General features: G+C 49.3%; 5 protein-coding genes across 24 annotated transcripts; all 5 read left to right on the top strand.

Moving 5' to 3' along the window:
* Positions 1-7,200: 7,200 nt before the first annotated feature.
* Positions 7,201-19,247, top strand: FAM214B (family with sequence similarity 214 member B). 7 transcript variants are annotated; one of them, XM_044939995.2, is made up of 9 exons: positions 7,201-7,338; positions 15,134-15,277; positions 15,524-16,493; positions 16,634-16,692; positions 16,863-16,968; positions 17,089-17,247; positions 17,544-17,612; positions 17,696-17,871; positions 18,010-19,247. In XM_044939995.2, the coding sequence occupies exons 3-9, from the start codon at positions 15,600-15,602 to the stop codon at positions 18,161-18,163; spliced, it is 1,617 nt and encodes a 538-aa protein (XP_044795930.1). In that variant the 5' UTR covers positions 7,201-7,338; positions 15,134-15,277; positions 15,524-15,599; the 3' UTR covers positions 18,164-19,247. The 7 variants fall into 7 exon arrangements, with proteins under 7 accessions (XP_044795930.1, XP_044795929.1, XP_044795931.1 ...); XM_044939994.2 differs by lacking the exon at positions 7,201-7,338 and adding an exon at positions 7,675-7,822; XM_044939996.2 differs by lacking the exon at positions 7,201-7,338 and adding an exon at positions 7,734-7,833.
* An 886-nt stretch (positions 19,248-20,133) lies between these two features.
* STOML2 (stomatin like 2) lies at positions 20,134-23,403 on the top strand. The gene is made up of 10 exons (XM_006064329.4): positions 20,134-20,294; positions 20,534-20,671; positions 21,136-21,235; positions 21,353-21,411; positions 21,494-21,595; positions 21,738-21,872; positions 22,018-22,162; positions 22,283-22,362; positions 22,592-22,720; positions 23,123-23,403. Exons 1-10 carry the CDS (start codon positions 20,250-20,252, stop codon positions 23,258-23,260), a joined length of 1,071 nt encoding a protein of 356 aa, XP_006064391.1. The 5' UTR covers positions 20,134-20,249; the 3' UTR covers positions 23,261-23,403.
* Positions 23,404-28,567: 5,164 nt separating this feature from the next.
* On the top strand, positions 28,568-36,321 carry PIGO (phosphatidylinositol glycan anchor biosynthesis class O). 5 transcript variants are annotated; one of them, XM_006064325.3, is made up of 11 exons: positions 28,568-28,649; positions 29,673-30,184; positions 30,754-30,897; positions 31,086-31,209; positions 31,520-31,679; positions 32,021-32,200; positions 32,449-33,973; positions 34,517-34,720; positions 34,931-35,145; positions 35,751-35,821; positions 35,973-36,321. In XM_006064325.3, exons 2-11 carry the CDS (start codon positions 29,674-29,676, stop codon positions 36,232-36,234), a joined length of 3,396 nt encoding a protein of 1,131 aa, XP_006064387.3. In that variant the 5' UTR covers positions 28,568-28,649; position 29,673; the 3' UTR covers positions 36,235-36,321. The 5 variants fall into 5 exon arrangements, 4 of the variants coding, with proteins under 4 accessions (XP_006064387.3, XP_006064388.3, XP_044795922.1 ...); XR_006549978.2 differs by adding an exon at positions 35,473-35,639 and having other exon boundaries at positions 28,625-30,184; positions 35,973-36,031; XM_006064326.4 differs by having other exon boundaries at positions 28,626-29,161.
* A 1-nt stretch (position 36,322) lies between these two features.
* Positions 36,323-43,740, top strand: FANCG (FA complementation group G). Of its 10 annotated transcripts, none has more exons than XM_006064327.4 (14): positions 36,323-38,380; positions 38,570-38,660; positions 39,125-39,256; positions 39,485-39,687; positions 40,187-40,322; positions 40,501-40,631; positions 40,728-40,874; positions 41,001-41,152; positions 41,524-41,590; positions 41,863-42,152; positions 42,305-42,351; positions 42,518-42,673; positions 43,129-43,252; positions 43,381-43,740. In XM_006064327.4, exons 1-14 carry the CDS (start codon positions 38,285-38,287, stop codon positions 43,475-43,477), a joined length of 1,869 nt encoding a protein of 622 aa, XP_006064389.3. In that variant the 5' UTR covers positions 36,323-38,284; the 3' UTR covers positions 43,478-43,740. The 10 variants fall into 10 exon arrangements, 6 of the variants coding, with proteins under 6 accessions (XP_006064389.3, XP_044795926.2, XP_044795925.2 ...); XM_044939991.2 differs by having other exon boundaries at positions 36,478-38,380; positions 39,356-39,687; positions 40,501-40,595; XM_044939990.2 differs by having other exon boundaries at positions 36,478-38,380; positions 39,356-39,687.
* Positions 43,741-44,919: 1,179 nt separating this feature from the next.
* Positions 44,920-59,660, top strand: LOC102412192 (valosin containing protein). Its single transcript, XM_006064324.4, has 17 exons — positions 44,920-45,240; positions 49,007-49,118; positions 49,304-49,476; positions 50,559-50,701; positions 51,271-51,401; positions 52,076-52,207; positions 53,487-53,589; positions 54,211-54,344; positions 54,423-54,558; positions 54,949-55,061; positions 55,479-55,643; positions 55,734-55,856; positions 56,104-56,316; positions 56,512-56,820; positions 57,095-57,250; positions 58,687-58,841; positions 58,993-59,660. The coding sequence occupies exons 1-17, from the start codon at positions 45,224-45,226 to the stop codon at positions 59,096-59,098; spliced, it is 2,421 nt and encodes an 806-aa protein (XP_006064386.1). The 5' UTR covers positions 44,920-45,223; the 3' UTR covers positions 59,099-59,660.
* The last annotated feature ends 584 nt before the right edge of the window (positions 59,661-60,244 follow it).

Here is a 60,244-nt window from a genome sequence, read left to right as displayed (position 1 = left end):
AACACATTCCTTCAGGATTAGGGTCAGAGGGCCTAAGGGTTTTCTTTAAGGATTTTGTCTTCTATAACAATAAGCCTTTTGATATGCAAATATAAACTCCCAGAAGAGATGGGTATAGAAAAATGGTTTGGCTTAATAAAGCATTGTGAATAGAGAGATGTGCAGGGGAATATGAGAGAGGGTTAAAAAAAAAATCCTTAGATGGTTGAATGTCTTTTAAGAATATTTAAGGAACTGGGAGGTTCAAATATTCAATTTTAAATTATTTAGGTAGATATTTTTCTATTCCTTACATCACCCCCAAAGCTTCAGTAAAGCCTGCCATTCACAAATGCTTCCCATAAGGGGTTTGGGGGAGAAAAAGAATTCTGTCTAGGTTAGAAAAAAACAAAAGAAAGACCAGCCGAGGGAGGTGAAACACTAGTGAATTACAAATTCAGCAAGGGCCAGGGACCCTAGGCTCAGAATGGTCATGAGAAGTCAACGTCCTCCCCACTCCTGGAATTCACAGAAGGCTTCAGGATGGCACTAGACTTCCCACTGAATATGGAGTAAAGGGCTAGATGCAATTTTATTTAATCTCAAAGGGAAGGGTAACCCCAACTACCATCTCAGTTTCAACTGAAATAAGGAAAGTTTGTTTCATCACTGAGATTTTATCTATAAAAGCAGAAAGGCTATTTGAATAGGCCCTGTGCATAGACAAAAGTTTATACAATCTGTTGCTAAAGGAACAAGCTGCAAATACACTATACAAAATATCTTTTTTTTTTTTTTTTTTTCCACATGCACAGCTGCAGGGATCTTAGGTCCCCGACCAGGCTTCCTGCAGTGGAACGACAGAGTCCTAACCACTGGACTGCCAGAGAATTCCCAAAACATCTGTCTTTTGAGCCAAGGGCTCCCAGGGCCTAGCTGTGTGGACAGAAGGAGAAGGAATGGCTGTCAGGGGCTGAAGGCTGATCCACACGGCATAATGCTGCCAAGCACACAGGGCATGGTAGGAGAAAATCCTAAAAGAAAGTCGAAATTCAATTCACATCTTTATGAACCTGAACAGATGGGCAAACTCATCCTCTGGAGATAATCAACCCCATCTGGCAAAAAGAGAACAGTTACCAATTCCAAGAGCCAAAACACACAAAGATTTTAGTAATGCTGGGGAGAGAGGGAGTAAGTGGGTGGGGGCGAGTGGAGTTGGAAGGGGCAGGTGGTGGGGAGAAGGAACTCAGGACTGACTAAGACTTGCCCAGTGGTCATAAGCACCATGAGGAGCTCTCTGGCACAAACCAAGACCTGCTGGCATGTCCACCACACACGCATACATAAGATCTAGAGCCCTCTTCCTCCTTAATTTACTATTTCTGACTCATTTTCTTCTTTAAGCTATGTAATACAGATGTGAAGTAGAACCTCAAGTCTCCATGTGTGGCCTTTGTTTTTCCTCCTCCTCAAACTCTAAACCTTGCCCACAGCTATCTATATATGTCAGTAGGTTCCAAATCTTTATCTTTGGTTCAGACTGCTCTCCTCTATATGTCTAATAACCCACGAGGTTTCTCTACTTGAATATCACTCTGTTACTCAAACTCAGTATGTGAAAATTTAAAACCACTGGAATGCCTTAAAATATATATTCTACTTCTTGACCCAGAAAGACTATTTGGCAAAATAAAATCTCCTTGTTCTGTTTTAAAAGATCAGTGTGCTTAGAGTCACCAAATTATTATTTTTCCGTTGGTCCTAAAGTGAAAAGATTCTTGTAAAGTTTCACAGTTCAGTTCAGTTGCTCAGTCGTGTCCGACTCTTTGCGATCCCATGAATCGCAGCACGCCAGGCCTCCCTGTCCATCACCATCTCCCGGAGTTCACTCAGACTCATGTCCATCGAGTCAGTGATGCCATCCAGCCATCTCATCCTCTGGCGTCCCCTTCTCCTCCTGCCCCCAATCCCTCCCAGCATCAGAGTCTTTTCCAATGAGTCAACTCTTCGCATGAGGTGGCCAAAGTACTGGAGTTTCAGCTTTAGCATCATTCCTTCCAAAGAAATCCCAGGGCTGATCTCCTTCAGAATGGACTGGTTGGATCTCCTTGCAGTCCAAGGGACTCTCAAGAGTCTTCTCCAACACCACAGTTCAAAAGCATCAATTCCTCGGCGCTCAGCCTTCTTCACAGTCCAACTCTCACATCCATACATGACCACAGGAAAAACCATAGCCTTGACTAGACGGACCTTTGTTGGCAAAGTAATGTCTCTGCTTTTGAATATGCTATCTAGGTTGGTCATAACTTTCCTTCCAAGGAGTAAGCGTCTTTTAATTTCAGGGCTGCAGTCACCATCTGCAGTGATTTTGGAGCCCCAAAAAATAAAGTCTGACACTGTTTCCACTGTGTCCCCATCTATTTCCCATGAAGTAATGGGACCGGATGCAACTCTTACTAAATAAGGGAATGTTGACATTATTTGGAACAACAAAGAATTACAAAAAAACTGTTTTATCTGTACATTTAATGCAATCCTAATAAAAATCCTAGAAGATAGGCATGTGTATGTGTGTCTATGAAAACTGGCCAGCTGATCCTAAAATTTATATAGAAATGGAATGGGCCGAGAATAGTCAATATAATCTTATGATCTTAAAGTTGGAGGATATGCACCACCACATATCAACACAGTAATTAAGACAGTGCGACAATGGTGCAAGGAGGGACAGGAACACATCATATATTATGAACATGTGTTTTATGAAAAACAGACATTGCATAGAAAAGGGGGAAAGGGTTGTTTTCTTAATAAAAATCATCCAAAACTTGGAAACGCTGCAAAGAAAAGACAGCAAGGGCAGCCAAAGATTACCCAGGCAACAAACTTTTGCTTTACTCATTATCTATTATTAATTAAAGGCTAACTCTGTGTATGCTATGCTATGCTAAGTCACTTCAGTCATGTCCGACTCTGTGCGACCCCATAAACGGCAGCCCACCAGGCTCCCCGTCCCTGGGATTCTCCAGGCAAGAACACTGGAGTGGGTTGCCATTTCCTTCTCCAGTGCATGAAAGTGAAAAGTGAAAGTGAAGTCGCTGGGTCATGTCCGACTCCTAGAGACCTCATGGACTGCAGCCCACCAGGTTCTCCTGTCCATGGGATTTTCCAGGCAAGAGTACTGGAGTGGGGTGCCATTGCCTTCTCCGAACTCTGTGTACCACCATGTATAAAATAGGTAGCTAGTGGGAAGCTGTTATATAGCACAGGGAGCTCAGTTTGGTGCTCTGTGATGCCCAAGAGGGGCAGGAGGGGGGCGGGGTGGGAGGGAGACTCAAAAGGAAGGAGACATATGTATAGATACAGCTGATTCACTTTGTTGTACAGCAGAAGCACAACATTGTAAAGCTCCAATAATAAATTTTTAAAAAAGAAATCACCCCTCAAATAAATAAACAAACAAAAATAAAGGCTAACTCTGTGAAGTTGTATGTTAACGAATAGATTTTTGTCTGGTGATGATGCAAAGGATTTCTGATTATTAGAAAACGTTATGGTGTTACTATCCTGTAGACATTAACTACTTTTATATCTAACCTAAAATCTCATTTTAGCATTCTTTTTTCAAATGCCTGTGAATACCCAGGATGGTTAATTTTATGTGTCAGCTTAACTGGGCCACAGGGTACCAAATATTTGGTCAAACATTATTCTGAATATGTCTATAAGGATGGTTCTGAATGAAATTAACATTTGAATAGGTACACTGAGTAAAGCTTCCTTTACTCAGGAAGGGCTTCCCTTGTGGCTCAGCTGGTAAAGAATCTGCCTGCAATGCCAGAGACCTGGGTTCGATACCTGGGTTGGGAAGTCCCCTGGAGAAGGGAAAAGACTACCCACTCCAGTATTCTGGCCTGGAGGATTCCATGGACTGTATAGTCCATGGGGTCCCAAAGAGTCAGACAGGACTAAGCAACTTTCACTTTAACTGAGTAAAGCAGATTGCTCTCCCTAATGTGGTGGGGCAGGGGAGGGTCCTCACCTAATCAGTGGAAGACCTGAATAGACAAAAGGACTGAAGAAGAGAATTTCTCTCTGACTGACTTCCTTTGAACTGAGACATTAGTCTTTTTTCCTACCAGTGGACTCGAACTGAAAAATCAGTTTTGCCTGGGTCTTCAGGCTGCCAGCTTTCAGACTGTAACTATATTGGCAGCTTTCTTAGTTCTCAGGCCTTTGGACTGGAACTGGAACTACACCATCAGCTATCCTAGGTCTCTAGCTTGACAGCTTGGGACTTGTCAGCCTCCGCAGTACTGTGAGCCAACTCCTTATAATAAAACCTCTCCATTTGTATCTCTACATATACACACACCCAGAACTCTGACTAATATAACCCCTAATTTCCTCAATTGCTCATTACACATGCTTTACCTGCTTATCTTTGGCATATGTTCATTCTATCTTCTTGTAAGAATCTTGCTCTTAACTTTTTGGAAATTGTACTATAATAGTTTTTGTAAAAGTTTCTGGTTCAACTGAATAACTGAGGGAAAAATGAATCTTGACATCTGCTTCACACTATACACAAAATCTATTCCAGATGATTAAATAAGAGGTAAAATAATAAAGTTTCTAGACAATAACCTAAGATAATATATTCATTTCCAAGTAGACAAAGACTTTTTAAATACAGCATAAAAACCGTTGAATATAAACAAAAAGATGTAAACTGGACAGGTTAAAGAACCTCTGCACATTGAAAGACTCCACTAAGAGAATAAACAGGCAAGCTACAGAATGGGAAAATGGATTTGCAAGAGATTCCTCATCAGAAAAACATCAAACAAATTGCAGATGAAAGACATTCTACAAAATATCTGAAATATCTGATAAATAAAATTGTCTATAAAATTGTTCAGATCATCAAGAACAAGGAAGTCTGAGAAAATATCAACGCCAAGAGGAGTTTAAGGAGACATGAAAACTAAACCTAATGTGTTATCCTGGATGGGACATTAGGTAGAAACTAAGGGAATCAGAATAAAGTATGGACTTTAACGATAGTGTATCAGTTCAGTTCAGTTGCTCAGTTGTGTCAGACTCTTTGTAACCCCATGGACTGCAGCACGCCAGGCCTCCCTGTCCATCACCAACTCCCGGAGTTTACCCAAACTCATGTCCATTGCGGAGAAGGCAATGGCAACCCACTCCAGTGCTCTTGCCTGGAAGATCCCATGGATGGAGGGGCCTGGTGGGCTGCAGTCCATAGGGTCGCTGGGAGTCAGACACGACTGAGCGACTTCACTTTCACTTTTCACTTTCATGCATTGGAGAAGGAAATGGCAACCCACTCCAGTGTTCTTGCCTGGAAAATCCCAGGGCCGGGGGAGCCTGGTGGGCTGCCATCTATGGGGTCGCACAGAGTTGGACACGACTGAAGCGACTTAGCAGCAGCAGTAGCAGCAGCATGTCCATTGAGTCGGTGATGCCATCCAACCATCTCATCCTCTGTCGTCCCCTTCTCCTCCTGCCCTCAATCTTTCCCAGCATCAGGGTCTTTTCAAATGAGTCAGCTCTTCACATCAGGTGCCCAAAGTATTGGAGTTTCAGCTTCAACATCAGTCCTTCCAATGAACACACAGGACTGATCTCCTTTAGGATGTATCCTAAATACTTATTTACATGTATTGATATATATAATGTATCAATATTGGTTAATTATTTATAGCATACGTACCATACTAATGTAAGATGTTATTAAACAATTGTGGAGAACAAAGTGGAGAATTGAGTGTGGGGTACACAGAAACTTTCTGTACTATCTTCACAAATTTTCTGTAAATCTTAAATTATTCTAAAATTAAAAGTTTATTTTTAGGAATTTTCCTGGCGGCCCAGTGGTTGCCGTTAGCCTTTGAATGCAAGGGGTGTGGGTTGGATCCCTGGTGGGGAGCTAAGATTCCAATGCCTCCCACCAAAACATCAAAAACATAAAACAAAAACAATATTATAACAAATTCAATAAAGACTTTTAAAATGATCCTGATAATAAAAACCTTTTTTAAAAGTTTTTTTAAATCTAGTAATTTACCCAAGTTTAGCTAGTAATCAAGTAATTTGCCCAATACAGCTAGTCTAGAGTCTTTACCAAACCAAATGACTTCAAATTTGAGCTTTTTCCACTACACAAAACCCTTCCAATTTTACCCTCTATAAGGGGACGACAGAGGATGAGATGGCTGGATGGCATCATCGACTCATGCACATGAGTTTGGGTGAACTCCAGGAGTTGGTGATGGACAGGGAGGCCTGGCGTGCTGCGATTCATGGGGTCGCAAAGAGTCGGACACGACTGAGAGACTGAACTGAGCATTATAGAAGTATTAGACAATCTGAGTAGTTCCGTAAGAGCAGAACATTTTTTTCTTTTTCTTTTTTCATTTTGCCTAGCGCACCATTGGTGTTTAGTAAAGCCGCTTGTTAACTACTCACAGAAAGAAAGTCACAGAGATCTAAAGAATCTGAGACTTCGAGATAACTTTACCAGGTCCAGTCCATCACACAGCCATCAATACCTCCGGCTCCATCGAGAAGCTTACTAGGCTCTGGGCTCAGAGCCACTCAGCTCTGCAAGGGACCTGGGCTGCCATCTACCGGTAGCTCGTAAGCATCGCCCTCCCCTGGACATATCTTGGGAACTCGTGGGGCTCCCGGGAAGTTGAAGACTCAGGCGCTAATGAAATTACAGAACGCGTGTTAACAGTCACATAGTTCAGTCGACACTTAAACAAAGCAAAGGCTCTACTTCGGCTCATAAAATTCACAGACTTCTCGCTGACCTACCTCCACAGCTACAGACCTCTTATTGCCTGTCTCCTGCACACCGTAGGCTACAGAAACTGCTCCTCCTCAGAGACTTGAGACCCCCGCCAACCAGATTCCCGCATTTTCACAGAATTCTGAAGTTCTTTCCACTACTTTGCAAACCCTACAGACCTCCCCTATTAGGGCAAATACGCGCGCTAACCCAGACGCCTTCACTAAGAGGCTCAAGTTCCGCAGGCAGCTCACACCAGCTCGAAAGCCTGGGAGGGCTCCAACCAGGTTCGGGCGCCCGCAAGCTAGCGCTTTGGCGCAGGTTCTGGCTCCCCATCTCCGGCCGGATCCGGTCAGCCCAGGCTGCACTTTGCGGGCTGAGGCCCCGCCCCTTTAGACCTGTCATCACAGAAGCCGCACGTGGCCGGGGTGGGCCCTCAGGCGACCTGCAGCCATCACTGTGTCTCCTCCGCCATCCACTGGGGCCACCGCCGCCAATCAAAACCAGCGGTTCCGGGCTGCAGCGCCAGCGCCGGGGTGAGGCCAGCCAGAGAAGGGGCGGGGGGGGGGGGGGGGGTGGAGAGGCTCCGAGATGGGAGGGGGCTAGCAGTGGAAGCGAGCCTGGCACCGGTTCTGCCAGCCTGGAATCCGAGGGGCGGATCCTAGTGAAAGGCGAAGACCAGAAGGGGGCGAGGATCAAGGGTGGAGCGGGGACCGGGGTGGGACGAAAGACCAGCAGAGGTTCAATGTGGAGACGCCAAGAAGACGAGAAGGGGCGGAGCCAGAAAGGGGCAGGACCTGAATTACAGGGGAGGAGCCCCAGGAATTAAAGAAACTAGGAACCGGGACGAGCCAGGGGAAGGTGGGAGGTGGGACAACGGAGAGGGTGGGTCGTGTCGTTGCGGGGGCGGGGCTCGGACCAAAGGGGCGAGGTTTGCAGGCCGAGGCTGCAGCTAGGGCAGCTATGTAACTGCTCCAATCCACTACCTCCCCAGTTGCAACGGGACTCACGGAACTACAGGTGTGGGGCGGGTGAGCGTGGAAGAATGGACAAGTATGGGGGTGCGCTTGGGTAGACATGAGGCGGGAGGATCACGTCAGGGAAGGAAAAGATCTGGAGAAATGCTGGGGTGGGGATGGAGTAAAACAGCTGGGGGAGGAGGGAGGGGCTCAATGTTTGGGCTAAGAGGTGCATTCTCCGGTACCCCTTGTGGGGAAGGGCGGGAGCGCTTTGTGAGGCTGGGAAGTACGATATGAGGGGCTGAGGTGAAGTGAAGGGATGGAGATGATACTTGAGGGGGAGGGGATATGAAGGCGCTTTAGGGGAACGTGGAGGGGGCGTTGTGTGATGGAGACGGGCTAGTGGTCCAGAGTGGGGGAGGGACTGTGTGGAGGAAGAAGGTATGGGGGCTGTGGGCACTGTGTGAGGGGAAGGGGTTGCAGGCCCCAGCTGAGGAGGGAAGAACCCCTAGTGCCTTGACAAAGTCTGGAGGCTTTGTAGAGACTCCAGGAAAAGGTTTTTGTACTCTGTCTCAGGGATGAGGGTGATGGGATTACTGGGGTGAAGAAGCCAGTCTGCAGTGTTCCTGGTTCCTCAGCTCCTAACTCCACCTTCAGGCCTGAGCACTCAGAGAGGATGCAGGCCCCACTTGCTACTAGAGCTTGTGTGACTGTATCTGTCTGGATGAGACTGGGATATTTTTCCCTTAGCTGGTGTCCCTGGGGACCCTTCCCCCCTTAGGTTCTGGGTAGCCCCTCACTGTAGTTCCTGTTCCTCCTAGAAGCTTGCCTTAGTCCCTGTCTTTCCCCTCCTCCCCCACTTTGCCCTGCCCTTAAGCTCTGGGTGTGCTCATTTCCCACTTCCTTCCTCGCCTGGGGCCTGGCCTGGTCCTTGCCTGTCTAGGAGCTGTGCCCTGCCCCAGACTTTGTACTCAATGGCCAGAGACCTAGGTAACCAGCAAGGCCCAGACCTCACCCTCACTACTACCAAGGTCTCTCCCTGCAGCCCCCCAAGTGAGTGGTAGATACATTTTTACCACTTGCCACAAACTGATTTCTGCACACTTTTCCTTTTCCTGGGTAGGGAACCCTAATTCCCTCAAAAATTCTGGGCTTCTGTGGGAGAGGGAAATGGTGAGAAACGCTGAGGGTCTGCGATGCATGCTTTGAGAGGTGAGCCAGTATTGTTGGCTGAACTGGGAAGGGAGGTTCCAGTCTCCACTGGGGGAGAGACAGGGAATGGCTCCCCACCCTCCTGGCTTGGAATCTGACTATCTGAACCAGACTAGGGCCTAGTCTCTGATTCCCTGAGGCGACTTGATGTAGTGCCAGAGTTCTTTTTGCCCCTGGGCAGGCTGCAAGAGGGTGAGAAAGCCTGCTTTCCACACAGTGGCTGAATGAGGGTGACAGTGTTGCTGAAAAGGGCCCCAAGCCAGTCTCCTCTGGCTGAGAGACTGGCTGGGGAGGGAGGGGGTGCCAAAGCCAGACAAAGCCGAGGGGTAGGGTGGGGTAAAGAAGGGCAGGCTGAAGCCTTTTGAGGAGGAGCTGATTGCTATGGCAACACAGCTTCCCAGATTGTCTCTCAGAGAGGCGGGCTTAGGGCGGACTCACTCCAGTTTCCTCAAGATTGAGGCATTTGTTTGAGTGGGTGGGGCTTGAAGAGAAAGGGCATTGGTTTGCTATGCAGGGGCTGGAGTATATAGACTTTCTGCTTCCATACAAGCAGCAGAGCATCCAGATGCTTGGACCCATCCTCAGAAAATGGGTAAGAGTGAACAATAGCCATTAGGATGATAGCAGTATAAGGTCAGAGTTCTAGAGGCCTCAGTGGTAATTGTTTATACAAACTCATTTTACAGATTTGGAAATTAAGAAAGAAGAGACTGATATTTTCTCCAGGTCTCATAGTGAAAGATCAGGCATTAGGACCCAGGTCTTCTAATGGCACCCCACTCCAGTACTCTTGCCTGGAAAATCCCATGGATGGAGGAGCCTGGTAGGCTGCAGTCCATGGGGTCGCTAAGAGTCGGACACGACTGAGCGACTTCACTTTCACTTTTCACTTCCATGCATTGGAGAAGAAAATGGCAACCCACTCCAGTGTTCTTGCCTGGAGAATCCCAGGGATGGCGGAGCCTGGTGGGCTGCCCTCTGTGGGGTCGCACAGAGTTGGACACGACTGAAGCGACTTAGCAGCAGTAGCAGCTTCTGAATACTCTTCACTCAGCCCAGGGGTCAATGTTTCTTTGAGCCAACATTTATTGAGCACCTATTATGTGCCAGGCATTGATACTGATTCTGGGAGGACTAGCATGAATACAACAGAGTTGCAGCTCTCATGGAGCTTGTATTCTAACCCAGGGAGAAATAAATGTGTGTGTGACTGCAGGGGGAGAGAAAGGAGAGGGAGGGGGAAAGAGGAAGAGAAGTGCCAGCTGGTGATAACTGCTATGAAAATAATAAAGCAGAGTAAGAATTTAGGGCAGCTAGGTAAAGCCTCTTGATTGTACAACGCTGCTTGCTCTCCCAGAGCACACTGAGGCCTAGAACGTCTTTGATCCTTCCCCTGAACTACTGCCCCTAGGCTTTTGCAGATGACTAAGGTCTGGGCCTATGGTCTTGGCAGTTAGATAGAACAAGGTGGGGTCACCAAGGGATTATTTCTTTCCTACAGTGTTGTATGTCTACCTGTCTTCCCAGTAAGCTTTTACTAAGGTAGGTAGGCTCTTAGATTGGTACTCTGCAGCTTTGTTCAGGGTGTTGAAAATTCCCTAAATCCTGTCCCTTAGCATTAGGGAACCAGCAAGGAAGTCAGTCCATGGCAACTTCTTTTTCAGGGTTTCCCCCCTGGTCTGAGGTGAAGAGAAAGGAAGCTAGAGGAATTGTTACAGGTTTGTCCTTCCTAAGTCTAGGGCACAGGGAGGAAGTAGGGAAGGAGAGCCTCATTCTACTGTCCAGTGACAACTTCAGGGCCCTTAGGGCCTGCACTACAGGCAAGGTAGAAACAAGGACCTTGGGGCTTTGGTGCCTTCTGAACTACAAAAGAATTCACTTCGCTCTTCCAAAGGTACGGCCAGGGAGCATGCCCTGCCTGATGCCAGTTCTCCAGGGCCTCAGTTTGGGTCTTCCCTTTTTTGGCTCTGGTGTTTGCCTCTTTTTTCTATGGAAGACCCCAGTCTTAGCAACCTCTTAAGTTCCAAATTGTCTGACTTCACAAGTGCAGAGGGAAAAGTAGACAGGACTGTTTCTTTTCTTAGCTTGCCCATAGATCAGCCCCTCTAAAAAGTGTCTTTTAATGTCTAATCCTTGCAAAGGTTTCCATCCTGGTCATTTAAAGAATAGGGCTTGCCAGGTGGCGCTAGTGGTAAAGAACCTGCCTGCCGATGCAGGAAAGACGTAAGAGATGCAGGTTCGATCCTGGGTCAGGAAGATACCCTGGAGGAGAGCGTGGCAATCCACGCCAGTATTCTTGCCTGGAGAATCCAAGGGACAGAGGAGCCTAGCGAACTACAGTAATAAGAGAATAAGAATTAGGAATGCTGGTTCTGCTGCCACTTAATTTGGTTGGGTCTAAGCTGGGCTTGGGGCCCAGTGACTCAGGAGGAGGGTGGGGAGTTTCGAGGGAGTTGTGAGTCATGGGGGTGAGCTCTGTCACAAGAGTTGGGCATATTTCCCCCTACTCTGGGCAGAAGCCTTCCGATCCCACTTTCCCTGGGTGCTCTGCCTCCTTGAACAAGGGCTTATGAATAGAAAGAGTACTGGCAGAAAGACTGAAGCAGTTCGATCTCAAAATGAAAGTTTAAAGATATAATGATGTCTAGGTTCCTGAATTAAAATGTATCCCTATCTCAGGAGCCCTTGAAGCCCTCTAATGTAGGCAAAACAACATCAATATAGAGTAAAAGAAGGAAGAATACCATTTCTCAATGGAAGGAGATGAGATCCCACTTCAAGACCCTTTTATCCTGGCACGAAGGAAGCTTCCTGAGCTTCAACAGCCCTGTGGTCTCTGGTTTGCAAGGCACGGAGAGATGATGGGAGTGGGTATATTTGGAATCTAGTGTTGGAAGAGCAAGCTGACTTTGGGGATTGTCGAACTTTGTCTATGAACGCCCTAGGCCGTCCTATTAACCTTCCTCTGAAGAGGAAGGGCGCGGTGAGAAGTGGGAGGCCGACGTCTTTGAAAGGGTTAAAAGGCAGGGCTGAGAGCTGCTTTGGACTCGGGCAGTTGAGGGGTTAAAATGGGCGGGGCAACCCTAGGTAGGCCTGCCCCCTTATGGACCAATGGACAGGCATCTTTTGAAGGGGGCGTGCCTCACCCTTGAGGTCGTGTGGAGGCTGGCCTCCTTTAGGCCAATGAGTATGGTCGCTGCGATGGGGGCGTAGCTTGAGGGGGGCGTGGCGGTCTCTAAGGCGGCAGCGGGGGTGTGAGGGGAGCTGGGCGGGGCGGGCTGCCCCATCAGCTGGTAGGAAATGGCCTGTGAGTCAGAGGGGCAGCGGAGTCGGCTTCGCAGAGCCGGGGCGGCCACGGGGAGGGACAGTCGCGGGGAGGGGCGCAGCAGCGGCTTGGGGGCTGCGGGCGCCAGGGCCCGCTAGTGTTGCACACGAAACTGACAGAGAAGAACCTAGCAGAGCAGGACTCAGCCTGAGCCACCCTTTGTCTGGGTTGGGGGCCCGAGGCGGGGAGGACCGGGCATTCGAGGGGAGGGACCGGGACTGGACTGAAGGGCCCGGAGCAGCGGCGCCGCGGCGGAGCCAAATTGGGAACGGGGTGAGTTTGTGGTAGGGGGAAATAGCAAATCTCCGAAGCTCCAGTACGGAATGGGGCCTGTCCCAGGTTGTGAGGAGGAGAAAGGTGAGGCAGGACCTGGGAGGCTAAACAGGAGGTGGGGGATCGGTCAGAACAAGGAGTCCTAGAGCCCGGGTGCTGGGGTGAGTCTCCTGGGCTCATTTTGGAGGAGGTGCTAAGATTTGCTTCCTCTCCAGGAAGGGTGGAGGGCTCTAGGCCAGAGGCAAGGGGTTGGTGAAATAGCAGAGGGTAACCTACCTACCCACAGTAGTGGTCCTTGGGAATGGCCTCCCTAGTTTGTGTAGACGCCTGTGGGGACAAAATGTAGAGCAGCTGGTAGCAGTTCTTTCTGAACTGGGTGAATGTGGAAAGCACATGGAGAAGAATTCTTCTTGCCACCTTCCTTGATCAGGGTAGAAATGGATATCTTTAATACTGAAGGGAAAGGGAAGGTAAGTCTGGGAGCTCAACACCCACCTATCCCACCTCTCAGGCCTAGCAGGTGTCAGAAGGTACAGACCTCATGGTATTCTGGGACTTGTTGTTTTTTCTGGCCTTGCTCCCTTGGCATGTTGGGAGCTGTAGTCCTTGCCAGCCACAGCCTGGCACAGCTGTTTGATGCCAGCTGCTGCCCACCCTTTCCCAGAGTGAGATTTGGCCTATCCTGCCCCTCCCCCTCCCCATGTCCTGCCCCATGAGTCAGCTTGAAGCCATGGACTAGAGCCAGACTGGCTGGGTGGCAGAGAAGTGAGTCTTAGAGCTTTTCATTGACAGGACAGGAACTGAGAGGGCTCTGGGGTAATGAGCAGATGCCGGTCATGCTGGGGTCAAGTAGGGCATCATGTCATCATGATGCTTCCCCAGGGCAAGAGCTGAAGAGGTCAACTGGGATGACCTAGGGGTGGGAGTGCTAAGGAAAAGGCCCTTCCTGAATCTGTACAGGGTGGGTAGAGGCAAGGAGGGAAGAGTTGAGTACAGGTTGTACCCTCTGACAATGCTGCCATTGGCATCCTGCCCTTTCCAGACACCCCACCCACCACAGGGAACCAGAATTTTCTTAGGACTTCTAGTTCTAATGAGAACTTGGTGAAACAGGATAGTGTAGGGTGCAGTGATGGAAACTTGGTGTAGGAAAGCTTTTCAGTCCCTAGATGCAAAGCTTCCCTTTTTCCCTGCCTCCCGCCCCCGTTTCTGTTGTCGCTGATTCTCCTCATACAATTAATCTCCCTGCTTCTCTCATGTTGGGAGTTCTTCTCTGCACTGTCCGCTGCCCAGATCTCTGGGGCTTGTATTCTACTTTTCTGAGCCCTGCTATGTGCCTACCCCGTGCCTGGAGTCAGGCAGAGGATTCAAGTAAAACCTATCTTCAAGAACCCCATAGTCAGTCTTACCTACAAGAGCAAGCAAAACTGTCGCAGGATTACAGGAGACAGTGACACTGCCATAAGTGAAGTCTCAGAAGAGACAAATATTTATGGTCCAGGACAGCCTTCCTCTGGCAGGAAGGATGGAGAGGATGGCATTTGGCCTAGCCAAGGATGAAGGGTAAGACTTGGATAGGCATAAGGGGACATTCCCCCCTGAAAAGGAAAGTGTTTTGTGGATAGCAGGCAGCAAAGGCAACTGACCAAAGCATAAGTTTGATCCTGCGTGCAGTGTTTTCTCCCATGAAGGAAGAGAGCCTTTGATTTGACATCCCCTCACCCAATATGGGCTCCTGAGGGTGGACGAGTTAGTGAAGACCATCTTGTACCCAGGCAGAAAAGCAGTGGTTTGAGTTTTGGGGTGTTGGATGTGTTGCGGAGGAGTAGCGAGGCACTCCAGCTGTCTGGCTGTCACTGCCTTATCTCTAGTTTGCAGAGCCTGGGGGAGGGGCAGGCCCTGGAGAGTGTCTTCTAGCAGTGCTTCCTCCACACCCTGCCCCCTCTAGACTTGTTTTTGGTTAGATTTGTTGCTTCCTGTTAAAGGGACAGACTGCTGGGCACAATTGGGAGTTTAACTCTGAAAGACCCACTTTGAGCTAGCCTGAGGTTTGTACTTCCAAGGAGCCCTGATTGGGGGGGATATTTTTATAAGACCTCTGCCCTGAGAATTATGGAGTGGCATTTGTTCCTTTAGAGATAGGTAGATGGGAAGGAGTTGGGTAACTCAGTGGCCTTGACTAGGAGAGTTGAATTCTTGCCTTGGCCACCTTTCAGTTGTCATGGTCTTTTGGATCTTGGGGTTTCTCATCCCCCATCTCATTTAGGGCAGGAGTCCCCCAGCTGGTGGCCCTGACAAGTAGTTTTACTCCCTCAACTTACTTGTCACATCCTATTACAATGAGCTAAGACCTGCCACTCTGTGACTCTTTGTACAACCCAGTTCTGCCCTCTGGGCCCTGGATCCCAAGACTTGCTTCTGTCTCTGCAGGGGTACTGTGAAGGAGTATGTCCTCTATAAACTGGAGGAGGATGTCCTGGGGTATACTCTGTGAGCGCAGCCCTCCCACTGGCTCCAGAGATCCTGGCTTATGCCAGGCTTATCCCATTTTTCTTTCTTCAGGGTCCAGCTGAGCCTAGGAGCTGCACGGAATGGTGGCAGTCACCTTGCCAGTGCAGCAGGCATGGACCAGACTGCAAGCTAGGAGAGCAAGACATCAGCCAGGAAGAGGGAACACACAGCTAGGCTTAAGGCCTCTTCATCGGGGTGAGTGCCAGAGAGAGGGAGGGGGAGCAGATTCAGTTAGAAACCTGAGCGAAACGGGTCACCTGTTCAGCAGTTTTGAGCGTGTCCTCTGTATTCCATCAATCCATCTGGGGCATTTGGTTATCTTCACCCCGCTGGAACCTCACAAGGTCACCTCTCCAGTCCAGGGGAGGATCTGAATTTCATCTGGGAGGGAGACGATTCATGGATTCCTCTCACCATCTTTTTTTCTCTTCTCTTGCACAGATGTCCCCAGGCCCCCCAGCCCAAGCCCAGCATAAAGGCTGTGGGGGGGGTCCCCCCTGACTGAAGGCGGGGCTTCATGCGCCACGTGCAGGCGGAGACGTCTCCATCCTCAGAGCCAGAGGCTGGCCCTTCGCAGCCTGCAGTCAGGCAGGGGGCCCTCCAGGGTGGCCTGCTCATGGGCTACAGCCCAGCGGGGGGGGCGACATCCCCCGGGGTCTACCAGGTATCCATCTTTTCCCCTCCAGCTGGTGCCTCTGAGCCTCCTAGGGCCCTGAAACGGCCAGCCCCACCTACCGAGGGTCCCAGGGAGCTGAAGAGAGGCCCCGGACTAGGGGCCAGAGAGGGACTATCCCCTGAAGAGCCACCTACTGTGGGGCTCTTGGGCCCAGAGGGACTGGGGCTGAAACTGGGCGTGGCCAGCCAACATTTCTGCCATCACGGCCTCTGTGTTGTGGAACAAGGAGGTAGCTCCACCTCACCTTGGACTTCAGGGGCCCGAAGTTCCCCCTTGCCCCCATCAAATGCTTCCTGCAGTACTTTGCACACCAGAGACTGGGCTTCCCCAGATCCAAGGGGACAGGGGTCCCTGGGGGCGTCCCTGGGGCCAGCCCCTCCAGGCCAGCTGCACACACTTGACACTGATTTGCACAGTCTTGCACAAATAGGGGGTAAGAGCCTAGTGTCTGGGGTGGGCAATGGGGGCAGCCCCTGGCCTAGGGAGTCCCCTGGCACTGCCAATGGGTGCAGCCCCGAGCACACACCCCCTGGCCCCGGACCTCCAGGCCCCTGCCCCACCAAGCGAAGGCTGCTTCCTGCTGGAGAAGCCCTGGATGTCAGCTCTGAGGATGAGGGGCCAGCCCCTCGGAGGCGCCGGGGAACCCTGGGCCACCCTCCTGCTGCCAACAGTTCTGATGCCAAAGCCACACCCTTCTGGAGCCACCTGCTGCCTGGGCCCAAGGAGCCTGTGCTGGTAAGCCAGGAGAGGAAGTAGTCTGCTCTTATGTGGATATCTGTGTGGGGAAAGGTGATGGCTTGAGGTATGTTCCTGTGAGAGCTTGTGATGAGCCTGGCTTCCATCTAGTGTCCTTACCTAATCTTTCCTCTCCACAGGACCCAACAGACTGTAATCCCATGGGGCGGAGGCTGAAAGGTGCCCGTCGCCTGAAGCTGTAAGTGCCCTGCTTCTCCCTGAAAATGGGGCAGAAGTCTGTAATTCTCTTTCCAACCCCAGGCAAGGGGACCTCAGGGAAGGGGCCTTAGGTGGGGCCCAAGGACAATAGCAAACATCCCAGAACATCTCAAGTCAACCAGCCCACTCGTGTGTCCTCTCCCCTACCAGGAGCTCCCTTCGAAGCCTCCGGAAGGGACCAGGCCTGCTGAGCCCTCCCAGTGCCTCCCCTGTTCCTACCCCTGCTGTCAGCCGTACCCTGTTGGGCAACTTTGAGGTAGTTCCCCTTGGATTCCTTGATTGGTGGGTCTTGCAGGAAGGGATGGTAGCATGTGGCTTGGATAGATAAGGAAAACAGATAGCATCTTTCTCACATGTTTCCCTACCCTAACCCCAGGAATCATTGCTGCGAGGACGCTTCGCACCGTCCGGCCGCATTGAGGGCTTCACAGCAGAGATTGGAGCTAGTGGATCCTACTGCCCTCAGCATGTCACGCTGCCCGTCACTGTCACCTTCTTTGATGTTTCTGAGCAAAATGCCCCGGCTCCCTTCCTGGTATGACCTGACCTCAACCCAAAGGGCATGAGAGGTTAGAGGCAGGAGGTATTCTTTTTTTTTTTTTAATTGACAATGCAAAAGACTTTATTGGGAAAAGGCACTCAGGTGGAGAGCAGTAGTTGAACTGCTCTGGAGGGATTTTTGAGATGTTCTTACCTAAGAGTCAGGGCCTAGTGGGAGAGAACTCTTGTATGGGGCAGGGGCCAAGTCCGAGGATGAGAGATGGTGGAGATGGATGAGTGGTCTGGTATCTCCCACACCCTACTTGAATGATAACTCCTTGGCCTTCCCAGGGCGTCGTGGACCTGAGTCCCCTGGGGAGGAAGGGTTACAGCGTGCCCAAGGTGGGCACCATCCAAGTGGTGAGTTTTCCCTGAGGGGGACTGGGAGTGGGGAGTGGAAATCATCCCCTCGACCCTACCAACCTTGCCTGTGCTGTCCCCAGACCTTATTTAACCCCAACCAGACTGTGGTGAAGATGTTCCTCGTTACCTTTGACTTTTCGGACATGCCTGCTGCCCACATGACCTTCCTGCGCCACCGCCTCTTTTTGGTGCCTGTGGGTGAGGAGGGGAATGCTGGCCCCACCGGCCGCCTCCTCTGCTACTTATTGCACCTCAGGTGAGGACAGGGCCCCGGGGCCGCTGGGCAGGAGGCCTAGGTATCTTTCCACAAGCCAGGTATGTCCTTCCTGAATAGGATCTCCCCTCGCTTCTTATCAGTCTGGAGTCTTACTTTGATCACCCTGTCCTCCCCCAGGTTCCGGAGCTCCCGCTCAGGCCGCTTAAGCCTGCATGGCGACATCCGCCTGCTTTTTTCCCGCCGGAGCCTGGAACTGGACACAGGGCTCCCCTACGAACTGCAGGCTGTGACCGAGGCCCCTCACAATCCACGTTACTCACCTTTGCCCTGACTGTCAATGCCCTGAACCCCTGTGGGCCAAGGACCTGCCCGTCCTGCTCCATCCTGGACAGAGTGAATACCTGGAGAGGTGGCGAGAGACCCTTCAGGCTTGAATTAAAGCCCTCGCCATGCTCATGCCCAAATTGACCGTTTGGGTGTTTAAAGCTTCTGACCTTACCACACTCTGCCCTGTTCTGGGTCCTCCACGTGCCGGCCCCTCCCTTGGGATTTCCCAGGCTGGCTGCGACGGTGGGGAGGAACTGGAGCTACCCCAAGGTTGTCCTAAGTTCCCAGGCAAGTCATGCCAGCATTGCCTCCCTGTCCTGGGCAGGGGCCATTTATTATTTTATTTATTTTTAATTTATAATTTATTCAAATTGGATTGCCTTGGTAACCTCCCAAACCTGATAATTGGCATTGCCCCCCCTCCTTTCCCACTCTCAGATATTGCTCCAACCTCAGGAGTTGAAGAGGCTGATGTGGGGGCTGTGGGAGAAGTATTCTCCCTCAGCTGAGAGCAGAGAAGTTATCCCAGAAGAACTGAGTCACCAGCCAAAGGCTCAGCTTCCCCTGTCCTTCCCAATGCCTTTCACTTCCCTGACCTCACCCCTCCTGAAAGCCAACTTGTGTGTGTGTATGTTTGTGTGTGTGTGTGTTGTGTGTGTGGTATGTATGTGAGAGAGAGCGTGTGCATGCAGTTGTGCACACATCTAGGACTCCAGACTCCGGTTGTCCCTCTCCTTCTTCTGCCTGTGTCTCTTCGCTTTGGGGTCCTGACTGAGGAAGGTGTTCAGGGTTCAGAGTCAGGGCCAAGGACTAGGGTGCCTCCTCCTTCCTGGCCAGATTCTGACCCACCTACCTCAGTTGGGGTGAGGGACACCCCTCAAACTCAGTCATGTAATTACCAACTACCCTATTCCCCAGTCTAGACTCTGACCCAGCCTTAGCTCTGATGCCTGGGGCTGGGCTGAGGGGAACAAACGTTTGCTGAAACTTGAAAAAAAAACAACCCAGGAAAAAAATCGCACCTGGTACTTTTTTTTTTTTTTTTAAGAAAAAAAAATAAAGAATAAACTCTTGTTTGGAAACTTGAACTAAGCCTTACTTATTCTGTTGGGGACAGCATGGGAATGGGGATGGGAGGACCTAACTGGAGCTGGGACTCTGCCCTTTCCCAGGGAAAAGGTGTGAGGCCAGGAGATCTAGGGGAGACCCCCATGATTCTTAGGGTCTGGTCTAGCTCTTTTCATATCATGGGGTGGCGTGATGGGGAGGGTTCTGCCATAAAAGTTGAACTTCGAATGTAGATCTGGATTCTTATACAGGTTCTATTGATGATTTTAGCTCCTCTGAGTTTCAGCACTCTGATATGTAAAATGAGGATGACTATGCAAGTCCTATGTGCCAGAGCATCAGAGATGTGTGCAGGGTGAACGCTGAATTTTGGGGCTGTGTGCTGGACCATGTGTGTAAAGGAACCTGGCCTAATAGACCCTGACGGGGTAGAGGTAGAAAAGCTATGGTGCCTTGGGAAAAGATGGGAGAGAAATCTCAGTCCGTCCAATCACTGTTAGGCCCAATCACCATGGCAACGGGAATGGGGTCAGTCCCCAGTGGGAGGGCTGGGTACAACACAGCAGGTCTACCAGAGAATGTCACCATGGCAACCTTGGCTCTGAGGCAGCGCCAGTCGCCTGGTCGCTATGGTGACAGATGGGGCGATTATACGCTCAAAAGGGTAAACTGAGTCTCCAGTGGGGCTAAAGAACTCTGGGAGGCTTATCTGGGCCACCTACACGTGGAAAATAGCCTCCAGTTGGTCACTGTGTTGGGAAGCTTGGGCTTGTTCAGAGAGAACAAGAACCTTCGGCCTTGGGCGCTCTCTGGAAGATCTGGGTCTCACCGGGAGCAACTTGACTCACGCTTCTGCCAAGTAACGCTGATTGGCTGAGTATGGGAGGGGGAGGGGAAAGAGGAAGACCGGAAGTATATCCGGGGGAGTGGAAATACGGGAGGAAAGGCTCAGGTCCGGACATCTAGAGCGACCGCTCTGCTACGCGTCTCGTTGGTTCCGGAGGTCCCTGTGGCCGTGGGAAATGCTGGCGCGCGCGGCGCGGGGAACTGGGGCCCTTTTGCTGAAGGTGAGTTCGAGGCATCCTTTTCTAAGGATCAGGCCAGAGATCACCTGGGTCTTCAACTGGGAATGGGCCAGATTCTAAGTTTGGAGAGAGAACTGAGGTCGGAGGTTATGGTACTCACATGAGTCCCTCTCCGAGAACCCTTTAGGGTCGTGGTTTAGGAACTTGACTCCCGGACGGGCGCCGAGAGGGGCGGGCTGCCTGGCAGGCTGGGCCTCTGCAAATCCTCTTCTTCCTTTCAGGGCTCCGTCCAGGCTTCTGCCCGCGCTCCGCGCCGCGCCTCCTCTGGATTGCCCCGAAACACCGTGGTCCTGTTTGTGCCACAGCAGGAGGCCTGGGTGGTGGAGCGAATGGGCCGATTCCACCGGATCCTGGAGCCTGTGAGAACCTCTTCTGCCCACCACGGGCCAGCCTGAATCCCAATTCCCTCACGACACGGGGGGATGGGGTGAGACCTTGGTGGGGCCTGCCTTCGCCTTTGGCTTCTAACACCCTAGACCAAACCCGGCAGGGCCCAGACTGTTGACCGTCATACCCATCTTACCACCTTTTCCTATTGCCCTAGCATCCCACAGGCCCCATGTTGGGAATCTCTTCTGTTCACCCTCTCAGTTCCACCTGTCTGCATGGAGAAGGCTACTCTGCTGGCTCCTGTTCCCTTAATTTTCCCTTCCAAAGATCCAGCCTGACATTCCTACGCTTACCTTCCTATCTATCAGTGTCATCTCAAGTCTTCTGTTTTCTGGGCAGAATCTATATTGATTGCCTGCCCACTCCAGGCCTAGCTTGGATTCCAACCCTACAGTCCCACGTCCTTCTGAAGACCTGTGACTCCTCTTCCCAGGGCTTGAATATCCTCATCCCTGTGTTAGACCGGATCCGATATGTGCAGAGTCTCAAGGAAATTGTCATCAACGTGCCTGAGCAGTCTGCTGTGACACTTGGTGAGGGGTGCGGGGTGACACGGGTTCTTTGAGGCTGTTAGGCCATGGTGGCAGGAGAAAGAGCTCATTGGAACCCAGGGGCCTGACTTTCTTTCTCTCCTGCTCCCCCACCTACAGACAATGTAACTCTGCAAATTGATGGAGTCCTTTACCTCCGCATCATGGACCCCTACAAGGTATCTACCTTTGCAGCTCCTGAGTTGCTCTCCTTCCTAAAATCCTGCCCCAAGCCACTTACAGTCTCCATGCCCCTTGCAGGCAAGCTATGGTGTGGAAGACCCTGAGTATGCTGTCACCCAGCTAGCTCAGACAACCATGAGATCAGAGCTCGGCAAACTCTCTCTGGACAAAGTCTTCCGGGTAAGGGGATCTGAGCCAGAGTTAGGGTTTGAGGACTCATACCTGGCACTCAGTCCTTTCTGGGATCAGTCTCGGGACCTTCTTCACCTAGCCTCCTGATAGGTGAGTTGAGGCCATGGAGCTTCCACCTCTCGTCCTCCAGGAGCGGGAGTCCCTCAATGCTAGCATCGTGGATGCCATCAACCAGGCTGCTGACTGCTGGGGCATCCGCTGCCTCCGTTATGAGATCAAGGATATCCATGTACCACCCCGGGTGAAGGAGTCCATGCAGATGCAGGTGGACAACGGGGGGAGTGGGGAAGAGTACTTCAGGAGACTCCAGTTGCATGGGAAACCTGGACCCCCTTCCTTACTGAAATGGGTCCAACTGCAGATTGGTGTCAGGTCTTTTACTCTGGTTTCTCATTGCTTGGGGCTTCTAGGTGGAGGCAGAGCGGCGGAAACGGGCCACAGTTCTAGAGTCTGAGGGGACTCGAGAGTCAGCCATCAACGTGGCAGAGGGAAAGAAGCAGGCACAGATCCTGGCCTCCGAGGCAGAAAAGGCTGAACAAATAAATCAGGCAGCAGGTCAGCAGAGGGTAGAGGCTGAGGGATGAACAGGGTGTGGGTCTTTGAAGGTTGGTAAGGACAGAAGCTTTGGGGTACCCTGACTTCATAGATCAAGGTCTGTCTCTTTTTTTCTTTCAGGAGAGGCCAGTGCAGTTCTGGCCAAGGCCAAGGCTAAAGCTGAAGCTATTCGCATCCTGGCTGCAGCTCTGACACAACATGTGAGAGGCTCCTGGGTGGGAGTAGGGACGGGATTTGGCAATAGAAGGGGTTCTCTCTTCTACCCTGGGGGAAATTCTTGCTTTTTTCGGTTCCATTGAGCTGCATTCCGTGATCTCTTGTATTGTGATTTGCATGTCCTCTTTCTAGGAACCTGATTTCTCTCTACTTTCTTCCTTCCTTCCCCTCCACGTCTGTGATCTCTGATTTTTATCCTCCTTGTGGCCACAGAACGGAGATGCAGCAGCTTCGCTGACTGTGGCCGAGCAGTACGTCAGCGCGTTCTCTAAACTGGCCAAGGACTCCAACACCATCCTGCTGCCCTCCAACCCCGGCGACGTCACCAGTATGGTGGCTCAGGTTAGAGTGCCCTGAGGACCCAGCACAGCACCAGTGCCAGAGACCAAGACCGTCCCGCCACCATCGTCACTTCCACCATAGAGACTTTTAGAGTGCCCTGAGACCTACACCTCTCTTCGTCCCCTGAATGAGACATTCCACTCATCCCTGATGGAAGGAAACCCCTTGAGACATCCTTTTTTTTGCAGATACCTGTATTAGCATTTTGAGGGTGACCCTGCGCTGGGAATGTGTAACATTCCTAGAACAGACTCCAAAACTTTTAAGACTGAGGCTTAAGAGAGAGAAAGGGAAAACAAGTTTACTGGCCCCAGCTCTCCCTTCTTCCTTTGAACCATTGGTGTGTTGGGCTGTGCCTCCTGCCACGTGTCCTGATGGCTGTCTCTCTGACCCTCTCCTCAGGCCATGGGTGTGTATGGGGCCCTCACCAAAGCCCCGGTACCAGAAGCCCAGGACTCAGTCTCCAGCAGGAGCAGCAGAGATGTCCGGAGCACAGATGCGAGTCTTGATGAGGAACTTGATCGAGTCAAGCTGAGTTAATGGAGCTGGGCTTGGGCAGGGAGGTGGGGGACAGGGAAGCAGCACTGCCAGACTCTGGCTCTAGCCTCCCTGCCAAGATTTTGGTTATTATTTTTTTATTTGAACTTTAATCATGTAATAAACTGGCCAATGGCAAACTGAAACTGTCCTCTTTGCTTGGGGAATGAAGTTGGGAAAGTCACCAGTGTTTTCCTTGGATGACTTCTGCCAATCTCCAGTCCTGTCAGGTCTTGGGAACAGATTCCTCCATGAATAAGAATGAACCTCATGTCAGTCATCCTGCCTGTCTTCAGGAGAAGCTGTGGGATATAGTGGAAGGATTAAGCCATATGTCTACCAAACTGCCAGCTGGGGAGAGTAGTCCCCCCTCTTGCTAAGTGTGGGGCTGTGAATTTAAGCAAGTGTTGGGGTTTTATTAAAGGGAAACAGGACTGCCCTGGTAGAGTTGTGCTGCCTAATGCTCATCTGGTCCTCGGGGACTGAGGACACTCATTCGTTCATTCAAAGACATTGAATCATGTCTACCATGTGCCAAGCTCAATGTTAGACATAGGTTACAAAAGAACCCAAACCCAGTCATCCCTGTTTTCACAGGAAGCAGACTGAGGTACAAAGTGATGCGTGTTGAGGTGGAGGAAAGTTCTGGCTGAGGGATCCTGTGGGGAGGAGCATGTCACTGTGGGCAGCAAGGTTACTAACCCTGCCACTTGGCTCAGGCTGGAAAAACTGATGGACTCATCAGATGATGGTTTGGGACTAAGATATGCAAAGACCCATGGCTCCAGAGAAATTAGAACATTCAGAGTTGTTTCTTGTGGCTGAAGGGTGGGGTATTGAGGGATGTGACTGTGTGGCAAAGGCCAAATCTCAGGGAGATAGGGTCCTGAAAGCTTGGACTTTATCGAGGGGAGGCTGATGCATAGGCATGAAGGGTTTTTTCCCCTTCCCATGAAGAATTTTAAGACGATTAAGGTAATCAGTGTTTTAGATAGAGCTGCCCTGCTGCTATGTGGTCAGGGGATCTGAAAGAGAGATGGGAGGCTGGAAGGACAGTAAGAGGGCTGCCTCAGTGGTCCTAGAGGGTGAACAGAGAAGGGGCTTTGGGGATGAAGGCAGAGGGATATTTCAAAATATTTCTGAATTAGAATTTATGTATCCATTTAATAACTGCTTATTGAATCCTAACTATACGCCAGGAATAGAGGATACAGTAATAAAATTTCCTACTGTCAATGAACTTACATTCTATTTGGAGGGGACAAATCGTTAATAAGATGCTGATGAGTTGTGCTACAGAGGAAATTAAAGGAAGGGAGATGGGGAACTTGATGGGGCTGTAACATTAAGTAGCGTGTTGCAGGAAGCCTCACTGATGGTGTATTTAAGCTTAGACATGGAGATGAGGGGAAGACACACCTGGCCATCTGGGAGTAAAGCTAACAGGAGATTGCAGACACACCTAAGGCAGACAGTGGCTGCCTTACTGGGGAGAGCTAGGCGCTACAGTGGATGGGACAGAGTTCGGGAAATAAAGGGCAGCTAGATGAATCAGATAAAGAGGTGGGGAGAGGGTATGTAGATTGCTAGGGCCACTAAAATCATTTGGGCTCAACTCTGAGATGAGAAACCACTGGAGAGGTTTTCTGTTTTGTTTTAAATGGTAGTTTTTCTGAGATAATTCACATACACTGCAATTCACCTGCTTCATGTGTGAATTCAATAATGTGTAATATGTTCATACGTCGTGCAACTGTCACAGTCGAACATTGTCATCACTGCTCTCCCATTCCCACCCTGCCACAAAACCCGGTGCCCATCAGCAGTCATTCCTCTCTCCCCTGGGCCCTAGACAACCACTAATTTACTTTCTGTGTCTGTAGCTTTATGTATTCTTATAAATGGAAAAATACATGCTAGTTTGTGATAGGTTTTTTCCTACTTAGCATGTTTTTAAGGTTCGTTCATGTAGCAGCATGTAACCACTTGTAATACTTTATCTCTCTTTTTTTAATTGGCAAACAATATTCTATTGTATAGATATAACATATTTTGTTCATCCATTCATCAGTGAAGGCCATTTGGGATGTTTTCACCTTTTGGCTATTATGATAAGGCTACTGTGAACCTTCATGTGCACGTTTTTGTGTGGCCACATGTTTTTCATTTCCCTTGGGTATATACCTACAAGCGGAATTGTTGGGTTATATGGTAAGTCAAACTGCCAAACTTTTCAAAAGCTGATGTACCGTTTTACAATTCCAACAGCAGTTGGACCATTCAGTTCAGTTCAGTTCAGTTTAGTCACTCAGTCATGTCCGACTCTTTGCGACCCCATGAATCGCAGCACGCCAGGCCTCCCTGTCCATCACCAACTCCCGGAGTTCACTCAGACTCACGTCCATCAAGTCAGCGATGCCATCCAGCCATCTCATCCTCTGTCGTCCCCTTCTCCTCCTGCCCCCAATCCCTCACAGCATCAGAGTCTTTTCCAATAAGTCAACTCTTTGCATGAGGTGGCCAAAGTACTGGAGTTTCAGCTTTAGCATCATTCCTTCCAAAGAAATCCCAGGGCTGATCTCCTTCAGAATGGACTGGTTGGATCTCCTTGCAGTCCAAGGGACTCTCAAGAGTCTTCTCCAACACCACAGTTCAAAAGCATCAATTCTTCGGCGCTCAGCTTTCTTCACAGTCCAACTCTCACATCCATACATGACAGGTATGACCTAAATCAAATCCCTTATGATTATACAGTGGAAGTGAGAAACAGATTTAAGGGACTAGATCTGATAGATAGAGTGCCTGATGAACTATGGACGGAGGTTTGTAACATTGTACAGGAGACAGGGATCAAGACCATCCCCAAGAAAAAGAAATGCAAAAAAGCAAAATGACTGTCTGAGGAGGCCTTACAAATAGCTGTGCAAAGTAAAGGAGAAAAGAAAAGATATACCCATTTGAATGCAGAGTTCCAAAGAATAACAACAAGAGATAAGAAAGCCTTCCTCAGCAATCAATGGAAAGAAATAGAGGAAAATAATAGAATAGGAAAGACTAGAGATCTCTTCAAGAAAATTAGAGATACCAAGGGAACATTTCATGCAAAGATGGGCTCGATAAAGGACAGAAATGGTATGGACCTAACAGAAGCAGAAGATACTAAGAAGTGGCAAGAAAACACAGAAAAACTACAAAAAAGATCTTCACAACCCAGATAATCACAATGGTGTGATCACTCACCTAGAACCAGACATCCTGGAATGTGAAGTCAAGTGAGCCTTAGGCAGTATCACTATGAACAAAGCTAGTAGAGGTGATGGAATTCCAGTTGAATTATTTCAAATCCTAAAAGATGATGCTCTGAAAGTGCTGCACTCAATATGCCAGCAAATTTGGAAAACTCAGCAGTGGCCACAGGACTGGAAAAGGTCAGTTTTCATTCCAATCCCAAAGAAAGGCAATGCCAAAGAATGCTCAAACTACTGCACAATTGCACTCATCTCACACACTAGTAAAATAATGCTCAAAATTCTCCAAGCCAGGCTTCAGCAATACATGAACTGTGAACTTCCAGATGTCCAAGCTGGATTTAGAAAAGGCAGAGGAACCAGAGATCAAATTGCCAACATCTGCTGGATCATCGAAAAAACAATAGAGTTCCAGAAAAACACCTATTTCTGCTTTATTGACTATGCAAAAGCCTTTGACTATGTGGATCACAATAAACTGTGGAAAATTCTGAAAGAGATGGGCATACCAGACCACCTGACCTCCCTCTTGAGAAACCTGTATGGAGGTCAGGAAGCAACAGTTAGAACTGGACATGGAATAACAGACTACTTCCAAATAGGAAAAGGAGTACATCAAGGCTGTATATTGTCACCCTGCTTATTTAACTTATATGCAGAGTACATCATGAGAAACACTGGGCTGGAAGAAGCACAAGCTGGAATCAAGATTGCCGGGAGAAATATCAATAACCTCAGATATGCAGATGACACCACCCTTATGGCAGAAAGTGAAGAGGAACTAAAGTGCCTCTTGATGAAAGTGAAAGAGGAGAGTGAAAAAGTTGGCTTAAAGCTCAACATTCAGAAAACGAAGATCATGGCATGTGGTCCCATCACTTCATGGCAAATAGATGGGGAAAAAGTGAGAACAGTGGCTGACTTTATTTTTGGGGGCTCCAAAATCACCGCAGATGGTGACTGCAGCCATGAAATTAAAAGACGCTTACTCCTTGGAAGCAAAGTCATGACCAACCTAGACAGCATATTAAAAAGCAGAGATATTACTTTGTCAACAAAGATCCATCTAGCCAAAGCTATGGTTTTTCCGGTAGTCGTATGGATGTGAGAGTTGGACTATAAAGAAAGCTGAGCCCCGAAGAATTGATGCTTTTGAACTGTGGTGTTGGAGAAGACTCCTGAGAGTCCCTTGGACTGCAAGGAGATCCAACCAGTCCATCCTAAAGGAGATCAGTCCTGGGTGTTCATTGGAAGGACTGATGTTGAAGCTGAAACTCCAATATTTTGGCCACCTGATGCGAAGAGCTGACTCATTTGAAAAGACCCTGATGCTGGCAAAGATTGAAGGAGGAGAAGGGGACAACAGAGGATGACATGGTTAGATGGCATCACCAACTCAATGGACATGAATTCAGGTAAACTCCAGGAGTTGGTGATGGACAGGGAGGCCTGGCGTGCTGCGGTTCACAGGGTTGCAAAGAGTTGGACACGACTGAGCAGCTGAACTGAATTGAACTGAACTGAACTTTCTTCACACCCATACCAATACTTGTTATAGCTATCCTCCTGGGTTTGAAGTGATATCTCCAACATTTTGCTGATGGCTAATGATATTGAGCATCTTCTAATGTGTTAATTGGTCATTCACCTATCTTCTTTGGAGAAATGTCTATTCAGATCCTTTGCTCAATTTTGAATTGATTGTCTTTTTATTAATGAGTTGTAAGATTCAGTGAAAAAATTGGGAAGGATGAATAATAAAAGCTATCGTTTGGAGTCAGCTTGGCAAAAAAGGAGAAATAAATATTATCCCTATTTTACAGACGAGATAATGTCCAATAATGATAATCAGTGGCAGAGCTAGGTTTCAAGCTAAGTTTGGCTTCAGAAGCCTAGATCTTAGTCTTAACCAAGAATGGACAGTGGTTCCCTCAACTCTTCTAGCTTAATGCCTTGCCCCGGATTCTAAATTACTATAATCTCCCATTAAACTCCTCAGGCCACCCGGCGTTCCTTGCCGAACTTCCTCGGAGGCGCCAGCAGATGGCGACGAAGACCCCTGGGGGGGTCGCTCTACCCGTCGCACGCACCTCTGTGGTGCCGGGCCGCAGGCGCCGTCGCTGCACTTCCGGGCGCCATTCAAGGTGAGGCAGGGGCTCCCCAAACACCCTTACTCTTGCTTTTCCCAGAAATTAGGGACCCGTCTACCCCACTCACAGAGCTTGAAGTCTGGCGGGCCCAGTACCCGGTCAAGGTGTCCAGCCGGAGGCCGGACAGCCATCGGAGGAGGCAGAGTCATCTGGACGTCTGGGTCCCAGCGAGGCCCAACCGCCTTAAGACCTCGCGCTTCTGCCCTGCTGAGCCGGGTCGCGCTTTTCGTCTGGCTATCCTGGGTGTCCGGAAGCGGAGTACGACTCCTAAGTCCCCGCCAGGCGGCGCCGTCAGCCTGGCCTGGATTCCCCTGCGGCTGTGAGCCTTGGCCACCCCAGGGGTGTTGAAATTGGCGAGCAGAGAGGAGAAGCGGGCTGTCGGAAAGCAGTCTACCACTTGGAATAAGTTTTCCCCTGGATTGTGTTTTCCATCATTAAGATCTCTTGAAGTACATATACAAATTCTTATGCTCCACCCTCAAAGATCCTGATTCCGGGGATCTCGGGTGACGTTTTTTATTTAATTTTACTTTTGGCTGCCCTGGGTCTTCCTTGCTTTGCGTGGGCTTTCTCTCCTTGGAGTGAGTAGGGGCTGCCCTTCCTTGCAGTGCCTGGTCTCATTGTGGTGGCTTCTCTCGTTAGGGAGCACTGGGCTCTAGAGTTCAGGCTCAGGAGTTGTGGTGCACGGGTATGTGGAATCTCCCCCGACCAGGGATCCCACCCGTGTCCCCTGTGTTGACACGTGGATTCTTAAGCACTGGACCATCAAGGAAGTCTGAAAGTCAGCACTTTTAAAACACCCACTCCAGATTGATGCTGGTAGTCTGCACACCTCACTTTCAGAAACTCTCATGTAACTGATGGAGAGGAACACTACATTGGGTTGGCTATGGGACTCTTTATCTTCAGGAGAGCTTCCAAGAGGAAGTGATTCTAACAGGGCTTTGTACTGAGAGACTAGAATATCTACTGGTTCTTTGCCTCACAGTTATGAATTCCCTCTCCTGCCACTACCAGGATGCAGAAGATTTCAGTGCTGCTTTTCCTGGCCTGGGTGAGCTTCCTCTTCTACGCCGGCATTGCTCTCTTCACCAGTGGCTTCCTGCTCACCCGTTGGGAGCTCACCAACCATAGCAGCTGTCAAGAGCCCCCAGGCCCTGGAGCCCTGCCATGGGGGGGCCGAGGGGAACCCGGGGCCTGCTGGATGGCTTCCCGATTCTCTCGGCTCGTGTTGGTGGTGATAGATGCTCTGCGATTTGACTTTGCCCAGCCCCAGCGCTCACCTGTTTCTGGGGAGCCTCCTGTCTCCCTGCCTTTCCTGGGTAAAATGGGCTTCTTGCAGAGACTCCTGGAAAGTCAGCCCCACCATGCCAGGCTCTACCAAGCCAAAGCTGACCCCCCGACCACCACCATGCAGCGCCTCAAGGCCTTAACCACCGGCTCACTGCCTACCTTTGTTGATGCTGGCAGTAATTTTGCCAGCAGCGCCATAGTGGAAGATAATCTCATTAAGCAGCTTTCCAGTGCAGGTTAGTCCTCTTTGGAGGCCAGGAGTACCTTGGCAAATTTCTTTAGAAGTCAGAGAATCAGAACTTTGGGTGCCCAGCTGCATGTTTGACTAGCTAGTACAGGAAGGAGAAAGAGACCACAGCCCTGCTTGCAGGGAGCACAGGTGCAGGCTGTGTCCTGGCGTTTCTAATCTGCATGGGGTATTGATTTTACTTTTGGGGAGCTCTTGGTCAAGGGGCATGGGAGAGATGAAGAGTTGTGGGTCTGGTATCCTCACAAAGTGTGGAGGAGAAAGAATCCAGGCTCTGTCCACTCATTGACTGGGAAAAAGCAAGATGCACCCAGGAAAAACAGAGCAGCCAAGATAGAGCCAGGGTCTGAGGACTAGCAGAGCCTTTTATAGGAACAAGTAGTAAGAGATCTGGGTGGAGTATTGTTAGGGAAAGCTTCCTGGTAGAAAGTGGTAGGCCTCAAAGGATAAAGAGTTGTTGAATGAACTGCTGTGCCTTAGAGTGCACGGTTGGGAATTCTGATAGATCTTTAAAAGGCCTCTCCTCTTCCTCCTCCCCTGACTCCTGTGTCCCTGCAGGAAGACGTGTGGTCTTCATGGGAGATGAAACCTGGAATGATCTTTTCCCTGGAGTTTTCTCCCAAGCTTTATTCTTCCCATCCTTCAATGTCAGAGACCTAGAGACAGTGGACAATGGCATCATGAAACACCTCTATCCAACCAGTGAGCACGGGGTCCCAGGCAGGCCTGACCAAGACTGGGCGGTGGGGAGGGCTGTGTTAGTTACAGATTCTGAACCTACCATGGATGCAGTGGCCTGGGCCTGTGTTCTTGGACATGGGAACATCAGAGCCTGGCTGGGGTTGAAGAGTGAGCCTTAATCCCATGTGCTTAGGTTCTCTCCTTCACAGTGGACAGTGACGAATGGGACGTGCTGATTACTCACTTCCTGGGTGTGGATCACTGTGGCCACAAGCATGACCCTTACCATCCTGAAATGGCTAAGAAACTTACCCAAATGGATAAAATGATCCAGTGAGTGTGGGATTTTGGCTGGGGGAGTGGGTTTGTGTCTGAGATGATATGTGGTCCCAAAAGAAAAAAATCCTTATTTGGGGTTCCTTTCTTGGTTGAATTCTGTCTTTAGGCCTTTCTCTGACACTAGTGGTATCATCCATTTTGAGTAACTCAGTGTGTGGTTTCGGGCAGTAGGGTTGGCGCTAAAGAAGTGTCTTTTTGCCAGATGTCTAGGCCCCACTAATGGAGTTATGGCTGGGGGTAAATGGGCCCCTGAAAAAAATATTTATCTCTCCCTACCTCCTGACACATTTCTTGATCCCCCCAGGGGACTTGTGAAGCGTCTGAAGAACGACACACTGCTGGTGGTGACTGGGGACCATGGGATGACCATCAGTGGGAACCATGGAGGAGAGAGTGAGCTGGAAACCTCAGCTGCACTTTTTCTATATAGTCCCAGAGCTCTCTTCCCCAGTGCTCCTGCAGAGGTAAGACCTGAGATGTGCTTTGTGTGGTTTCCTGCTATTAACTTGCATCATGATCATAGCATTCTTGTGGATCCCTCCATTTTAATCCCCCAAATTCATGACCTTGGGTATCCTCCACTCTTGTTTCCTGCCTAAGTCCCCTATGTCTTCCACTCCAAACACTGATCTTACTCTTTTTTTTTTTTTGGCTGCTCTACATGGCATGAGGAATCTTAGTTTACTGACCAAGGATTGAACGTATTCTCCCTGCAGTAGAATCACAGAGTCTTAACCACTGGGCCAGGAAGTCCCCAGACTTCACCTCTTTGGTGAACCCGTTGACCCCTGTCCCTGTTCTCTAGGAGCCAGAGATAATTCCTCAAATCAACCTTGTGCCTACGCTGGCCCTGCTGCTGGGCCTGCCCATCCCATTTGGAAACATCGGGGAGGTGATAGCTGAGGTGTTCTCAGAGATCGAAGACTCCCAGCCTCGCTTCTCCGCTCTGGCCCAAGCCTCAGCTCTGCATCTCAATGCCCAGCAGGTAAGTAATGGGCTGGGCTTCCAGGTGACAGAGTTAAGTTGGGCGTGGGAGAATCATAATGACCCACTTGATTATCCCTTGTTCAGTCTTAATCACACATTCCATAGCCATGTCCTCCTTCTCCCTCTGTCCTAGAGAGATTTTGGGATCCTGATTTCCAGGTACTCTCTTTGGTAGTATCTATCTTTGCCTGTGTCCCAATTTATGTCTCTGAGCTTCTCCCATTGGCCTCTGATCTTTTTTGCCAGGTGTCCCGATTTATTCACACCTACTCAGCCACTGCTCAGGACCTTCAAGTTCAGGAGCTGCATCGATTGCAGAAGCTCTTCTCCAAGGCTTCTGCTGACTACCAGCGACTTCTGCAGAGCCCCCAGGGGGCTGAGGCAGCGCTCCAAACTGTGATTCCTGAGCTGCAGCAGTTCCTGCGGGGAGTTCGGGCCATGTGCATTGAGTCTTGGGCTCGTTTTTCTCTGGTCCGCATGGCAGGGGGTGCTGCTCTTCTGGCTGCTACCTGCTTTCTTTGCCTACTGGTATCCCAGTGGGCAGCATCCCCAGCCTTCTATTTCGGCCCTCTCCTAAAACCCACAGCCTCGGGTCTGAGTGGCGCCATGGTGTGTGCTGGACTCCTGGCATCTACTGGGCTGAAGCTGGATTCCGTGGTTCTAGGGGCCATGGCTGCAGTGGGCTCACTCCTGCCTTTTCTGTGGAAAGCTTGGGCGAGCTGGGGATCGAAAAGGTCCCTGGCCTCTCTCCTTCCCATGCCCGGGCCAGTCCTGTTACTCCTGCTCATTCGCTTTGCTGGTTTCTTCTCCGATAGCTATATTATAACCGAGGCCAGGGTTGCCCCCTTCCTTTTGATCTCACTCATCTTGCTCCTGGTTGCCCAACTTCACTGGGAGGGCAAGCTGCTGCCACCTAAGCTACTCTCGATACCTCGCCTTGGCTTTTTGACTCCAACAGGTCCCCCGCAATACAGTGCCATGCATGCCCTGGGACTTGGAGTTGGGTTGCTTTTATGTATAAGGCTAGCTGGACTTTTTTATCGCTGCCATGAAGAGACACCTGTTTGTAGCTCCTCTCCCTTGCTGAGTCCCTTGCGATCCACAGTGGATGGTCGAACCAAGAATTTGTGGTATGGAGCTTGTGTCGGGGCGCTGGTGGCCCTGTTAGCCTCTGTGCGGCTGTGGCTTCGCTGCTATGGTAATCTCAAGAGCCCTGAGCCCCCTGTGCTCTTTGTGCGCTGGGGGCTGCCCCTAATGGGACTGGGCACTGCTGCCTACTGGGCATTGGCATCAGGGGCAGATGAAGCACCCCCACGTCTCCGGGCCCTGGTCTCTGGGGCGTCAGTTTTGTTGCCTCGGGCTGTGGCAGGGTTGGCCGCTTCAGGGCTCGTGCTGCTGCTCTGGAGGCCTGTGACAGTGCTGGTGAAGGCCACAACAGGTGCTCCAAGGACCAGGACTGTCCTCACTCCCTTCTCAGGTCCCCCCACTTCTCAGGCTGACCTGGATTATGTGGTTCCTCAAATCTACCGACACATACAAGAGGAGTTCCGGGGCCGGCTAGAGAGGACCAAATCTCAGGGTCTGCTGACGGTGGCTGCCTATCAGTTGGGGAGCGTCTACTCAGCTGCTGTGGTCACGGCCCTTACCCTCTTGGCCTTCCCACTTCTGCTATTGCATGCAGAGCGCATTAGTCTTGTGTTCCTGCTTCTGTTTCTGCAGAGCTTCCTTCTCCTGCATCTGCTTGCTGCCGGGATACCCATCACCACCCCTGGTAAATACATGTCTCAGTCCTGATTCATCCACGGACAGTAGGGATGTAAGTTCGGCCCCTCTTATCTTTAGGGAGGTGTTGCTCCTCAGGATCTTCACCTTGATACAGGGTCTCACACCCCCCAGTCAAGAGGGTCTTCCTAATGTCTTCTCTCTTATCTACTGTAGCCAACTGAACCCTCACATTGATTTTCAGGGCCAGCAGAATTCATGGAGAAGATAGACACACAGTACTCTAATACTCAGTTTTTATGGAAATGCTGCATCCTCATGAGTGCATTTCCTGATTTTCCAGTGATAAGAGATAGTGAACTGTGTGTATATGAGAGAAAGAAGTTGACCACAGATTAGAGCAGTGGGGCTTTGTGCCAGGGAGGGAATTAGAATAACAGAGTGTTGATTATTAGAAGGTTGGGGTATTGGGGATGCATGTATGTAGGAGACTTAGCACTGAGGTGGTAGTTGTGTGTGATCTCAGGGCAGTGGGCTGTGGGGTAGGGAGTGGGACATGACTGACTGTAAAGAGGCATATCTGTTCCCCCAGGTCCTTTTACTGTGCCGTGGCATGCAGTTTTTGCATGGGCCCTCATGGCCTCACAGACCTTCTATACCACCGGCCACCAGCCTGTCTTTTCAGCTATCCAATGGCATGCAGCCTTCGTGGGAGTCTCAGAGAGTCGTGACTTTACCTGGCTGTCTGCTTTCCTGGTGGGAGCCAACACCTTTGCCTCCCATATTCTCTTTGCAGGTACTTCCTCATTCCTCCCTTGCTTCCACTGTGGCTTTGTGGAAGGAAAGGAAGCCCCTGCATTTGAGTAGGGAAAGATCATTTTGTTAGATCTTTGGCACCCCTTGGCCTGTGCTGATTGGAGGCTGAGCCAGCTAGAGTACTTGGGGGACAGGGTGACCTGGCCCATGAGTCTTCCCTTGATTCTAGTCCTGCCTTTCTCCGAGGCAGTAGGTTGCCCGTTGCTCCTGCTCTGGCCCTTTCTGTGTGAAAATCAAGGATCCCAGAAGAGGCGGCAGCCCCCAGGAAATGAAGCTGAGGCCAGAGTCGGGCCTGAGGAGGAGCAGGAGCCACGGATGGAGATGCGGCTCCGGGATGCACCTCACCACTTCAGTGCAGCACTGCTGCAGCTGGGCCTCAAGTACCTCTTTGTCCTTGGTATTCAGGTGGGTGAAAGGGACAGATCATGGAGTTAGTGATCTTTTCACATGTGTGGACATCACCTTCTTTCACACTTTGCCAAAACCCTAGGAGAGAGCCTTGATTGAGGCTCAGATAAGTGAAGTGATTGCTCAAAGGCCAGTGACCTCAAATGGCAATACTGAGACTTGAACCTGGGTCTGCATCCTAGTCTTAGATTGTTTCCTCTCTACAGGCTAGATCTGGACTTGGTGGTTGCATTTGGGGATTACTCCATTGGACAGACTGAAAAAGCTGAGGTGATGGTTAGCATTCTTTCCCAAGCTGTGATAATTAATCTTCCTTTCCTTCAGAGGCAGAGTGTATGACTCTGACATTCCCTCCACCCTGAGAAGCCGAGCCTGAGTGTTAAGAGACACAGATGAATAGTGCTTGTCCACGGTCACACTGCAAGTCATAGTAGGGCCAAGGAAAGAGTTAGGTTTCCTAACTCTTAGCCCAGAGTTCTTTCCACTGACAGGTATTGCTTTCCTTCCCCTTCCATTCTTCACAGGGGTCTACAGCAACTCTCTACTTGACCCACTTCCTGCTCCCCTTCCCAAATAACTTGACCCCTCCTCTCTTCCCTCAGATTCTGGCCTGTGTCTTGGCAGCCTCCATCCTCCGCAGGCATCTCTTGGTCTGGAAGGTGTTTGCCCCCAAGTGAGTGGATTTTCTTGAGAAATGTTGCTGTGGGGAGGGTGAACTTTGGACTAAACAGTGAACATCCAAATGGACAAGGTTTTGCCTCAGTGGGGAAAAGACTCTAGATCTACTGTTTGTGTCCTTTGAGATTCTCTACCTTTCTTTGCAGGTTCATTTTTGAGGCCATGGGCTTCATTGTGAGCAGCGTGGGACTTTGTCTAGGCATAGCTTTGGTGATGCGAGTAGATGGTGCTGTGAGCTCCTGGTTCAGGCAGTTAGTTCTGACCCAGCAGAAAGCTGGAGAACAATCTAGCCTGGTCTATACGGGTGCTGGATCATCTGCAAGAAAGGCTCAGCCACACCTCTTACCACCATGCAGCCAGGACCTACTGGCATCTGGGACTTCATTATTTTATAATTCAAGATCATAGTAGAGCCTAATTCCTGACTCCTGCATTGGATACATCTGAGCGACTGAGGGGCTGTCTCCAAAGTGGAATAAAATAATAATGTAAATATATGTGTCTGAGGTATGGGGAAGCCCTGACTGTCCTGTAGGAGATATGAAGAAGTTCTGTCTCCCTTATTCAGATACAGATGGGATCAGCTGTCTTATGCAGACCTGGCTGCATCTAAGACCCTTTGAAAAGTGGTTGGAGTTGTCTGAATTCACTTCTCCCAACTCTTTGCAAATCCCTACTGTTATTCCACCTGCCATTTCCCTTTGCCATGGGATGTATTTTACTAAATTCTTTTGCTTTGGCCGATAACAGAGCCGCATCATGGGGCACCGACTCACTATGAAGCCCCAGTAGTGCTGTGTCTCCTCCTCGACGTGTACTCTCACTTCAGAACACTCTGCCCTTCTCTCCTGTGGAGGCCTCCCTGGATCAGACCTACTTTCCCATCTAACACACCTTGTCCCATTGATTATTCCTGACTTGGGGCCAAAACCGTATGAATCTGAAGATCCTCAGATGTCTCCAGTGCCCCTCTATGTTGTGTTGATGTGCTGGCATGAAATCCTCATGGAAATGTCCAGCAAAAAAATGGGAAGCAGTTTCTGAGAAGAGTCAGGACTGGGGTTTGAAGTTTGAGGGTGCCCAGAACAGGAAGAGATGTGACCACTTGAAGAGATGAGGTATATGATTTGCAAATAATTTCTCCCACTTTGTGACTTTTTTCTTTGAATTTTCTTGTATTTATTTTCTATTGAGAAATCATCTCTGAATTTCCCCCCCCCAGTTTTATTGAGATATAATTGACATCACTGTATAAGGTGTACAGCATAATGGTTTGATTTACATCTTTGATGGTGTCTTTGTGGCAGAGAGGTTTTAATTTTGATCGAGTCCAGATAATCCATTTTGAGTTGACTTTGTAGATGGCAAGGGTTGCAGTTTGTTTCTTCTTTGCATATGGAGCTCCAGTTCTGTTCCCTCCATTTGTTGAAAGGATTGGGCAAGTACATTTGAGCAGGGTGCACAAGCATGGGGCTGCACTGCCAGCTAGTCGGACTGCATGCGGTTGAACAGACTGGTGAGCATGTTGGTGCTTCATGGTGATAGATGTGCTGATTACCAAGGGTCTCCGTCTCCAGTCAGTTCTTATTTATTTATTTATTTAACTTATGGCTATGCTAGGTCTTTGGTGCTGCACCTAAAATTTCTCTAGTTGACGGGAGCAGGGGCTACTACTCTTCCTTGTGGTGGGCTGGCTTCTCCTTGGGTGACTTCTCTTGTTGAAGCTGGCAGAATCAGTAGTTGTGGCTCCTGGGCTTAGTTGCCCCGAGGCATGTGGGATCCTCCAACGTCAGGAATCGAACCGTGATCCCTGCAATGGGGATCTCAACTACTGGACCACCAGGAAGTCCTGGTCAGTTCTTTTTGAAGAGACTTCTGGGGCTGGAGTTTTCCTGGCGGCTCCCACTGGTACTACAACTCCCAGCATGCATAGGGCGGGTCAGCCTGCCGCGGCGGGGGAAGTTCCCGGCCGATGGGGGCCTTTAGCTGGGAGGGAAGGACTTCGCCGCGGGTTCCGGGTGTTGAGGTCAACTTCCCAAGGCGTTGGCAACCTCGATGGCTGAACAGCGGGACGGCGAGCCCTACGACCTCCCCAGTCAGACACGCCTCCGGTCTCTGGCCCGTCTCTGCCTCCCTTTCTGGTCTGGCCTCTTGTTTCTTCTTCCAATTTCCCGCGAGGAGTAAGTAACCCTTGAAGACGACCAACCGCCGCCTAGCATTTTGCCAACTGGGCCAACCAGAAGCGCGGGTAGAAAAGGCGGAGGTGGAATCCCCGCCAAGCAGGGGAGAGTCCGTTTCTCCCGGAAACGGTAGGCCGTCCAGATTGGAACCCCGCGAACAGCAAAGGATTCTTGGCCGGGGGCAGAAGTGCACGAAACCTTTCTTCCTTGCTCAGTGGGGGCTTCAGGCTTACCCTTCAGCAGCCCCCTTCAGGTGTCTGGCCCCAGCCTTGGCTATCATGGCTCACCAGACTCCTCTGGGCTCTTCAGCCTCACACGTCAGCTGCCTGGACCTGTGGAGGGAAAAGAATGACCAGCTAGTTCGACAGGCCAAGGTAACGCTGTTGCTGGGACCCTTGCTTTGCAACCCCCAGATACCAGGAAAAGGGTATGCAGTGGATTTACTCTGGCCAGTGGGTAGGGGCTGAGCTTGACCTCCCCTAAAGAACCAGAAATGGCTGGAGAATGAAACCCCTTGCCACAGCTGCAAGGAAAGTACTATTACCCCATCCTACATTTGACAGGTTGCTCAGGAGTCAAGTCTGCCTCTGAGGCGACAGCAGTTGGCTCAGGATGCACTGGAAGGGCTCAGGAGACTCCTCTGTAGTCTGCGGGGTAAGTAGGGCCCTCCCTAGGATGGTCACTCCTGCCCTCCACATCCAGAGACCAGTCCCTCTTCTGCATGTCTAGAATTGAAGTGATTACTCAGGGGGTAAGTCCTGTTTAAGACACAGACAGGACTGGAATGGAATCATCATTGTACAGGTGAATCTCTTCCTTACGCACACACACACATACATACATACGCACACAGAAGCGTGTGAAGAAGTGATTTCCAAGACGGTCTATTTGGAAAACATTCTGGCTGTTCCATTACACACACACACACACACACACACACACACACACGGAAGCATTTGAGGAAACAGTTTCCAAGATGGCCTATTTGGAAAACATTGTGGCCGTTCTATAATCTACCAGAGAACCAGAGTGGGTTCTTTATTGAGGACATTTTGGTTGGGGTGGGGTGATCTCTTTCACCTGAGAGTGGTCTGTGAGATCAGCATTTTTTGCTCCAGGGCTCCCTGCGACTGTTTCTGTTCTGCCTTTGGAACTGACTGTCATCTGCAACTTTATCACCCTGAGGGCAAACCTGGCGCAGGGTTTCACTGAGGACCTGGCACAGGATATCCAGCAGGGCCTAGAGAGAGGTGAGGGCCAGAGATTGCCTTCCGTGCCCCTGCCAGCCTCAGTCTGGGCTTAAGTTCTTGCAGGGGGGATAGGAACAACATAATCTGTCACCTCCACAGAGATGCCCTTCTTTGATCCTCCATGTGTTCCTCAGACCAGGAGCACCTTTGTGACCTTTGGGCTCCTGCAGAGAAGGAAAGCTAGAGATGAGCTTGCACCTCAGCTCTATGTGTGTGTACACTCTACAGTGCTGGAGACGCAGGGGCAGCTGGGAGCCAGGCTGGAACATGGGCTCCGGGGGCTGTGGGACTCCGCCCTCCGTGTTTCCTCCCTTCTGCCGGAGCTGCTCCCTGCCCTTCACCACCTTGCCGGCCTGCAAGCTGCCCTCTGGCTGACCACTAACCGTCTTGGGGACCTGACCTTGCTGCTGCAGACCCTGACTGTTAGCCAGGTAATTCAGATAGTGATCTGGATCTAAGGGTCTCTTTCCTCCTCCCACCCTTCCTAGCTGCAGTATCATTATTATGTGCTGGAAAGGCTGCTGGGTTGGTGTTCAGAAGACCCCGGTTCTCTCAGGACTCTTAAGTGACCTTGCTCTGATTTGTTCCTCATTGGAGGGATTTTCTTGGGAGCTTGATTATCTTGGGTAGAATTAGGGCTCTCGTGACCTTGCTGAAGTCACTTCCCTGCTTCAGTCTTTGCGTCAGTAACCCAAACATGGTCCCTGCTCTGTGTCCTCGTGGACTTATCCTGAGTGAGAAGGCTCATTAAGATTATCACTGCCCCCGATTTTTCTTCCTACCTGTATCCTTTCCCCACAGCTATTAATCTCTTAGAAATGAGGGAACAAGAATCAAGAGGATCCTTGAGTTTAAAGTCCAGTCAGGGCAGACTGAGATAGAGAGGGGGTAGTTAAAAGCCTAGAACCTCTCATCATCCTTCTTCCCCAGAGCAGAGTCTCTGAGGATATGCTGCTGCTTCTGAAAACTTGGAGACCCCCAGCTGAGGAGTCAGATGCTCCGCTGACCCTGCAGGATGCCCGAGGCTTGAGGGATGTCCTTCTGACAGCATTTGCCTATCGTCAAGGCCAGTTAACAATCTGACTTGTCCCTTCCTCTCCACTTCCTGTCTTAAGAAGTCCTCTGGGCTCATGTCTTTTCTGTCCTGTACCATTCAGCTTGGTGGAACTTCTTTGTGCTCTTCTTCCCCATCAGGCCCGCTTGCCCTGTTGGCCTCTCTAAGCTCACAGCCTGCTTGCCCACAGGCCTCCAGGAGCTGATCACAGGGAGCTTGCCCAAGGCACTGAGCAGCCTGCATGAAGCAGCCTCAGGTCTGTGCCCACGGTCTCTGTTGGTCCAGGTATACACAGCCCTGGGGACCTGTCTTCGTAAGATGGTAAAGACCGTCCTAGCATGAGTTGGAGAAACCACAGTTTTCTACTTTGTGAGGGTAGCTGAGGCTTGTGTCCTTTGTGTCCTTTCTGCCCCCTAGGGCAGTCCACAGAGAGCTCTGCTGTACTTGGTTGCAGCCCTGAAAGAGGGATCAACCTGGGGTCCCCCTCTTCTGGAGGCCTCCAGGCTATATCAGCAACTGGGGAACATAGCAGCGGAGATTGAGAGTCTGGAGCTGCTGGTTGAGGTAAGGAACTATGCCAGGCGAAGATGCAGGAAATGCTGAGATGCTTGTGCTTGTGTGACTAGTCAAGGTTTAAGTAGAAGGATATATAGTTCCTGGAGATTATAGAGACTTTCTTCTTTTTGTTAGGCTTTGAGTATCACTCGTATCCCTGAAGCCCGTCAGCTTCTCATTGAGGTAGAGTTATTACTCCCACAACCTGACCCAGCCTCACCCCTTCACTGTGGCACACAGAGCCAGGCCAAGTACCTGCTAGCAAGCCGATGCCTACAGACAGGAAGGTGAGGTTCCATCTTGCTCACCTGAGCTCCCCTTCCCACTTCTGATGCCTCCCCTGTGGTGTGACTCTGCTTCTGTTCTTGCAAGTTGAGAGGATAAATAAATCAGGAGTGGGACACGGGTCCCCACGATCAGCTTCCTGCCTTGCTGCTGGACCTGAGCTGAGGACTCTTTTCCCTGTCACTAATCTCCTGTATCTTGAAAACTCTATAAAGTCTTCTCCCAGATCCAGTCTGTAAATAGTGTAGATCCATACTGAGCCAATGTTGGAGTCCCACACCTCACCCTTCCCTCACCCCAGGGCCCTTAGCTAAGAGCTTTTGGAGGGCCCTGCTATGGCCTAAAGTGAGGCTCGTGGGTTATGACTCTTCAGGGCAGCGGATGCTGCAGAACATTACCTGGACCTGCTCGCCCTGTTGCTGGATGGCTCAGAGCCAAAGGTGGGTATGCCACGTTTCTAAGTAGTGGGGTGGGAGAGTTGGAGTTTCCTTTGGAGTAGAGCAGGAGTGCTTTTTTCTGACTTTTCCTCTGCTCTTTTTTTTGTCCATTCTGGGAGACCAGACTGGGAAGGTTCCCAGAGCAAGGGAGATCCAGGGCAGCAAGCAGTGGATGGTCCCTGCATGGTACTAGAGCCTGGTGATGATACTAGAGCCTTGGAGGTAGTGGTTCATGTCTCCTCAAGACACTGCATTGCATTCTCTTCCCACCCCAGTTCTCCCCACCACCTTGCCCCCCAGGGCCCTGTGTGCCTGAGTTGTTTTTGGAGGCAGCAGCAGCGTTGATCCAGGCAGGCCGAGCCCAGGATGCTTTGACCGTATGTGAGGAGCTGCTTAGCCGCACATCATTTCTGCTTCCCAAGAGGCCTCGGCTGTGGGAAGATGCCAGAAGAAGAACCAAAGAGTCACCACACTGCTCACACTGGGTCTCTGCTACCCATCTGCTTCAGGGCCAAGCTTGGGTGCAACTGGGGGCCCAAAAGGAGGCAATTAGTGAATATAGTCGGTGAGTCCAGGAAGCCAACCAGGACCCTAGGGGAAATGTGGAGGGATAATTTTGTAACTGGGACCTGAGTTGGTAAGCTCTATTCTTAATCTACTCACCCCAGAGTTTCTGAGGTTAACTCTTCTTTATCCCTGCTCTCTATCCCACTTCAGGTGTCTTGAGCTGATCTTCCGGGCCACACCTAAGGATAAAGAACAAGGTGAGCTAGACTTAGTTTTTCTGTGGTGGTGGTGGTTTCCTTTCCATGTGTCCTAGCCCACCAAGAGATTTAAGAGAAAGGGACTCCAAACACAAGAGATAGGCATTGAGGTTTTGGGGACGGTCTGGCTGGAAACAAATGTCTTGATTTTTGGAGAGGTCCCCAGGGCCTGCTTCCAGCTGTGAGCAGGGGTGTACGTCTGATATGGCACTACAACAGCTTCAGACAGCTGCCCTGATTAGTCGTGGACTGGAATGGGTGGCCCTTGGCCAGGATACCAAAGCCCTACAGGACTTCCTTCTCAGTGTGCAGATGTGCCCAGGTATGTACATATGCAGGCATGAGCTATGCACAGATGTGTAAGGACAGAGAGGGCCATGGGGGAGGTACTTGGGGATTAGTGTAAGAGTGATGTTCTTTGATTGGAGGGGTGAATGGGATTGTGCCTGTATATATGTAGGGATACATAACAGTTGTGCAGACATATGCAAGACATACAAGCATGTGTGAAGGCCTCCCAGGAGTTCTCTAGGCTTCCTAATGTCTTCAGACACAAAACCATACCTGTGCTGAGAGTATGTTGGGCAGGAGCAGGGTCAGCTGAGCCCTTTGTCCTGGGCAGGGAGTACCCAGGGTTAGGCATTGTTGGCAGTGATGTACCCCTGACTCCATGTAGGCAAAACACATCACTGCTCTAGGCCTTAGTTTCCCCTTTTATAAAATGATGTTAAGTCTGTGTCAAGTTCTAAGGCCCTGTGCTCTGGGGTGGGGCTACAGGTAATCAAGATGCTTCCTATCACCTGCTTCAGACTCTGAGGAGGCTGGATCGGAGGGATGAGGCCACTGCTCTCTGGCGGAGGCTGGAGGCCCAAACTGAGTTGCCACAGGAGAATACTGCATGGTGAGGTTAAGGGGGCAGCTGGCTTTTAGAGTCCTTAGGCCTATTGGGGGTGGTGGTGAATCAAGGGAGTGAATGGCTATTCAGTCTTCTGCCTATCCTCCCTTAGACATCACCCTTTTTGCTTTCAGGTCCCTCCCCCTGTACTTAGAAATCTGTTTGGGCTGGATCCGTCCCCCTGACCGTGAAACCCTTCGTGAGGAATTTCAGACATCGGGAGACTTGTGACCTGTAGCTGCCATGTTTCAAAGAACCAGAACTGGGGCCTCAGTGGGCCATCTGTGGGGAGGGCTTTCTGCCATCCCATCCTTGGGAAATGTGGCTGGAGCTGATCATTCCAGTATATGTCTGGCATTGGAGAGGTTGATGGTAGTCCTGCAAAATTTGGTCTGGTTACTGCTATTCCAGAGAAGTCCTGCTTCCACCAACAAGGCATTGACTTGCTCGTATCCTGTTTCCCTTTTCATGTGTTGAGTAAAATTTCATATCTATCTGTTGTCTGCCTACTACATATACTTGGGTGGGAAGGCTCACAGCTTTCTGATTCAGTTGAGTGCTGGTTGTCCATGATACCCTCTCCCAACATCATCTACCTTATGAGCCTCGAGAAAGGGCTAAGGGAATCCTTACTCAAGAAGCAGTGCCTTTAATCCTTGTTACCTGAAAGCAAAAATTCTTAGAGGAGAGAATTTCCCACCCCCACCCTAATCCCAAATTTGGATTTCCACTGTTTGAGTCAAATATGTCTGTGTCAATAGCGGGTGAAGGGTGAATGCAGTCAACGGGCCCCCAAAGCTGCAGACTGAATATGGTTAGGGCTACCTGGTGATTTGGACATGAACTTGAGCAAACTCTGGGAGATAGTAAAAGACAGGAAAGACCAGCGCACTGCAGTCTGTGGGGTTGCAGAGTCGGACACGAGTTAGCAATTTAACAGCAACAACCTGGCATTTTGGGCCCAAGGACTTCCAAGACTCAGTGTACAATTTTCTTGCTGCCTTGAGCTCTGTTGAATCTGCTGTGTGTTCTGTAGCTGCCTTTTGACTCCTTTCTGGACTTGAGTCCACTGCCTCCTTTAGCCATGAATATTAATAGCCAGTGGAAAGGAAGCATGTATCTCCAAGTCCCGAGAAACTGTAAAGCCTATGGGATTACGATTACCAAAGGGTGTAATGACGATAGGGTAGAGTGGATTAAGAGCTGGGGTGTTAGAGTCCAGAATAAAGGTGGTTGGAGCCGGCGCCCTGAAGGAGCAAGGAGAGGGGTTAGAGTGGATACTCAGGTTTTGGTAGAAGACGGGTGTGTAGTTTATCAGTACAACTGGACTAGGCTAATATAAGGGTTCAATCCATTGTGCCAGGTTTTTCTAGTAGGGTAAACTCAGGAGCCAATGAACTGGAGCCAAGTGGGAGAGTCTGCCTCCCAGGGATAAAGGCTCTCCTTTCGCCAGTCGATCTGGCCCTGTTCTTTTCGTTGATTGGTCGGAAATCCCAATCCGTCGAGGAAGCGAAGCGTTGCGGCCAATTGACGTGGCGTTACTAGGCGTGTTGCGCCCCTTAGGCGGGAGCCAGGCCACAAACGAATTTCCTGATTGGCTCCGGTCCGCGGGTTGCTGGGGAGAGGCACGGAGAGGCGGGCGGGAGTCTCCAGGGCAGACGCTGATTGGCTGGGGTGAGAGCACCTCTCCTTCCGATGATTCGGCTCTTCTCCGCTCAGTCTTAGCGAAGCGTCTGCAGCCGTCGTTTGAGTCGTCGCCGCCGCTACCCCCCTCGCGGATCAGGCGCTAGCGTCGCCCGTCCGCTCGTCCACCGCCCTAGTGCCGCTGGGAGGAAACGAGAGGGAGGCCTGCGGGTTTGTCGCCGCCACTCGCCCCCCCTCCGGGAGAGCCGAGTCCCGGCCCAGTCGGTCGCCTGCCACCCCTCAGAGCCGTTACCCGCGGTCCGCCACAGCCGCCGGCTGGGAGAAGCGCGCGCCATGGCCTCCGGAGCTGAGTGAGTGTGTGCGCGCGCCCGTCCGCCCCTTGTGGGTGCGCGCACCGGGAGACCCACCGCGCTGGGTAGGCCCAGCCGGGCCTGGCTGTGGGCGCGTCTTGGAGGTGGAGACAGGGAACGAGGGAGAGGGAAGAAGAGGAAGGGGGCGAATGAGGAGCCGCGGACCCCACCGGGCCCAGCTGCGCACCCGCGCGCCCCCTAGGCGGGGCTTGCGTTGGGCCTGGGTCGGGGCCTGGGCCAGATCGTGCTGTGTCATGCAGGCCCGGGCCGGCCTGATTGGCTCCTTTGGAAGGGCCGTCCCGACCTGGTGAGGTCTGCGGGCTCACACTGACGGCGCAGAGCCCCGGGGCCTTGCGGCGCCCACCTGCGATCTGATCTGCCACCCTCTTTGGGCCTTTGGTCCCAGGAGAGCGCAGGCCCCGCGGCGGGCCCAACGCCCTAACTGGGCCCGGTGGGCGTGGACTTTGAGCCACGTGAAGGCCTTAGCCCGGAGACCGAGGCGGAGGCTGGAGCTGGGAAAGGCCTGGGAGCTCAGGGAAGCTCACGAAAGCCCTTTTAGAGCTGGGTCGGCGTGGCCAGTAGTTGAAGACCTGAGTGGTGAGAGGCTGTTGAGGAGAGGGCGGGCCCAGCCGTTCGGTTCTGGCCGCCTTCATATTAATAATACTTGAGGCCTGTTATTCATACGAGAAGGCTTTCGTCAGTTTTCCTTGATGTGAAATGGGATTCTTTAGGTTCTTGATAAAATTCAAATCTCAGGTCGTTTTTTGTCGGCCTTTCTAAATTTCAGCCTTTGTGGTATGAAGGTTAGAGTTCCCTTAAACTCACACATTCCTTTCCCTAAGCAGCTATGTTGAGATATCCTGGGCCCTCTGCTCAAGAAAGCATCAGATAAAACCTGACCACCTCTGCCCATTTTAGAATCAAGGGCTTTAGATACTAGGAGTATAGGGGGAGACACTGCCATCCTGTGGAAACCCTTTTATGCAAATCACTTTACTGATTTGAGAGTTTAGGTGGTTTTTTTTTTTTTTTGAGACGTGTTCCTTTTTTTCAAGTTTCTGAATTGAGATGAAGTATTACTCAGGTGCCTATTTAAAAGAACTACTTAATAATTAAAGTAGTCTCTTAGTTTTTTAGTTTCCAAGACTGAAAGTAAAAGTCCAGAATTCTTGGAACCTGGCATCATAAGACAGTTTCTGATCTCTATGTCATCTTGATGACTCTTACCTGAACTCTGTCCAAGTCTCCTGTGGCCCGTTGGGGTTCTGAAAAGGGCCTGAATCATGCCAAAGACCAGGAGGATGTCCCCCAAAACAGTTCTTCAGGACTGTCGGCCCGGGATCAAACTGAATTCCATCATGTAGAGGTTACTTCCTTTGATCTCAGTAGATAGATGTGGAATTAAAGGTCTTTTCAGAGCATCCCACTCTTCTCTAGTGCCAGGGTCAGGAATGTAGGCGGAATGGAGATTTTCCTAGAATGCAGCTTTGGGGTTAAAATACAAAGTGATGGCTAGAGGCACCTGATATTTTATTTTTGTCTAGCCCTAGTCCTATACATCAGACAGGAAGATGGGCAGCCCTTGAAGGATATTTTGATGCATGGGAGAGAGGGAGAATTGATGGATTTAAATTGCCCTCTCATATTGACCATGGTTGCTTTCCAGGATGTTTATAAGCATTGGAAGAGTATGCCTCTGCAGCATTGTGATCACCACCTTTGGGTTAAAAAGTTAGTCTCTCAGTTGTGTCCGACTGTTTGTGACCCCATGGACTGTAGCCCACCAGGCTCCTCTGTCTGTAGAATTCTCCAGGCAAGAATACTGGAGTGGGTTGCCATTTCCTTCTCCAGGGGAATTTTGGGTTGGGGGAGGCAAGTTTAAGCTAAGGAAACTCCACTCTTGGAAATTAAAGGGAATGAATAAAGATCCAGGCTATGTGAGAGGGTCAGCAGAAAACTTACAACATTTTTAGATGAGTGGGATATGTGTAATATTACTTTTGAATGTATCAGGACCAAAAGATGTAAAAAAAAATCCTGTTAACTTCCTAGCTGTTATTCTAGAATACAGACATCTTTTTTTCTTGCAAATTGTGAAGATATTTCCAGTAGGAATACTATTTTGTCTTTTGTTGGCTGATAATTCCCAGATCCTAGAACGGTGCCTGGTGTATTTATGGAATTCTCCAGGCAAGAATACTGGAGTGGGTAGCCAGTCCCTTCTCCAGGGGATCTTCCTAACCCAGGGATCAAACCCAGGTCTCCCACATTGCAGGTAGGTTCTTTACCATCTGAGCCACCAGGGAAAAACATAATATATGCGTGCATGCTAAATTGTTTCAATCATGTCCAACTCTGTGCAACGCTATGGACCATAGCCTGCCAAACTCCTCCGTCCATGGAATTCTGCAGACAAGAATACTGAAGAGTATGTGGCCATGTCCTCCAGGGGATCTTCCTGACCCAGAGATCAAACCCGAGTCTCCTGCATCGGCAGACAGATTCTGACCCCTAGTGCCAGGAAGCTCACACACACACAGACACACCCCTTGTTAATTTGTTGAGTAAAGAAATAATCCATGGGAAATGTTTCTTTTTATTTATTCCCTGGTGTTTTCCATTGTCTGGCCTCCTTATTTGGGTTAATGCCCATGTTTTCCTGAGCCTTACTAAGAGAAGATAAGACCTTCTCTTTAAAGGGAGAGCCTGCAGAGAAATTGGTGTTGGGAAGTGGTTTAGGTAGTTTATTTAGATAGTTTATTTAGGTAGTTTAAACTGAGTTCAGACTCAGGCAACCTTGATTTAGACAAGAGGGATTTGGATTTATCCCATGTCTCAGCATTTCTTGGTTTTAACTTTTTGAACCAACTCCATGGAGTTGTGTGTCTTTGCAGAGATAACCCTGAAACTCCATTTGAGCTTGAGCTTCTCTCTGGTGAAGATTCCAGATCCGATAGTGTTTTGTGTTTGCTTTTTTCAAATATGATGGTCTTTATGCTTTGCATTCCTGTGGTGTACAGAATGCGCTGGCGTTCAGCAGGTTTAGCCAGTAGGAAGGGTAATTCTAATGATTCTTCTTCATAGTTTCCAGGCTTACTTTGTGGGGCTTGGGGCCTCTCCAAGCCCCATGGGAGGTTGTCTTACTTACTGTAAGAAGGTCAGCAAAGAGCGAGCTTGTGTTGTGTTCTGCAATGCTAATCATACTAAATGTCAGATACCATACGCCAGACATTCATATCTTACTTAAGACAGTCCATTTTAGCGTTCATCATCTCACTATCTTAAGATAGTAATCCTCTGTGATGAGTGCTACTGTAGTCCCCATTTTATATCTGCCTCCAGAGAGGTCAAATCACTTGCCCAAGATCACAGCTAAGTGGCAGGGTTGGAATTCAGACCCAACAGGTCTGACTGCAAAGCCCCTTCTCTTAATCACTATTCTGTACTGTCTAAGACTATTTCCATTTCTCTAATTACTGCTCAGACTCCACTTTTATTTTGTTTTCTTAGTTTCCTGACCCTAGGCAAGATCACCTGGGGCCTTACAGCTGGGATACCAGTACTCGGAATACCAAGAGTTGCTGAAATAGGAATTGTAATATGTACTTGATAAGCATTCTTGATCTTGGCTTACTTTCTCTTTATTTGAGCTCTGTGTGGGGACAACTTCATCAATGCACTATTTCTTTCCTAAGTATGAGTTTTAGAGACTGGTGGGGATGTTGCTGGAATTTGTTTTGGAACTGACTTCTTTTTCTCTTTCTAGTTCAAAAGGCGATGATTTATCAACAGCCATTCTTAAACAGAAAAACCGTCCCAATCGGTTAATTGTTGATGAAGCCATCAATGAGGACAACAGTGTGGTATCCTTGTCCCAGGTAAGTTGGGTCCACAGTCCAATCTTTGCTTATTGCACTTAACCTGAGGGCTTTTCCCAGGTTTCTTTTCTCATTTTTCTTGCAGTGACCACAGATAGAATGGGGTTTACTGGGAATCCCAACCTCCAGGGCTGCTGCTTATCCCCTGGCCCAGTGACCCAAAGGCCTTAACCTTCTTTCCTCAGCCCAAGATGGATGAACTGCAGTTGTTCCGAGGTGACACAGTGTTGCTGAAAGGAAAGAAGAGGCGGGAAGCTGTGTGCATTGTGCTTTCTGATGACACATGTTCTGATGAGAAGATTCGAATGAATAGAGTTGTTCGGAATAACCTTCGTGTACACCTGGGGGATGTTATCAGGTGTGTGTGGAGTTCTTGGCCCCTCAGGGATGGGAGGCCAGAGACTGCCTGCTTTACAGGCAGTACCCCCATAAAGGCCTTGGCAACTGCAGATATTGGGAGCTTGCAGGCCATGGGAAGACTTAGGTTTCTAAGGTTGTTTTTAGGTTTTGGGTCTGCCTCTGGGACTTCAAAATCTGCTTCTTCATGACCCTTGGGACAGGTTGGCATTTCTTGACTTTCTTGGTACCTTTATTTTTTTCTACCAGGGGTCACACCATAGACCTTGGTTTAGGATGCCATTTGAGGGCTATATCTGCCAAATAAGCTTATAGCCTTGCATTGATGGCTTTTGTCGGGGCTAGAATGAGTTGGGAGTATGGGCAGGGAAGGTGGACTCCTAGCAGGTTTGTATAAAGATCCAAGCTAATCGAGGTGAGAGGCATAGTTTGAGCCAGGCCTTGGATAGTTCCAGTCTGAGTGATTAGACTTTAGGCAAGAGGTTTCTCCATCTTGAAGTCATCACTGGCCACTGCTACCCAACCATCTTGTCACCCGGCCAGGAACATCTCAGGCTTCTGATACTTTTGGGGGGATTCTAGGTTTTATGGAGCCTTCTTCCTGGAAGTGCTTAGTCACTTTATCAAGGTGCTCTGACCACCTGACCGAGATGATTTTTTCAGTTGTATTTCTCTGACCCTGACACTTGTCAGACTAAGGTCCCTTTTTGTAATGTTGGGTTACCAGTAGTAACCAGAATGGGTCATCCTTGGATATGTCTCACTGAAGACTTTCCCTCCTGTGTCTTCGTGGGGATTCCAGATGTGTGGGTCTTTCTTTTGCCTCATTGATTGTGAGTGGGCAGTCCCAGCAGCTTCTTCTAGAGGCTCCCCCCTCTGTCACTCTACCCTGCGTATGACCTGTTCTGCTTGGCTGTTGCTTTGCCCTCACTCCCACCCTACCCCCTTGCCTCTCTTCACCTAAAGCCATCCCTGCCTTTTCTCTTTCGCTCGCCATCAGCTCTCTGTGCCAGGCCCTTTTGGATACCCAGAGCTTGGGGCTGCAGTGTGGTTGGTAATGTGGAGTCTGCTTGTCATTCTCAGCATCCAGCCATGCCCTGATGTGAAGTACGGCAAACGCATCCATGTACTACCCATCGATGACACAGTGGAAGGCATCACTGGCAATCTCTTTGAGGTTTACCTTAAGCCATACTTCCTGGAAGCTTATCGACCCATCCGGAAAGGTGAGAAATAATTCTAAGGACTGAACTCAAGGGCTATTGTTGTAGGGATACCCAAAAGTAAACCTTGGTCCATCTTTGTCTATTCTCATACATGTATGCATACATACACATTCTGCACATGTGTACTCTCCTTCCCTGCTTCCTTGCACTTCCCCTTTTTCCCATTCCCACCGCTTGTTCCAGTACAGTAAGCTATTTTCTCTTGTATCTCTGAAGGAAGAGGTGGGCAATTGGGGGTGTATCACAGTCCACAGTGTATTTAATACTTAGCGCAGTTCTGCCGGTGGTGGTGGTTGTGCAAGCTTGGGTTATCTATACATCAGAAGTCAAAAATCTTATGGGCTTCTTCCTGGCACATCAGGTTTTATTCAGTGTCTTTTGAGGGGCAGAGAGACTTTTCACAATTTAGTTTTCTCTTTTTGCCTGATGCTTAATAAGATGTGGATGGGAAGGAGAAAGGACAGTATCTAGTGAACTTGGCATTCTAGATCCCAGGTTCTGATGGGGAATTCTTAGCTTGGTCTGGTGATAGATACCTCTGACTGCTCTTGTGCTGATTGCTCTCACAGGAGACATTTTCCTTGTCCGGGGTGGGATGCGTGCTGTAGAGTTCAAAGTAGTGGAGACAGATCCCAGTCCTTATTGCATTGTTGCGCCAGACACAGTGATCCACTGTGAAGGGGAGCCTATCAAACGAGAGGTGAGTTCTTTTCCTGATCCCGGTATCCCACTTAGTGAGTGCTCAGCAGGGCAGTAGTGTGGTAGTTCCAAAGAATCCTCAGGCTTGATGGTTAAGCTACTTCCCAGAGGTGGAAAGCATGGCTATTCATTTCTGGACCTAGGTATTTTTTAGAAGTATCTGATATCAATAATGTTTAAAATCTAGATTGAGCCTAATGAGTCTAGTGGTTGAAATGATTTTTGAAGAAGTGATGCTGATGATGACATCTAGACCCCTGCCTGTTTCCCACACTTTCTAGCTTCAGGTCTTAGGGGAACCCACTGCAATAAGACTAAGGACAATGTAATGAGGAAAGGCTATGCTACAAATCTTTGCCATGGAATAAATAAACAAATAAAAAGTAAAAGCAAAGATTGGAAATTCCCTGGCAGTCCAGTTGTTAGGACTCTGCACTCTTACTGCTTAGGGTGCAGGTTTGATCCCTTTTGGGGAACTAAGATCCTACAAGCTGCGCAGCATGGCCATATAAATAAAGAAATTCTTGCCCTGGGGTTTTTTGAATTGTTCTTTGAGGCATGATCCCCTTAGAGGAGAATCTTCTCATACAGCAGATTCTCTACACCATCTTTAGAGAAACTCACTTTTTGCTAATCGTAGCATTCTTACCTTTTCTTTTTCTCTTGCATTTTCAGGATGAGGAAGAGTCCTTGAATGAAGTGGGCTATGATGACATTGGTGGCTGCAGGAAACAGTTAGCTCAGATAAAGGAGATGGTGGAGTTGCCCTTGAGACATCCTGCCCTCTTTAAGGCCATTGGTGTGAAGGTGAGTATTCTGGGCTCTGTTAGCCCAGAATACTTGTGGTGGTGATTAACAACAACTCACTGTCTATCTGTGTTTTCATATCTGTTTTCAGATATGTTTTCATATCTGTGTTTCATCATTGCCTTGGATTCGAGAGGAAGTACTATATTCAGGTTTATAAAACACTCTAAATTTATTAAAGCTACTAATGGTATAGAACAGAATAGGCCATTTAAGTTCTGTGTTGAATTTTTTTTTCTTAATTACAACCTTCAAAATGTAAAGACCATTCTTATCTGATGGGCCCTAAATAGTCTGTTTTAAATATTTATTACTTAAAGTCTCACCATAGTTTGCCAGCTTGTCTAGAATGTGCGTGTAAAGTCCCTCAGTCATGTCCAACTCTTTGCGACCCTGTGGACTGTAGCCTGCCAGGCTCCTCTGTCCATGGGATTCTCTAGGCAAGAATACTGGAGTGGGTTGCCATTTCCTTCTCCAGGGGATCTTCCCAACCCAGGGATCGAACCCTGGTCTCCTGCATTGCAGGCAGACACTTTATCCTCTGAGCAACCAGGGAAGCCAAGTGTTGCCCAATAGCAGTAAAGGAAATTTGCAGTGTTAAGGATCCTGAGTCCAGAATATTTGAGAACTGCTGGTCTAAAATGTAACATCCCAGTTGTTCCTGTATCATAGGACACCCTGAAGATGAAGATTCTATCTATCCCTTTCCCTAGTATACATTGTGTAAATAAATTTATCTTTTCTGGGGGTACTTTTCCATATCCTTCCAGTGGATGAAGCCAGAGAAAAGACAACTTCAAAGAGGAAAACTTGTGGCTATTGGTAGGGGAAGGCATTCCACTTGATAATAAATCCTGGAGAGTTGTGATTATAGCAGTGAGTGAGCCTCTGGCCAACACTCTTAAATGGCTGAACTAGTCCTTGGCTCTTACCTGTCTAAAGTCATGCCCTTGGCCTAATGCCCTCTTACTTTTCCTAGATCCAGGATCTTCAGACTCACTCACACTAAAAGTTTCTTAGTGTGGTTTCTGTGCTCTCTATCTCCTATTTTTTCATAAGTATTGTCAGCTTTCTGGCATTATTATCTCTGCTGCAAAGAGGAGTGAGTATGGTCTGAAGTAAAGTGTCTTCCTAGCAACTGCTATTTGAGGGCTCATTCCGAGTTGAGCTCTAATTCTCATCCTGTTTAAATAGAGTCCTTCTTAGGCCATTTTAGGGTACCTGGGGTTTGGAGAAGATGAGAGTCTGAACCTAATCAACCCTCTGTACTGGTCCTCAGCCTCCTCGGGGAATCCTGCTCTATGGACCTCCTGGGACTGGGAAGACCTTGATTGCTCGAGCTGTGGCAAATGAGACTGGCGCCTTCTTCTTTTTGATCAATGGTAGGAGACTTGGTTCACTTTGTGTTTGGTTGGACTCCACTCTGAGCTAAGCATGACCCAGTCTCATGAACAGGAGAAATCATGGACATGCTTATTTGTATACATAGCCTCATGTATACTTCAGTGTTTGTATTTTAAAGTCCATTGCAGACAGATAAACAGCAACGGGAGGGTATGCTATTCTGGTGTCCCTTGATTTATCCCACCTTGAGAAAGAGCGTTAACAGGCTGAAGACATTAAAGAGGAGTGCTTACTTATTTGAGAGGGTTTGGGGGAAGACTGGCTGAGATCAACTATCTCTTTGAGAATGATATTTCACTGGTAGGGGTCCAACCGGTGCTCCTTCTGCTCTGGCCAGAGGTCCCACAGCATCTGCTGTCACCATCTTCATACCTTTCAGTTCAACTGAGATAAGTGTATTGAGCCCCTTGACTTCTTTTTATCCTGGCTTGGTGGCTACTCTGGGATAATTGTTGGTAGGGGCTGTGAGAAAGTAGGCAGATGTTACCACATTCTCACCCAGGACCTGTCTCTGAGCTAGACAGACAAGATATCTGAATACTTTTTGAGATTGAGGAAGGATGTATTTTAGTCACTGCATGCATTCTGTTTGCTTTCAGGTCCTGAGATCATGAGCAAGTTGGCCGGTGAGTCTGAGAGCAACCTTCGTAAAGCCTTTGAAGAGGCTGAGAAGAATGCTCCTGCTATCATTTTCATTGATGAGTTGGATGCCATTGCTCCCAAAAGAGAGAAAGTAGGAACTTAACCAAGGGGATAGTAGGGTTTTAGAAGGTCCTGACTTCACTTCTGACCAGACATTTTGTCCTGACAGACCCATGGGGAGGTGGAGCGGCGTATTGTATCACAGTTGTTGACCCTCATGGATGGCCTAAAGCAGAGAGCACATGTCATTGTTATGGCAGCAACCAACAGACCCAACAGCATTGACCCAGCCCTACGGCGATTTGGTAAGGACCCCAAATAACTCTTTTTGCTGTCTTTGTTCATGTGGAGATTATGTCTCCAGTGGGCTTAATCCTGTTGATCCCATATCTGTCCTTCATCTAAGTTGCCTAATGCTCAGGATTTCGTTTTTTTGTTTTGTTTTTTTTTGAGGATTTCATGAAGTCCTTTGCAGTTAGGTAAAGAGTAAGGTCCTTTCTTTCCCTTATTCCTTGTCATGTCCAGGGTAACCACCCATCCTGGTTTGCCTGAGACTGAGGGATTTCCCAAGATATGGGGCTTTCAGTGCTAACACCAGACATTTCCTGGTCACAGTGTAATGGTTGGACGCCTTAGGCCTGGGCCCTTCTTCCCTATGCACCAGAAATGATCCCTGTCTATGCATCATAACACAGGTCGCTTTGATAGAGAGGTGGATATTGGAATCCCTGACGCTACAGGACGCTTGGAAATTCTTCAGATCCACACCAAGAACATGAAGCTGGCAGATGATGTGGACCTTGAACAGGTGGCATGTTGATGAGGGCTGGCCAAAAGTTCAGATGTCTTGTTTCCATACAGTTGAAGGGGACTGACTAGGGACAGAAGCTTCAGATGTGAGGCGATTGATTTTAATTCCTGGGCAGGGAAAGGGTGATGTGAGATTAAATCCAGGAAACTAGGGTTGGCATTTTTCTTGGTTTACAGTGAATTAGGGTGAACCAGAAGATTGGGGGCTGCTTTATTTCTAGGCCCCAAGCGCAGGCTTGAATACTTAAAAGTCCAGCTAATGAAAGGGCTGCTGGTATGTTTTTAGGGGAATGGAGGACCCAGAGATAGGAGTCAGAGGAAGAGGGCAGGGTTCTGTTATCTAAGGCAGAATAGAGACATCTAAGCTAGGTCTCATTCTCAGAGACAGGAGAGTAAGTGGATCTTCTCTCTGCAGGTAGCCAATGAGACTCATGGGCATGTGGGAGCTGACTTAGCAGCCCTGTGCTCTGAGGCTGCTCTGCAAGCCATCCGTAAGAAGATGGACCTCATTGACCTAGAAGACGAGACGATTGATGCTGAGGTCATGAACTCCCTGGCAGTTACTATGGATGACTTCCGAGTAAGGGCCGCTCTCCCTTTCAGGTACACGCACATGCACTTTGATCTCTTTCCTGGCAATTCTCATCCCCAATTTTTCTTCCCTTTTTAGTGGGCCCTGAGCCAGAGCAACCCATCAGCACTGCGGGAAACTGTGGTAGAGGTGCCACAGGTGACCTGGGAGGACATTGGGGGCTTGGAGGATGTCAAACGTGAGCTTCAGGAGCTGGTCCAGGTAGGATGCTTGGTCCAGGGTGGGTCACTGCCTCAGCATGTTGTCATTGAGCTGGTGGTATTGGGGTGTTGGCACATTGATTGCAGAAATTATGAGCATGATTCAGGAGCCTGCTGTTCTGAGATTGGAAGCACCAAGAAGCCTGTCGCCTTACACCATGACATGGTGTGGGAGGATGCTTCTGTTAGGTTGGGTTTCTCTCAGACTGGGGGAGATATCCCTGAATCCTCTTTCTTTTTCCTCCTAGTATCCTGTGGAGCACCCAGACAAATTCCTCAAGTTTGGCATGACACCCTCCAAGGGAGTACTGTTCTATGGACCTCCTGGCTGTGGGAAAACATTGCTGGCCAAAGCCATTGCTAATGAGTGCCAGGCCAACTTCATCTCCATCAAGGGTCCTGAGCTGCTCACCATGTGGTTTGGGGAGTCTGAGGCCAACGTGAGGGAAATCTTCGACAAGGTGAGCTACAAGTGGCTGGGCTATCAATTCACTTGCTTGGGACAAGTTAGGGGTAGAGGCTGTTCTTTGGGAGATTAAGACCATCCCATTCTGGCAGCTCAGTTAGGGCAGTGAAGGTCACTTTATTTTCCATTTTTTCTCAGGTCTAAGAGACCCAGTTGTGCTAATGCTCAAGTCCATCTGTCCCTCTCACAGGCACGCCAAGCTGCCCCCTGTGTACTGTTCTTTGATGAGCTGGATTCAATTGCCAAGGCCCGTGGTGGCAACATTGGAGATGGTGGTGGGGCTGCCGACCGAGTCATCAACCAGATCCTGACAGAAATGGACGGCATGTCCACAAAGAAAAATGTATTTATCATTGGTGCTACCAACCGACCTGACATCATTGATCCTGCCATCCTGCGACCTGGCCGCCTTGATCAGCTCATCTATATCCCGCTTCCCGATGAGAAGTCCCGTGTTGCCATTCTCAAGGCCAACCTGCGCAAGTCCCCAGTTGCCAAGGCAGGTGCAAGGTCTTGGGTCGCAGGGTCATAAATCTGCAGGCTGTGTGGCATGCTCCTTGGTTCCTGGACAAGGTTCTATTGGGGATTCCTGGGGTTATAGTTGAAAAGGAAGGATGGAAAATTTGAGGGTATTAAGATGATCTAGAATAAGGAATAAAACTGGTGGCAGAGATGGAACAAAGTGGAATTGGAAGTGCTTTGGTGCCTCAAAGATCAGTGTATCTCAGGGGAAAAGAGGCTAAAAGCTAAGGTAGCTCTGTTGCTTCTTTTAGGATGTGGATTTAGAGTTCCTGGCTAAAATGACTAATGGCTTCTCTGGAGCTGACTTGACCGAGATTTGCCAACGTGCTTGCAAGTTGGCCATTCGTGAATCGATCGAGAGTGAAATTAGGCGAGAACGGGAGCGGCAAACCAACCCGTCAGCAATGGTGAGTCTGCATCCTTAACCCAGATGTGCCCGTCGTAGGGAGCCAGGGGACAATCTCTACAGTGCCCTAGAGTGTAAGGTTTTGGAAAGTTCATCTGTCAGATGTTTAGCATGCCATGGAAGAGAAAATGCTGAGTAGATAACCATGTCAATCAGGAATTACAAAGGCTGAGAAGAAATGAGCATAGAAACAAATAGAGCAGGGCTGAGAAGCTAGGATCTATGGACCTATTCCTGGTGTTCCATGGACCCCCTAATTCAGGGGGTTAGGCTGCCACAGGGGTGAGATGGTGCAACAATGTAAGAGTAAGAAGACTGAAAGCTGAGCCATCAGGATACCTAAATGGTGTGAAAACCAAAGGAGGCGCAAAGACAAGATCTGGTAGAGAAAAGTGTCACGGTTAACAGGGAGAGTCAATGCAAATCCCAAAAGTGTAAGAATCACAAAAGTGTAAGTGTAATTCAAATGCAGAATTTGATATGTATGTGTTATAAGCTCAATAAAGAGAGGGACTGTTGTTATCTCACTTGTTTCCTACTGTATCAGGGCACTGTTGGAAACTGACTTAATGAGCAGTTAAGTAATTGGCTTTCTTTACCATTAGTGATGTTTCTCTCCCTCTTATAAAAGCTTATAAACTACAGTGATCCAAAGTCACAGCAGTTGAGTGGCTTCTTAGTAGAAGAGATAGGGTGTAAGCCTGGGCTATAAAGAGAATAGAGGTTGGGTAAAGGAAGTAAGTCACCCAAGTAGATTGGTTGAGGAATAGAACTGCAGGAATTGGGAGAACCCGGATACATTAAAGAGGTTGTGTGTTACTGGAAGTGAGGCCTGTGGGTAAGGTATAATTCAGTTGTGATAAGCACTGAGAGCCATTGACATTTTCTTTTTGAAAATAAAGGCTTATGGGGTATAATTTACATATTGTAAAATTCACTATTTTTAGTATACTATTTCCATGCTTTTTAACAAATATGTTTTAAGTTCTGTAACTGCTACCACAGTTGAGATGGACACATTTCTGTCATCCCAAAAAGTTCCCTCATGCCACTTTTTCCCCTTTCTTTGGCTGCAGCATGCGGAATTTTAGTTTCCCGATCAGAGATCAAACCCATGCCCCCTGCACTGGATGCCCAGAGTGTCAACTCCTGGACTGCCAGGGAAATCCCTCTCATGTCACTTTAATCAGCTTTTTATTCCCACCATAAGCTCTTGGTAGTGAAATCTGTCCCTACAGTTTTACCATTTCCAGAATACATTGGCAGGTTTTTAAGCAAGGCAGTGACTCAGTTTTAGGAAAATTGGCCTGGCAGCATATTCAAGTTGGATAGCAGAGGCCCAATCTGCTGCTGCAATAATGGGGTCAGGAAGGCTAGGGAAGGAATCCAGGCAGAGCCTTAACCAGCCCTGATGGTCTGTGTTTACCCATCCTACAGGAAGTAGAAGAGGATGATCCAGTGCCTGAGATCCGTCGAGATCACTTTGAGGAAGCTATGCGCTTTGCCCGCCGTTCTGTCAGTGATAATGACATCCGGAAGTATGAAATGTTCGCTCAGACCCTTCAGCAGAGTCGAGGCTTTGGCAGCTTCAGGTAACTAGATTTCAGTGGGCTGTGTTTAAGTCATCTTGGGGAACTATACAACCAAGATAGTGGGAGCCCTAAGGATGCTAGAAGGGGTAATTGTGAAAATCCTACACAAGCCCTATCCTAACCCTCTTTTTTGCCTCTGCTCTTAATACAGATTCCCTTCAGGAAACCAGGGTGGAGCTGGCCCCAGTCAGGGCAGTGGCGGTGGCACAGGTGGCAGTGTGTACACAGAAGATAATGATGATGACCTGTATGGCTAAGTGGTGGTGGCCAGCAAGCAGTGAGCTGGCCTGGCTGGACCTTGTTCCCTGAGGGTGGGGGGCGCTCGCCCAGGAGGGACCAGGCGTGCGCCCACAGCCTGCTCCATTCCTCAGTCTGAACAGTTCAGCTACAGTCAGACTCTGGACAGGGGGTTACTGTTGCAAAAAAAAAAATTTAATACAAAAGCGATAAAATAAAAGCGATTTTCATTTGGGAGGTGGAGAGTGAATTACCAACAAGGAATTGGGCCTGGGGCCTATACCATTTCTGCTGTAGTTTAGAGCAGTGCAGGAGGAACCTCTGTGGGTGTGAACAAAGGCATTATCACCAGTCCCCACAGCAAAGCATCTGCACTTCACTCAATGCTGCCCAAGCCCTCCCTTTCCCCTACCCAACCTGGGCAGGAGGGTGAAGGGCTACAGTTGCTGGGTGTTTATATAGAGAGTAGGTTGATTTTTATTTTACATGCTTTTGAGTTAATGTTGGAAAACTAATCACAAGCAGTTTCTAAACCAAAAATGACATATTGTAAAAGGACAATAAACGTTGGGTCAAAATGGAGCCTGAGTCCTGGCCCCTGTGCCTGCTTCTTTCCTGGGAAGGGCCTTGGGCTGCTCCTCACTGCCAAGGCACTCTTCCAAATGTGAAATACTAGAAGTGAGGTTGTACCCTCTTCCCTTCCTGATTAACATTGATGTACTGCTGCCTTGCCCAGTGTCTGTGGTTTCACTGGATAGGACTGCAGTGGAGGGCAGGGCGCAGCCTGATGGAACTTCAGAAGTGGTGAATGTGGCATCCTCTACCTATATTTGATGGGGATGGTGAGACTAGGCCTGTAGAGTCCCCTTTTCCTGACCAAGGCTGGGTTGGGGTATAGTCTCTGGAGATGGATGTTCTCTTGATGCATCTAAAAATTTTCATATATTCATGTTCTGGTTGAGGATCACTTATAATTATGTCCACCTTTATGTAATTTGTATTATAAAAACATAGCTTTTTTGCTAATATAAAATTCTAGTTTTGGATGTGTTTCTTTCTAAACTAAACATCCTCCCCTGCTCCTAGTTTTTCAGATGATTGCTTGCATAGTTTTGTCTAGGTATAGTGTGTCTTCTTTATTCAACACGTACCAACGTAATCACTTA

The sequence above is a fragment of the Bubalus bubalis genome, chromosome 3 (assembly GCF_019923935.1).
Source record: "Bubalus bubalis isolate 160015118507 breed Murrah chromosome 3, NDDB_SH_1, whole genome shotgun sequence".
NCBI classification, from domain to species: Eukaryota; Metazoa; Chordata; class Mammalia; order Artiodactyla; family Bovidae; genus Bubalus; species Bubalus bubalis.
Note: the sequence above shows the minus strand (reverse complement) of the source record. Positions and strands in the feature narration are given on the sequence as shown.

Bases quoted from the DNA above. Each gene is read 5' to 3' on its own strand.
- FAM214B (XM_044939995.2), top strand. From the start codon at position 15,600: ATGCGCCACGTGCAGGCGGAGACGTCTCCATCCTCAGAGCCAGAGGCT. The intron at 17,248-17,543 runs GTATGACCTGAC...TGGCCTTCCCAG, and splicing joins ATGCCCCGGCTCCCTTCCTG to GGCGTCGTGGACCTGAGTCC. The intron at 17,613-17,695 runs GTGAGTTTTCCC...TGCTGTCCCCAG, and splicing joins AGGTGGGCACCATCCAAGTG to ACCTTATTTAACCCCAACCA.
- STOML2 (XM_006064329.4), top strand. From the start codon at position 20,250: ATGCTGGCGCGCGCGGCGCGGGGAACTGGGGCCCTTTTGCTGAAG. The intron at 20,672-21,135 runs GTGAGAACCTCT...TCCTCTTCCCAG, and splicing joins TCCACCGGATCCTGGAGCCT to GGCTTGAATATCCTCATCCC. The intron at 21,412-21,493 runs GTATCTACCTTT...TGCCCCTTGCAG, and splicing joins GCATCATGGACCCCTACAAG to GCAAGCTATGGTGTGGAAGA.
- PIGO (XM_006064325.3), top strand. From the start codon at position 29,674: ATGCAGAAGATTTCAGTGCTGCTTTTCCTGGCCTGGGTGAGCTTCCTC. The intron at 30,185-30,753 runs GTTAGTCCTCTT...GTGTCCCTGCAG, and splicing joins TAAGCAGCTTTCCAGTGCAG to GAAGACGTGTGGTCTTCATG. The intron at 30,898-31,085 runs GTGAGCACGGGG...TCTCCTTCACAG, and splicing joins GAAACACCTCTATCCAACCA to TGGACAGTGACGAATGGGAC.
- FANCG (XM_044939990.2), top strand. From the start codon at position 38,285: ATGGCTCACCAGACTCCTCTGGGCTCTTCAGCCTCACACGTCAGCTGC. The intron at 40,875-41,000 runs GTAAGGAACTAT...TCTTTTTGTTAG, and splicing joins GTCTGGAGCTGCTGGTTGAG to GCTTTGAGTATCACTCGTAT. The intron at 42,153-42,304 runs GTGAGTCCAGGA...ATCCCACTTCAG, and splicing joins GCAATTAGTGAATATAGTCG to GTGTCTTGAGCTGATCTTCC.
- LOC102412192 (XM_006064324.4), top strand. The intron at 51,402-52,075 runs GTGAGTTCTTTT...TTGCATTTTCAG, and splicing joins GGGAGCCTATCAAACGAGAG to GATGAGGAAGAGTCCTTGAA. The intron at 55,062-55,478 runs GTGGCATGTTGA...TTCTCTCTGCAG, and splicing joins ATGATGTGGACCTTGAACAG to GTAGCCAATGAGACTCATGG.